Source organism: Ahaetulla prasina, chromosome 4 (assembly GCF_028640845.1).
Source record: "Ahaetulla prasina isolate Xishuangbanna chromosome 4, ASM2864084v1, whole genome shotgun sequence".
Lineage (NCBI taxonomy): Eukaryota > Metazoa > Chordata > Lepidosauria > Squamata > Colubridae > Ahaetulla > Ahaetulla prasina.
Window position 1 is genome coordinate 10,867,163 of NC_080542.1, and position 71,850 is coordinate 10,939,012.

The 71,850-nt window shown below is 42.6% G+C and overlaps 6 protein-coding genes across 6 annotated transcripts; 5 read left to right on the forward strand and 1 right to left on the reverse strand.

Moving 5' to 3' along the window:
- Positions 1–6,113: 6,113 nt before the first annotated feature.
- Positions 6,114–7,031, forward strand: LOC131197892 (olfactory receptor 10G6-like). Its single transcript, XM_058182395.1, has one exon. The coding sequence runs from the start codon at positions 6,117–6,119 to the stop codon at positions 7,029–7,031; it is 915 nt and encodes a 304-aa protein (XP_058038378.1). The 5' UTR covers positions 6,114–6,116.
- A 7,192-nt stretch (positions 7,032–14,223) lies between these two features.
- On the forward strand, positions 14,224–15,150 carry LOC131197893 (olfactory receptor 10G6-like). The gene has a single exon (XM_058182396.1). The coding sequence runs from the start codon at positions 14,224–14,226 to the stop codon at positions 15,148–15,150; it is 927 nt and encodes a 308-aa protein (XP_058038379.1).
- Positions 15,151–28,490: 13,340 nt separating this feature from the next.
- Positions 28,491–29,414, forward strand: LOC131197894 (olfactory receptor 10G6-like). Its single transcript, XM_058182397.1, has one exon. The coding sequence runs from the start codon at positions 28,491–28,493 to the stop codon at positions 29,412–29,414; it is 924 nt and encodes a 307-aa protein (XP_058038380.1).
- A 9,921-nt stretch (positions 29,415–39,335) lies between these two features.
- LOC131197895 (olfactory receptor 10G6-like) lies at positions 39,336–40,259 on the forward strand. The gene has a single exon (XM_058182399.1). The coding sequence runs from the start codon at positions 39,336–39,338 to the stop codon at positions 40,257–40,259; it is 924 nt and encodes a 307-aa protein (XP_058038382.1).
- A 14,523-nt stretch (positions 40,260–54,782) lies between these two features.
- Positions 54,783–56,369, forward strand: LOC131197896 (olfactory receptor 10G6-like). Its single transcript, XM_058182400.1, has one exon. The coding sequence runs from the start codon at positions 54,783–54,785 to the stop codon at positions 55,704–55,706; it is 924 nt and encodes a 307-aa protein (XP_058038383.1). The 3' UTR covers positions 55,707–56,369.
- Positions 56,370–68,721: 12,352 nt separating this feature from the next.
- LOC131197897 (olfactory receptor 10G6-like) lies at positions 68,722–69,645 on the reverse strand. The gene has a single exon (XM_058182401.1). It carries the CDS (start codon positions 69,643–69,645, stop codon positions 68,722–68,724), a length of 924 nt encoding a protein of 307 aa, XP_058038384.1.
- Between the last annotated feature and the right edge of the window lie 2,205 nt (positions 69,646–71,850).

Here is a 71,850-nt window from a genome sequence, read left to right on the forward strand (position 1 = left end):
TGGTACAGTGATCTCCCTCGGCTCAAGACTCCCGTTGATAATAACCGCCACTCCCCCACCCCTACCCTGGGCCCTGGCCTGATGAAACACACGGAAACCCGGTGGGCACATCTCTATCAGGGGAACCCCCCCTTCCGTGCCCAACCAGGTCTCCGAAATGCCAATCAGGTCCGCACCCCCCTCCTGTATAAGATCGGAGATGAGGGGGGCTTTATTTATAACAGACCTGGCATTGCATAACATCAGGCGAAGGTCCAGCTTCTGAGGATTTAAGGATTTACCTTATCTTGCTGAAATCACTTTCTGGTCTCCTGCCCGCCTTGAGAACTTTGCTAGGACTTTGGCAGATAATTGGGTTAAAAAAGGAACCAAGAATAAGTCTAATTGAGCTATCTTGAAGGTGCTCTTTTTTGAGAGGCAGCTATCAGGGTTCCAACAGATGCCTCATGAGTCTTGAGCCAAGCTTCAAAAGAAATTTAGTTCTTTCTTAGGAGCTTCATATCAGCATGTTCCAAGTAAAGTCAACTCTGACCCCATGTAATTTACGGCCCAGGCTTCACTGTTTCCCCCCTCCTCCCAGGGTGTGTCATCAGTCACATTCGCCATTGGAGCAATTTTGCGGGTTGTAGAGAATACTCCCCTCTGGCTGCTGTGGGTAACCCTGGGAGACAGCCTTGAGAGAGATATGCCTGGAATGTGCCTTTGTTTTTGTCTGCCCTGCTGCTTTGCCGTTTTCCCATCCCCCTTGCCTATGGCAACTTGAGAGCAGGCCAGGAATGCTTTGCGAGTTGACAGCAACTGGACTGTTCTGTCCCCCTCGCCTCCGTCTGAGCGGTGACTTAATTAGCCGGCACTATCAGCTCTGGCAGCAAAATAGCGAGCATCTGCCAAGTGTCTCTGTTATCTCCCTTGATGCTGATGAGTCAACAAACAGTACTTCAGCTCTAGTCAAGCAGTTGATTTGCCCGCTACGAAGAGGCATAGCAGCCCTCACTGCTTTTATATCTGTGGGGTGTGGCTCCATGACTCAGCACTTCCTAGGCCTGCCCCACCCCTGCTTCTGCTGTTCCCACCCCTCCTGCCTACGAAACCTAGGGTCCAGCCAGGCCTGATTGCCATCAGTTGGGTCTGAAGGCATGGCCTGGGGGGGGAAAGAGTCAGGGGACGGAGGCCTCATTATCTCCTCCACCTGGCCTGCCTCTGGCTCCTGGAGCTGAGCCAGGGAAGCCGGTGCTCCCGAGGTAAGTCCTGATGGCCCTTCCCCCTCCCTTTCCAAGTCACTTTCTGGCAGGGGGCCCAGCTCGAGGGCTGCAGTCACAACATGGACTATCCTTGAAGATATTTCCCTTCTCATCCAAGAAACTTCTTCAGTTCTGATTGAATGGTGGATAATGGAAGGATAAATCCTTCCATTTTCCACCATTCAGTCAGAATTGAAGAAGCTTCTTGGATGAGAAGCAGAACGTCTTCAAGGGGAAAAAAAGTCCAGTTGCCATTGAAAAAAAAAAAATCTTTCAGCACAACCATGATCTGAATGATTGAGCATTTCCATAGATATCTGACCAGGGATGAAATGCTATCGGTTCAAGCCGATTCGTCCGAACTGGTAGTAAAAAAATAGTTTAAAAAGTATCACAATCAGCTATGTTGCGCAATCACTGGAACTTGTTTTTTAACTTTTTTAAGCATTTTTTTGCTACCAATCAGCTGTGAGATAATCAGTTGTGTAGCTTTTGTGCTATTTTTGTGTAAAGTGTGATAGTTGGTTTTTGAGCTCTCTGTGACTCTGTGAGGTTCCTGCTTGTTGCAGGGGCCATTTTGTGTGAAGTCCAACTGCTTTTACATTGTGTGTAAGCCAGTTGTGCAGCCACGCCCACCCAGTCACATGATCACCAAGCCACGCCCACCTATTCACATGACCACCAAGCCACACCCACCCGGTCACATAATCACCAAGCCATGCCCACCAAGCCACGCCCACAGAACCAATAAAGAAAATTTTTGAATTTCACCGCTGTATCGGACTGAAAGATTCCCAAAGTCCCCTAGCTTCCCATTAGCTTTCTTATTTTAGATCAAGATTTGTTTTCCTCTTTTATAGCTGACCTCACAAACTGCGTGCACAGACTGCCTTTGAGACAATGGAAACATTGTTGCTTCCCCTAATTGAGTTTATTCATGTGTTTCGTGGATTTATAGGGCCACTTATGACTGTAAATACATCATGCCAATTCTATTTTCATCTGCAAATCAGCTTTCCTGGAATCTAAGACATTTACAATTGTGCTAGAAGTGTGTTTTCTCTGGGAAAATTTATTTCCTCAAGGTCTCTTGAACTTTGGGCCTGAAACTCTACTACAGCATGAAGATGACCAACCATCATCCTAAGTAATTCTGGAAGAGTTTGAATTCAGAAGGTTGTTCATAATAATTTTTCAGGTCCACCTAACACAGGGGTGCCAACTGGATGGGTGTGGCCAGCTTTACGTCACTCCCCAAACTGCTGGTATGTTTCCCTTTTTGCATTGAGTAGACCAGGCCAAAGCCATGCTGGCCCCATGTTTCCTCTTCACACTGGGTAGATCACACCAAAGCCTTGCTGGCCCATTGTTTCCTCTTCACACTGGGTAGACCAGGCCGAAGCCACGCTGGCCCACTGTTTCCTCATCATACTGGGTAGACTGGACCGAAGCCACACTGGCCCCATGTTTCCTCTTCGCACTGGGTAGACCAGGCCAAAGCCTTGCTGGCCTGGTGTTTCCTCTTCGCACTGGGTAGACCAGGCCAAAGCCTTGCTGGCCTGGTGTTTCCTCTTCGCACTGGGTAGACCAGGCCAAAGCCTTGCTGGCCTGGTGTTTCCTCTTCGCACTGGGTAGACCAGGCCAAAGCCATGCTGGCCCATTGTTTCCTCTTCACACTGGGTAGACCAGGCCAAAGCCTTGCTGGCCCCATGTTTCCTCTTCACAGTGGGTAGACTAGGCCAAAACCATGCTGGCCCATATTTCCTCTTCGCACTGGGTAGATCAGGCCGACGCCTTGCTGGCCTGGTGTTTTCTCTTCACACTGGGTAGACCACGCCAAAGCCACGCTGGCCCAATGTTTCCTCTTTGCATTGGGTAGACCAGGCCGAAGCCACGCTGCCCCAATATTTCCTCTTCACACTGGGTAGACCGGCCGAAGCCATGCTGGCCCGATGCTTCCTCTTCGCATTGGGTAGAACAGGCCTAAGTGACACGAGGTAGACTGGGACGAAGTGATGTGGGTAGACCAAGCTGAAGCGATGCAGGGCGGCCCCTTACATTTTCCAGGTTAACCCCGCCCGCCAGATCCGACCACATCACGGGGGAGATCCAGCCCACGGGCATTGAATTTAACACCCCTGACCTAACAGCAAACCTAGCAATGACTCAGATGCCCCTCTTCATATATGGCGAGGTTCCTTTCCACATAAAACAGTCTCCAAAATAAAACCGGATTAAAAAGAGAATACCCACAATTGTTATAAACAGTAATTCTTCCCCAGGTATTAATTACTTTTGGATCAAAAAGGTCCACAAATTCGAATACTTTTGCTCTATAAAACATCAACGCAATGCAACGCAATTAAGTCACGACTAATTGGTCTCCTTGGTTTTAATAGGGATGAAATTTGGACCCCAGGCCTTGATTGCAAATTAATTTCTCCAAGGAATTTCTGGCACCCATAATTGGCTGTTCACTGAGGAGAAAAGCCCCTTGGTTCTCACTCTGAGGAATGAGAAGAGAGGACGCTTGGGATTCACAGAAGATAAAGATATGGAGGGAAGTTCTCAGAGCAAAATCATGTTCTGATGTGTCAGAAACGACTGTGTCTCTTGATAGAACATCTCAGTGCAAATCAGGAGTTCCCAATAAATGTGCAAAGAAACCTAATTTGAAAGTCTTGGTTCTCCACAAGCTTCTACCACACATCAGTTGAGGGCAATTCTTTGGCTTCTTTTGGTTAAAACGACTCTCGGCAAAAAAAAAAAAATTTCATTGGCATTCACAGTCTGGAGGAAGATATGTTTGGGGCAGTTGGAATGACATTAATAGACATGAAGAGACAGATCTACTCTGAGCAGACTCCCCTCATCTTCCATGCAAAAAACAACATTGAAGTTATTATCTGAAGTGATCAAGGAAATGATATGAGTGCTAGTTTCAAAAATTCTACCAACATTGCCTTCCAGGTAACTGCGGTAGAAAATCTGTAGCAAACCTAACAGAGATGTTTATTAAATTGTATGGATTACATATGATTTATCTATTAGATGATTTGATGATCTGAAAGGTTGTTGTAGATGATTTGAAACGTTTTTCTTCAGTTTATCCCACAAATCTATGAAGTTACAGCAAAAACTATAGAAATGGTTTACTGCCTAGATCAAGAGGACGGCGAAGACCACGGAAAAGAGTTGTGTGAGTGTGTGTGAAGGGAATTAAGCACTTCCGCCGGTTTCTTCTTTTTTTCCTGTATTTGAGGAAAAGCTATCAGCTTGATGACCAAAAGTGACGATAGCCATAGCAATAGCACTTAGACTTATATACCGCTTTGCAGTGCCTTTACAGCCCTCTCTAAGTGGTTTACAGAGTCAGCCTATTGCCCCCAACAGTCTGGGTCCTCATTTTACCCACCTCGGAAGGATGGAAGGCTGAGTCAACCTTGAGCCTGGTGAGATTTGAACTGTCAATTTGCAGGCAGACGGCAGTCAGCAGAAGTAGCCTCCAGTACCGCACTCTAACCACTGTACCACCGTGGCTCAAGATGCTGTGTTGTTCACTATATTGGCAGTTGCATTATTAAGAAATGACCCTGCCATTTTTTATTTTACAGGATTTTGTGATCCTCTATTTTTCCCCCCACTTCTAATAAACCCCAAATCAAGTCCCCACATCAAACCTATAGTTCTGCCATCTTTATAGATAGTGAGTTCTGAGACTGAAATAACTACATCTAACTACTGTGTTTCCCTGAAAATAAGCCCTCCCCCCCCCCAAAATAAGCCCTCCCCGAAAATATTTAAATGCATGCGCAGCCAGTCCCCGCCATTTCCTCTGGTTAGAGTTCCGGAGACAGAGTTAGAAATCAGGTAAGATGGTTACCTGTCTTCCTCCAGGCTCCCCAAAATAATAAGACCTCCCCGAAAATAAGGCCAAGCGCTTATTTCAGGGTTCAAAAAAATATAAGACAGGGTCTTATTTTCGGGAAAAAACAGTAGAAAAGAACTATCACAGAATTGCCCCTGCTCTCCTTCAATAAAAGAAAATATTGAGAAAATGTTAAGACAAATTTCCAGCAAAGAAAGAATTCATTCTCTTTGCATTCTTCTCAGGTTGTAGGCAAAAGGATGGGACAGTGAAGACAATATTCACCTCCAGAAATCCAACGTTGGTCCATTTGAAGCTACTCATGAGATTCACTATTGCCTCCAAGATATTTAATAATTGAAATAAAAGGAGACTTGGAGAAGATGGGACTTGGTTAGTTCTTATTCACTTCTGCAATTTGATTTATTAGACATATTTTATGACATTTATTAGACATGGTCTAAATGGTGGCTTACAAAACTTATAAGCCAAGAAGAATTGATCCATCTCTTCCTTTTTATAATTGAACAAAAATATCAGAAATACTCACTCTCTTCTTATATATCTTCAACCTTTTCAAAAAAGGATTTTCAGATTTTGAATAACAGTTGAAATGGTTCTGTTTCATACTTATAACGTGTAACTGGCTGTACAGGATATCAGGGGGAAAAATATTGCCGATATAAAATTTATCTTACCAAGTGGGAACTTCCAAGAAGAACCATGTAACACACTCAAGGGTACAATAGAGGACTTACTTCAAAATAATTCTACCAAAATTGTTGGACCACGTTTTAGTAAGGCAATTATCTGATTGATAATTGTTAATTGATAATTGATACCAATAGTATTGATAATTGATACCAATAGTTACCCATGACCTGAAGAAGATACTCCACTCTGTAGGATGGTTATTGGGGAAATGTTATCAATAGCTGAATGTGTAGTGGTGTTAGATGTTTCTGTAGTGATGGCTAAGAATTTTTATGCATTCAATAAATAGATTGATGGAGTGTCTGAATCAAACAGCACCATACAAATTTATCCTCTCGGGATTTCCATATCCAGAAGAACTAAAGTTCCCCCTGCTTCTCTTCTTCTCAGTTGTGTTCATCTTGACTCTTTCTGGAAATGTCTTGATCATCGGGGTGGTGATCTCCGACCTTCAACTGCACAAGCCCATGTACTGGTTCCTGTGTCATCTCTCCATCCTGGACATGGCCTTCTCAGCCGTGGTGGTCCCCAAAGTTATGGCAGGATTCACTCCGGGTGGAAAAGTTATCTCTTTCGGAGGATGTGTGTCTCAGCTCTTCTTCTTTCATTTCATCGGGTGTGCAGAATGTTTCCTTTACACCTTGATGGCTTATGACCGATTCTTGGCCATTTGTAAACCTCTCCATTATACCAACCTCATGAGCTGGAAAGCCTGCCTCTCCCTCTCCTTGGGTACCGTAATTGGAGGCGGCCTCAATTCTGCACTTCTGACAACTCTCACCTTCCATTTGCCTTATGGAGAGGACAACTATGTTGACTATGTCTTTTGTGACATTCCTGCAATGCTGAAGCTGTCTTGTGTTGACGTACAATTTAATGAGTTGATGAGCATCGTTGATGTGAGCTTTATAACGATGACCTGTTTTCTCCTCATCTTAGCCTCTTATGCTTACATCTTCACAGCCATTTTGAAGATCAGTAGCAGCGAAGGACGGCAGAGAGCCTTCTCCACTTGCTCTGCCCATCTTACGGTGGTGTGCATATATTATCTGCCTGTATTTTATCATTATATGAGGCTAGGTTCTCAGAACTCTGTTGATAGTGTGGTAAGTGTGTTCTACACCACCATCACCCCTTTGTTGAACCCTGTGATATACACACTTAGGAACAAGGACATTAAGACCGCTCTAGTGAAAACTGGGTGGTGACTCCAGAGTAGATAGCGGGAACTATACCCAAGACAAAAAGCTTCTTGGATGAGAAGCGAAACGTCTTCAAAGAAAAACCAGAAAAACTTCAGTTGCCTCTTGAAAAAGCACCTTCGGTTATACCCAAGGCAATTTTATAGTTTAAAAAAGTAGTATGGTCAACACTCAAATTGATGTCCTGATTCCAGCATGATCATATAAGTTATTTTATGGCTTGATTGATTAGACATGTGGGGATGAACAGGTTTGTTCCAATAACCCAGTCTGTTGAATGCAATCACTTCATTCTTAACTCAGGCAGGTGGGGTGCTGACTTGCTTAGAGGCGTTAAGAAGTGGAATCAGAAGTAGGGCCAATGGTCTTCCTAGCTGCATGTGGTTTCAAGAGGAAGACTAAACAGATGCTCAGTAAAGTATCTGAGATACAAACAACCTGAAGGAAACCTGAGGTCTTCGAAGATTCCCGTCAGCTGCTGCCTAGGTTTTCTCCAAGAGAGGTCCTAATCCAAACAGAGTTTGAAGTTCACAATGTCCTTCTTCAGCCAACCTCACTTTGTTCTGGTCTCTTCGATATAGAAGAGGTGTCAGCGTTCCAGGAAAAAAACTCAACTCCAAGTAAAACTCTGAAGCAAGCATTTTTCAAAGTTCTGTTTACTAGAATAGGTAAACTGGCACATCTGGGGAAACCCGAATCTGAGAGGTTCAGGTTTTCCCTCAGTAAATCAAAACCCTCAAAACCATCCCCTCACTCCTCATTTGATCACATGCTCCAATCACCAACCGTCCCATCTCGAGACAGCACTCCGACCACTCCAGATGCAGGATCGACCTGACCTTGACTGACAGGAAGAATGCTATTATGTCTAAAGACAACCCCTCTACTAAATCCCCCCCTCCTACTTTCCCACACGTGAGAAAGTGGCAGCACGGAAGCTTCCAGTCTAATATGGCTTCCAAAGCTGATAGTTGGGTGATGAACTCCACCAAATATTCTTTCCACCCATGTCTTTTTAGGAGATGTGATATTCCAACTTCTTCCTAGAGCAGGGGTCCCCAGACCTCAGGGACCACTAAATTCATAATTTTAAATCCCACGGACCACCAATATGACTTGCCTAATGACCGGCTGGGTGGGTGTGGCCAACTCAATGTCCAACTTGTTGTCACTCATGGTGAGGGGTGCCTCACTGGCCTCTACTCGCCCCTCCCCTCCCAGCCACTCATCGCTTCCCCGCCCGGGCTCCTTAGGGCCCCAACAGGAAGCAGTTGTTGGAGCTAAGCAGCCACCATGAGAAAGAGTTGGCAAAACAGCTCAGTTCAAATTGGATCTGACTGAGAAGGAGGCTCAGCAGAAGCACCTCATTGAGGACTATGCGCATAGGCTTTCCAAGCAGAGGGAAGACCTGCAGGAGTGCAAGGCCAGGTGCTGGCGCCTGGAGGCTCAGCAGGCTGAGATGGTTAGCCAGTTCTAGGCCATGAGGCAGTCCCACTGGAACGAGGCCCTCCGGCTCTTCGCCACAAGCAGCTCTTCCCTCCAGCCTTCACCCAAAGCCCTACACCAGGAGGCTGAAGCAGACCCCAAATCAGAATTTCTGCCCCCATCCAACCCACACAAAAAGTCCTGCAGCAATACAAATGTTCATTGCATATATCTGTCCCAGGGCTGTAGTTTGAGGACCCCTGATTTAGTGCAATATAAAAAATGCAAATAATTTTTCTGCGGACCACCAAATTTTTCTCGCAGACCACCATGGTGACCACTGTCCTAGAGTGCTGGTTGGGGTTCCGCTGTCTCCTACAAGGATTTCTGAAGAGATCCCAACATTTTAAAAAAAGAAGCAAAGGGAAAAACAAGAATTATTTAGCAAATGATTTTTACAACAGAAGAGCTATTGAAGAGGTTATACATGACTGTACTTTTTTTTTTTTTTGAAATGCACTTAATCATTTCTTAATCTCTTTATGTGTGCTTCTCCCACAGTTTAGGAATAAGTCTGATAACTCGGATGCTTTAATTTATATAAATATTGATCTTTTGTGACTTTATTCACTAAACCTGAGAAATAGAACATTCCATAGTTAGATTTGCAGATATTGTGTTCTTTCTACAAATACAGCAGAGACATTAATCAGGAAACCTTGTTCATTGGCTATAATATACTGGCAATAAACTCCACACTTTTCAAAGCAAAGACTTTTGATGTTTTCTCTTGTGTTCTTATCAAGAACTGTGGAGATCTGTGTGCAGTTCTCTCCTGTGGTGAGTTACTGAATTTCATAAGGACATCACTTGCCCAAGGCAGGAATGAATTCAAGATTGGTTTTTCCAAATGAACTTTACTTGAGCAAGATCTTCCCAAGTTTAACGTATCCCCTCCATTCTGATTTCCTTCTTAATTGACTTAAATTTAGCAATTTCTCTCTAATTCAATTCTCCCTTCTCAACTGCATTGCCTATTTATTGCCTCCCATATACTGGATCAGCGGTCACCAACTGGTGGTCCGTGGACCACTGGTGGTCCACAGTGACATTTTGGTGGTCCCCAGAAAAATTATTTGCATTTTTTATATTGCACTAAATTGGGAGTCCTCGAACTACAGCCCCTGGGATGGATACATGCAATGAACATTTGTGTTGCTGCAGAGAGTCTCCCCCTTTGGGGTCTTTTTGTGTTGGTCGAGGGGGCAGAAATTCCGACTTGGGGTCTGCTTCAGCCTCCTGGTGTGGGGCTTTGGGTGAAGGCTGGAGGGAATTGCCGCTGGTGGTGAAGAGCCGGAGGGCCTTGTTCCAATGGGACTGCATCATGGGCTGGAACTGGCTGACCATCTCAGCCCACTGACCCTCCAGGCACTGGTACCTGGCCTTCCCGCACTCCCACAGGTCTTCCCTCTGCTTGGAAAGCCTATGCTCTGAGTCGTCAGTGAGGTGCCTCTGTTGAGCCTCCTCTGTCAGATCCAATTTGAACTGAGCTATTTTGCCAACTCTTTCTCACGGTGGCTGCTTAGCTCCAACAACTGCTTCCTATTGGGGTCCTAAGGAGCGGGGAGGCGAGGAGGGGCTGAGAGGGGAGGGGCGAGTAGAGGCTGGCGAGGTGAGTGATTTTGAGTTGGCCATACCCACCCAGTTACATGACCACCTAGCCACACCCACCTAGCCGGTCATTAGGCAGATCATATTAGTGGTCCACGGGATTTAAAATTATGAATTTGGTGGTCCCTGAGGTCTGAAAGGTTGGGGACCCCTGTACTGGATCATCTTAATCTGATGTTCTTGATCAAGCTTTAACTTTGAAATTGAACTTTGAACTTTTCTGTTGTTGACAGTTGCTGTGCAGTTGCACACGATCAATAAAAGTTAGCTGTCGAACCTCTGTATTGCCTCGGTCATTGCCGAACCCTCCGTCGGAATTTATTAGAAGAGATTGGACAACCATTTTACTGAAACGGTATAGAGCAGGGGTGTCCAACGCAAGGCCCGTGGGCCACATCTGGCCTGCGATGTGGTCGGATCCGGCCCGGGTGCCATCCTAGAAAATTTAAGGGGCCAGCCCGTGTCACGTCGCCCTGGTCTACCCAATGCAAAAAGGAAACATGCCAGCAGTTTGGAGAGCAGCGTCGAGTTGGCTGCAGCCACCCAACTTCCCACACCATCCAGTGGGCCACGCCCCCCTGGCCTCCCCTAAGGTCAACTGCAGTCCTGATGCAGCCCTCAATGAAATTGAGATTGACACCCCTGATATAGGATTTTCTGAGGAGTAAAATAGCAGAGTTCCTGAGCAAGGAATTGGAGTAGAAGACCTCCAAAGTCCCTTCCAGCTCTGTTATTTGGACACCCAGGCAGTCATTAGAATAGAATAGAATAGAATAGAATAGAATTTTATTGGCCAAGTGTGATTGGACACACAAGGAATTTGTCTTGGTGCATATGCTCTCAGTGTACATAAAAGAAAAGATACCTTCATCAAGGTACAACATTTACAACACAATTGATGATCAATATATCAATATAAATCATAAGGATTGCCAGCAACAAGTTATAGTCATACAGTCATAAGTGGAAAGAGATTGGTGATGGGAACAATGAGACGATTAATAGTAGTGCAGATTCAGTAAATAGTCTGACAGTGTTGAGGGAATTATTTGTTTAGCAGAGTGATGGCCTTCGGGAAAAAACTGTTCTTGTGTCTAGTTGTTCTGGTGTGCAGTGCTCTATAGCGTCGTTTTGAGGGTAGGAGTTGAAACAGTTTATGTCCTGGATGCGAGGGATCTGCAAATATTTTCACGGCCCTCTTCTTGATTTGTGCAGTATACAGGTCCTCAATGGAAGGCAAGTTGGTAGCAATTATTTTGAAGGCACCCTTACTACGATAGTTTGGATGGAGGGGTAGATTTGTGATGCATATTTTTAGGGGTGAAGAAACTTCACGATTTGATGCTTGAAAAACATATCAGCTTTTTGCAGATAAACGTGGCACATTTCTAAGATATTTTTTAAAATTTGTTTTCCCATCGTATTGGAAACATTTAAGAAACACAGATTTCCTTGTAAAGGGATGTGTTCCGGGGCATAATGGTTTATTGATGGTAGTTTAGCATCAGATTTTACCGCAACTAACTACAGGTAGCCCTCGATGTACAACCGTCATGGCAACTGCCAATTTTGGACCTACTGTACAGGTGGTCCAAGACTTATGACAGTTCGTTTAGTGACCATTTAAAGTTACAATGGCACTGAAAAAAGTGACTTATGACCGTTGTTCAGAGTTACGACCTTTGATCACATGATCATGTGATCAAAATTCAGGTGCATGGCAACTGGTTCATAGTTACGACCCGTCGCTGTGTCCCAAGATCACGTGATACCCTTTTGCGACCTTCTGACAAGCAAAGTCCATGGGGAAGCCGGATTCCCTTAACAACAGGGTTACTTACTTATCAACTGCAGTGATTCACTTAACAACTGAGGCAAGAAAGGTCGTAAAATGAAGCAAAATTCACTTAATGAATGTCTCACTTAACAACAGAAACTTTGGGCTCGGCTGTGCTCGTACGTCGAGGAGTACCTGTATGTCAAAATGGTCACAAATCAGGTCAGTCAGATGACCGATTCCTTTTTACAACCTTTTTGCAGTGGTTGTTAAGTGAATATTAAAGTAATTAAAGTCATAATTCAGAATGAGGCCGGTTTTGCTGAAAATTGGAAATAATTGACAGCTTTGAACAAAACTGCCATAAAACACTCAGATTGCTATGGGGTTAAAGAATTATTCTGAATGACTTCCCTTTGGAAACAATAGAGTCTTAACTCAATAGCTAATTGTTCTCTTGAATTATTATACATCTGAACTTTCAACCTAATCTATTGTTGAAAATAATTGTGCCCCAGTTGAATTTCTGGAGATCATAATTGCCTTTCTCCTAAATCAGCCATATTCTAAAATAATACTCAATGGAATTTGGTGGAACACTCAATGGCCTTCCTTTCCCGAGTGCTAGGTAATGAAGACATTGTGTTCAATAAACACACAACATTTAAAAGATATCATGGCAGAAATATAGAAATCTTGCTAAAAGGATGCAGCAGGATACATGAACATCAACTTCTCCATTTCAAACAAAGAGTCCATATCTTGAAAAAAAATCTATAATATCTCCATAACATACTGCATCTCCTATCTGAATTAAGAAGGAATCAACGAGAGTCGGAATAGCTTACAAAACTAGAACACAAAAGCTTACAACAAGCCAACAATTCATAACAGCTGATCACATTTTCGGAATTTGTGACGTCTTATTTTGCTATTCGTGCAAACTCATTCTCTCCGCTATCCTTTTGGAAAGTAACCTTAAGATCTTCTCAATCGGGTTGAAGATCTCCTGGCTACAACTGAAAAAGAAAACAATGCAGTCTGCTTTTCACGAATTGCAATAAAGAGCAATTGAATGGCATGTTATAAAGCTAAAAATCAGAAACCACCGACTGAATGCAACGTGTTATGACCCATGACTGATCGTTGTAATTTATGATTGTAATGATGGAATATCGCTTATTTGTGTCTTCTGCAGAAGACACATATCTAGTAGAAAAAGATAGCATTATGGTAAGGCAAATATTTATTTATTTATTTATTTATTTTGTCAGGTATCATACAAAAAAGATTATATAGTATATAAACACATATATGAGTAAATATTAGGAGGTATAAGCATATATATATAGGAAGAAGAAAAGAAAAACAGTAGGACAGGAACGGTAGGCACCTTTATGCGCTTATGCACGCCCCTTATGGTCCTCTTAGGAATGGGGTGAGGTCAATAGTAGAAAGTTTTTGGTTAAAGCTTTTAGGATTATGAGAAGAGACCACAAAGTCAATAGTAATAGTCAGGATCTCTGTACTTTTCCAAAGTCATTTGTGAGGGCCAGATACTTTTCAAATTTGTATATATATATTCAGGAGTGCTAGAGGGAATTTGCTAAATAAGTTTCACTTCAAGATACTTTGCTAGACGCATCCCTTTCTTAGTGTAAGGGACTGCTCACAATTTTGGTAGATAGATGATAAATATGAAATAAAAACTAAAAACAATAGGTCTTTCTTCACCACACTGAATGTTGATCTAATATTTCTTTAAAAATGTATTTTATGTCATGGTCCCTTGACGTATGACAGAAGGAGGAGGATGTAACATTGTTCTGAAGATCTGGGGGAAGAAAAACACAGCAGAGTAAGCGAATTCAACTCCTACAAAACGCATAGAAGCTGTCAGGGTATCTAAAGGTAAAAGTTCCCCCGCAAATGCGTGCTAGTCGTTCCTGACTCTAGGGGGCGGTGCTCATCTTTGTTTCTAACCTGAAGAACCAGCGCTGTCTGAAGACGTCTCCATGGTCATGTGGCCGGCATGACTCAGGCACATGGAGTGCTAATACCTTCCCGCCAAACGTGGTCCCTATTTTTCTACTTGCATTTTTTACGGGCTTTCAAACTGCTAAGTTGGCAGAAGCTGGGACAAGGAGCGGGAGCTCACCCCCCATTATGTGGCGCTAGGGATTCAAACTGCTGAACTGCTGACCTTCTGATCGACAAGCTCAGCGTCTTAGCCACTTAGCCACTGTGTAGATCTCCAGACAACTTGCCTCTTAGTGTAGCTCATTCAGCAAAGACTTCAAATATATATATAAGAATAACAGACACATGGAATGTCCAAATCAATCGGCCCCACATGACTTTATCCTTTCTGGATTTCCATATCCACGAGGGTTCAAGTTACCCTTGCAGCTATTCTTCTCCATCATGTTTGCCCTCACCCTTTCTGGAAATTCTCTAATTATCTTGGTGGTGATCTCTGACCTTCAACTGCACAAGCCCATGTATTGGTTCCTCTGTCATCTCTCCATCCTGGACATGGCCTTCTCAGCTGTGGTGGTCCCCAAAGTTATTGCAGGGTTCAGTTCCCGAGGGAAAATCATTTCCTTTGCCTCTTGCGTTACACAGGTTTTCTTTCTGAACTCTGTTGGATGTGCAGAATCTTTTCTTTACACCTTGATGGCTTACGACCGCTTCTTGGCCATTTGTAAACCGCTCCATTATACCAACCTCATGACTTGGAAAGCCTGTCTCATGCTCTCTTTGGGTACCATAATTGGAGGCGGCCTCAACTCTGCATTTCTGACGTCGCTCACCTTTCATTTGCCTTATGGGGAGAACAACTATATTGACTATGTCTTCTGTGATGTTCCATCCATCCTAAAGCTGGCTTGTGTTGATGTAGAATTCAGTGAATTGATGATCATCATTGACATGGGTTTTATTACAATGACCTGCTTTCTCCTCATCCTAGCCTCTTATGCTTACATCATCACAGCCATTTTGAAGATCAGTAGCAGTGAAGGTCGGCACAGAGCCTTCTCTACCTGCACTGCTCATCTTACCGTGGTGTTCATATACTACCTGCCTGTGTTTTACCGTTATATGAGGCCAGCTTCTCAGGACTCCATGGATAGTGTGGTAAGCATGTTCTACACCACCATCACCCCTTTCTTGAACCCTGTGATATACACACTTAGGAACAAGGAAATGAAAACTGCTCTGGTGAAACTCTGTAGTGGGAATCCAGAATAGACAATAAGTATGTCTACCTTTATGTTTTAAAAAGAGATATGGTGCATTGTCAAGTTTAAAGTTCTAGGGCAGTGGTTCTCAACCTTTATAGTGCTGCGACCCCTTTAATACAATTCCCCACGATGTGGCGACCCCCAACCGTAAAATTATTTTCGCAGCGATCTCAGCGCGCAGAAGGGGGGAAAAAGCGGCAAACTGTTTTTTTGAATTTATCGCGCCTGAAGCCATATTGGCTAGCGATCTGAACTGCTTGCGATTGCCTTGAGGACGGAGGCATTAAAGTGGAGACTCCTCCCCTGTTAAGTTTATCATGCCTGAACCCAGATTAGGCTAGCAATTGGGAGTGATTGCTTGTGGAGTCAACCATTGGAGCGCGATTCTTTGACTCGCAAGTATACTTCCCATATTTCTGATGGTCTTAGGCGACCCCTGACAAATTATCATTTGACCCCCAACGGGGTCGCGACCCACAGGTTGAGAACCCCTGGTCTAGGGAGATTCTCAGTCATCCAGGTCATGGTTGTCCCAAAGGTGGGTTTTTGTTTTTGTTTTTTCAGGAGGCAACGGGATTTTCCTTTTTTTTTTTCTTTTGAAGACATTTCACTTCTCATCCAAGAAGCTTCTTCAGCTCTGACAGGAAAGAGTGTAATGGAAGGATTTATATTCCGTGCAGACAGCTGGTCCTTTGCATCCTTTTTGGAGGGTCGTTGAAGCACTTGGAGGTTTATCTGTGTCCTCAGGGTCACCTGAGTAGTGGGAATGGTCCCTGTAGTCTGCCCATTTTTTCTCTGGAAATCCATTTCTACTCCCACATCATTCAAAGGGTGTTCAGCCCAAATTGTATAGCTGAAAGTCTATAGAGATTCTCAGTCACCCAGGTCATGGTTGTCCCAAAGGTGCTTTTTCAGGAGGCAACTGGACTTTCTTGGTTTTTTTTTTCTTTTGTTAAGTTTACACCATTATCTCAGGATGGAAATGTGTTTTATGGGTCTACTAGACATTTCTACTGACCACTCTTAAAGAATGAATATAGTTGGGCAAGTTCCATAGAAAGCCACAAGGAGCTCATGAGAAATTTGGGGATGAGTTATACTGACATAAATTGTTTCAACTCTTACCCTCAAAACGACACTACAGGGCACTGCACACCAGAACAACTAGACACAAGAACAGTTTTTTCCCGAAGGCCATCACTCTGCTAAACAAATAATTCCCTCAACACTCTCAAACTATTTATTAAATAAATAGTTATTTTGGTAACTATCTTTAAAGCGCTCCATGGCTTAGGACCCGGGTACTTACGAGACCGCCTGCTGTTACCCTTTGCCTCCCACCGACCCATACGCTCTCACAGAGAGGGTCTTCTCAGGGTGCTGTCCGCCAAACAGTGTCGGCTGGCGGCCCCCAGGAGTAGGGCCTTCTCTGTGGGGGCAGTGACGCTCTGGAACGAACTTCCCCCTGGCCTGCGTCAAGTGCCTGATCTTCGGACCTTCCGTCGTGAGCTCAAAACATATCTATTTATTAAAGCGGGATTGGCATAATTTGTGTTGAATTTTAAATTGGGTATTCTTAATATTTTTAAATTTTTAAATCTAAATTTTAATAATCAGCCTTTAAAATTTGCTCTTTTTAAATGTTGTTTTAAATTGTATATATTTTGTTTTTATTCTGGCTGTACACCGCCCTGAGTCCTTCAGGAGAAGGGCGGTATAAAAATTTAATAAAATAAATAAAATAAATAAAATAAAATAAATCTGCACTACTATTAATCTTCTCATCGTTCCCATCACCCATCTCCTTCCACTTATGGCTGCATGACTGTAACTTTGTTGCCTGTATCCTTACGATTTATATTGATATTGATAGAATTGTTTCCTGATTGCTTATTTGTACCCTATGACTATCATTAAGTGTTGCACTTTATGAATCTTGATGAAGGTATCTTTTCTTTTATGTACACTGAGAGCATATGCACCAAAGACAAATTCCTTGTGTGTCCAATCACACTTGGCCAATAAAGAATTCTATTCTATTCTATTCTATTCTAGTCTATTCTATTCTATTCTAGTCTAGTCTAGTCTAGTCTAGTCTAGTCTAGTCTAGTCTAGTGAGCAGATGCCCAGGAAAGCACCTGAGATGTAAGCAATGCAGTAGAAAGCCTAAAGTTTACAGAGCAACCATTCCCATCAGGTGTTGCTTTGTTCTTCTCCTAGAGAGGTTCTCATCCAACCACACCTTGAAAATAGTTATTGACAAAGTTCTTTTTCAGCCAGCTTCTCTGAGCACTGTTTTCTTTGACACAGAAGAAGAATAATTCTCGAATTCGGCTCGCCTGTCTGGAACCCACACTTCATTCATATTTTCTTCATTATATTTTCTTATTATATTTTCATTATATTTTTTTCATTATATTTTCTGAGTATAACTCATAAAATCATCTGCTACAATGTCCTTCTTGTCGAAGACTACTTCAGCTTCAATCGCAACAATACACGAGTACACAATAGATTTAAACTTAAAGTGAACTGCTCCGATCTTGATTGTAGAAAATATGACTTCAGTAACAGAGTTGTTAATGCCTGGAATGCACTACCTGACTCTGTGGTCTCTTCCCAAAATCCCCAAAGCTTTAACCAAAAACTGTCTACTGTTGACCTCACCCCATTCCTAAGAGGTCCATAAGGGGCGTGCATAAGAGCACTAGCGTGTCTACCATTCCTGTCGTAATGTTCACTTTGGCTGTATCCAATTCGTATGGTTATTGCATGCTTATACTTATATATACTGTTGTGTTTGACAAATAAATAAATAAATAAATCCATCAAATCATCTTCTCCACCATGTCTCATTAGACTTTTCCTGCACTACTGTCTGACATTCCACAATGTCTCCTACAAGACCTGTGTGAATAGATCTCCACATACAGGGGAAAAAATAAGACGGTAAAAGAAGAATTACTAAGCAACTAAGTTTTAATAAAACGTAGTTTAATAAAACTTTAATAAAGTTTTGAGAGAGTTGATAAATAATAATAACAGAGTTGGAAGGGACCTTGGAGGTCTTCTAGTCCAGGGGTCACCAACCTTTCGGACTTCAGGGACCCCTATATTCATAATTTTAAATCTCGTGGACCACTAATATGATCTGCGTAATGACCAGCTGAAGGGACACGGTGGCTCAGGGGCTAGGACCTTGAGCTTGTCGATCAAAAGGTCGGCAGCTCAGCAGTTTAAATCCCTAGTGCTGCCATGTAATGGGGTGAGCTCCTGTTACTTGTCCCAGCTTCTGCCAACCTAGCAGTTTCGAAAGCACGTAAAAATGCAAGTAGAAAAATAGGGACCACCTTTGGTGAGAAGGTGACAGCGTTCCGTGCACCTTTGGTGTTGATTCATGCCAGCCACATGACCATGGAGACGTCTTCAGACAGTGCTGGCTCTTCGGCTTTGAAACGGAGATGAGCACCGCCCCCTAGAGTCGGCAACGACTAGCACATGTGTGCGAGGGAAACCTTTACCTTTAATGACCAGCTGGGTGGGCATGGCTAGGTGGCCATGTGACTAGGTGGGTGTGGCCAACTCGATGTCACTCACATCAAGGGGCACCTCGCCAGCCTCTACTCACCCCTCCCCTGCCAGCCAATCCTCGCCTCCCCACCAGGGCTCCTTAGGGCCCCAACAGAAAGCAGTTATTGGAGCTAAGTAGCACCCTGAGAAAGAGTTGGCAAAACAGCTCAGTTCAAATTGGATCTGACCAAGAACTGAGGACTAGGAGCATAGACTTTCCAAGCAGAGGGAAGACCTGCGTGAGTGCAAGACCAGGTACCGGCGCCTGAAGGCTCAGCGGGCTGTGATGGTCAGCCAGTTCCAGGCCATGATGCAGTCTCACTGGAACAAGGCCCTCTGGCTCTTCACCACCAGCAGCGCTTCCCCCAGCCTATGCCCAAAGCCTCACACCAGGAGGCTGAAGCAGACCCCGTCAGAATTTCTGCCCCCCTTCAACCCACACAAAAAGGCCCAGAAGGGGGAGTGTTGTGACCCAGGCCCCCGGACTTGGCCTCCTGGAGGAGGATGAATCAGGGAGTGAGGAGGAGGAGCTGGCAAGCCTGATTCCCCCGGGCCTTCTTCCAATTTGGCAATGCCCCAAAAATAATCTTGGCTCAATGCGAGACTGCGAAGATGTGATTGGCGCGCGCAGCAGAGGAAAAGGTGGGGCAGGCCCAGGGAGTGCTGAGTCACGGAGCGACACCCACAGGGGATAAAAGCAGGAGGAGGAGCTTTGTGGCTCTTTGTGTTGGACAAAGCTGCGAATTTCGCGGGCAATCTGTTTCATGGATGGAAGAATCTCTTTGTGAGTGACTTTTGCTTTATCTGTAATTTCCTGGTTACCTCGGTAACAGACGGTTTCAGAGATTTTGGCAGGTGTGTGGGTGAATGTGGCCAGAACATTTCTGTGCCAAAAGGAACCTGGCCAAGTGTAAATAAACTGTTGGCAAAAGGCCTTTGACTGACTTTTTCTTGGGAGTGTTGCAGGGAAAACAGAACAGGGAGACTCTCTGCAGCAACACGTTCATTGCATGAATCCAGCCTAGGAGCCGTAGTTTGAGGACCCCTAATTTAGTGCAATATAAAAAATGCAAATAATTTTTCTGCGGACCACCAAAATTTTCTCACGGACCACCAGTTGGTGACCACTATTCTAGTCCAACCCCCTGCCCAGGCAGGAAACCCTACAACACTTCAGACAAATGGTTATCCAACATTTTCTTAAAAATTTCCAGTGTTGGAGCATTTTACAACTTCTGGAGGCAAGTTGTTCCACTGATTAATTGTTCTAACTGTCAGAAAATTTCTCCTTAGTTCTAAGTTGCTTCTCTCCTTGTTTAGTTTCCATCCATTACTTCTTGTTCTACCCTCAGGTGCTTTGGAGAATAGCTTGACTCCCTCTTCTTTGTGGCAGCCCTGAGATATTGGAACACTGCTATCATGTCTCCCCTGGTCCTTCTTTTCATTAAACTGGACATACCGAGTTCCTGCAACTCCCTCTTCTTTGTGGCAGCCTCTGAGATATGGCAGATCTACCCAAGTTTATCATGTCTGCTCCATTGTGCCCAATTTCAATTGCCTCTTGAAAATGCACCTTTGGGAGTCCTAAAAACACGTATTGTATCCAGAATACATTTAGATTCCATGAGATAGCAAAATACTTAGGTTTGCTTAATCCATATGCCTTTTATAATTTTCAAAGATACATAAAAAATAAATCGGGAAAGAGGAAGAAAGATCATGGATTTTAAGAGGCGAATGACATTATGACTGGTCAAGTGGAAATCAGAAATTCTATTGAGATATTTGGAGAAGGACAAAGATAACCCAAATGGTAGGGCAGTCAGCTCTGACATAAAATCATTGTTCTGAATTAATTCACACTGGAAACTTAACTCCTTGATCTTTTCTGATGATGTGTGCAAACTTTCAAATTGTTTTAAATAAATTGTTCCCTAGAGTGGACTTTCTGGAAATCGTAATTGCCTTTTTCTTAAATCAGCCATGTTTTAAAATAACATTCGCTAACTCTCTGGGGAATAAGAGCACAATGTTTACCGAAGAGGCAATGTTATAAAAACACATGGAAACAGAAGAGTCTAAAGTGCTCCTACCTGGAGAAAATGAAGATGTAGGATGCTGCCTATTTCTTTGCTTCACATTGAGAGCTCTTATTAAGCAGGAGTTCATAAGAATTCAGAACTCCTAGTACTTCTAGAGGGACGCGGTGACTCAGGGGCTAGGACGTTGAGCTTGTCGATCAAAAGGTCAGCAGTTCGGCGGTTCGAATCCCTAGTGCTGCCGTGTAACGGGGTGAGCTCCCATTACTTGTCCCAGCTTCTGCCAACCTAGCAGTTCGAATGCAAGTAGAAAAAATAGGGACCACCTTTGGTGGGAAGGTAACAGCATTCCGTGCGCCTTTGGCATTGAGTCATGCCGGCCACATGACCACGGAGACGTCTTTGGACAGCGCTGGCTCTTGGGCTTTGTAAGGGAGATGAGCACCACTCCCTAGAGTCAGCAATGACTAGCACGTATGTGCAAGGGGAACCTTTACCTTTACCTTTAGTACCTGTAGATTTGGAAGCGGAAAAATATCTCAGTGAAGCTGAGAAGGAGGATCATGGCTTGGTGGAGACTCGGCATGCCACAAACGCCGTGTTTGGATGCTGCCAGTTTAACAACCGGTTCGGTGATCGTGCGCTTTGTATGTGCATATGCCTAACATATGCTGCATGTGCGTGGACAGCTTTACAAATACTAAACTTGGGAGTAACACAGCTGAGGCGCAGCAATCTGCTCTGCCCAGCCAATCAGCTGAGGAGATCAAGGTAAGTAAAGCATGTGGGCAGGCGGGCTGACCTGATCGTCGGAGCGAACCGGTTCACTCCCAGCTGATTGTCAGAGCTACTGGTTCGCCCGAACCGGTCCGAACCAGTAGAATCCCACCCCTGCACAAACCTGTATCTCACAATAGTTGTGAAACTGAGGTTACATTTCTTGGATTTTTTTTTTATTATTTGAAAAGTTTTAAAAAACAAAAACATTTTCCCCCTTTTTCCCCTCCCCTCACAACCCCTTCCCCTCCTTCCCCCACCCCTGGCTTCCCGGGTCAATCACAAGGTATTATTATACATAGACCAAACACACAGTAAGATTTTCCCTTCTAATCCAATTAGCCTCATCCGAGTCTTTTCATTTTCTAACCTCCCCCATAACATTCTAAAATAGAATAGAATAGAATAGAATTTTTATTGGCCAAGTGTGATTGGACACACAAGGAATTTGTCTTGGTGCATATGCTCTCAGTGTACATAAAAGAAAAGATACGTTCATCAAGGTACAACATTTACAACACAATTGATGGTCAATATATCAATATAAATCATAAGGATTGCCAGCAACAAGTTATAGTCATACAGTCATAAGTGGAAAGAGATTGGTGATGGGAACTATGAGACGATTAATAGTAGTGCAGATTCAGTAAATAGTCTGACAGTGTTGAGGGAATTATTTGTTTAGCAGAGTGATGGCCTTCAGGAAAAAACTGTTCTTGTGTCTAGTTGTTCTGGTGTGCAGTGCTCTATAGCGTCGTTTTGAGGGTAGGAGTTGAAACAGTTTATGTCCAGGATGCGAGGGATCTGCAAATATTTTCACGGCCCTCTTCTTGATTCGTGCAGTATACAGGTCCTCAATGGAAGGCAGGTTGGTAGCAATTATTTTTTCTGCAGTTCTAATTATCCTCTGAAGTCTGTGTTTTTCTTGTTGGGTTGCAGAACCGAACCAGACAGTTATAGAGGTGCAAATGACAGACTCAATAATTCCTCTGTAGAATTGGATCAGCAGCTCCTTGGGCAGTTTGAGCTTACTGAGTTGGCGCAGAAAGAACATTCTTTGTTGTCCTTTTTAATGATGTTTTGATGTTAGCTGTCCATTTGAGATCTTGCGATATGATAGAACCCAGAAATTTGAAGGTTTCTACTGTTGATACTGTGTTGTCAAGTATTGTGAGAGGTGGAAGTATGGAAGGGTTTCTCCTAAAGTCTACCACCATTTCTACGGTTTTGAGTGTGTTCAGTTCCAGATTGTTTTGGTTGCACCACAAGGCTAGTCGTTCGACCTCTTGTCTATATGTGGATTCGTCATTGTCTCGAATGAGACCAATCACTGTTGTGTCATCTGCGAACTTCAGTAGCTTAACAGATGGATCATTGGAGATGCAGTCATTGGTATACAGAGAGAAGAGAAGTGGGGAGAGCACACAGCCTTGGGGGGCCCCTGTGCTAATTGTACAGGTATTTGATGTGATCTTGCTTAGCTTCACCTGCTGCTTCCTGTTTGTTAGGAAGCTTGTGATCCACTTACAAGTTTGTTCCGGTACCTGTAGCTGGTTTAGCTTAGTTAGAAGAATGTCTGGAATGATGGTATTGAATGCTACATACTTTATGTATTATGTATTATTCAAAGGCAATCTGATATCTCTTAATCTGGTATCTGTTTTGTAAATAATCAATCCATTTTTTTCCATTCAATTAAATATCTTTCCTGCGTATTGTCTTTCGAAAAGGCTGAGATTTTTGCCATCTCAGCCAAGTTAGTAACTTTCAATATCCATTCTTCTATTGTAGGTAATTCTTTTTTCTTCCAATATTGTCCAATCAGCAGCCTTGCTGCTGTTATTAAGTTCAAGATCAATCCAGTCTCAGTCGCTGTACAATCCGTTATAATTCCCAAAAGGAAAAATTGCGGCAGGAACTTTATCTTCTTCTTCAAGACATTTTGAATAATCCACCAAATTCTTATCCAAAAGGCCTTAATTTTCTTGCAAGTCCACCAAATATGAAAATATGTAGCATCATCACACTCACATCTCCAACATTTCGCTTGGATATCAGGATACATACATGATACAGGTCCTCAATGGAAGGCAGGTTGCTAGCAATTATTTTTTCTGCAGTTCTAATTATCCTCTGAAGTCTGTGTTTTTCTTATTGGGTTGCAGAACCGAACCAGACAGTTATAGAGGTGCAAATGACAGACTCAATAATTCCTCTGTAGAACTGAATCAGTAGCTCCTTGGGCAGTTTGAGCTTTCTGAGTTGGCGCAGAAAGAACAGTCTTTGTTGTCCTTTTTTGATGATGTTTTTGTTGTTAACTGTCATCGTCATTGTCTCGAATGAGACCAATCGCTTTTTTCATTTTTCAACTTGTATTACCAGAATAGAATAACAGAATTGGAAGTGACCTTGGAGGCCTTCTAGTCCAACCCTCTGCTTAAGCAGGAAACCCTATGCCACTTCAGACAAATGGTTATCCAATTTCTTCTTAAAAACTTCCAGTGTTGGAGCATCCACAACTTCTGGAGGCAGGATGTTCTACTAATTGTTCTCACTGTCAGGACATTTCTCTTTATTGGCTCTTTCTTTGATTAGTTTCCATCCATTGTTCTTTGTCTTGTCTTCAGGTGCTTTGGAGAATAGGTGGACCCTCTCTTCTTTGTGGCAGTCCCTCAAATATTGGAACAGTGCTATGAATCATACGTCTTTGTATCTCCAGATAAGGAGCAGTTAGACTCATTTGTTTCCACATCTTTTTATAACATTGCACCTTCAGTGAACGGTCTGCTTTTATTCCCGAGAGTTGGTAAATGTTATTTTAAAATATGGTTGATTTAGGAGAAAGGCAATTATAACTGCCCAGAAACTCCTCCAGGGAAAGGGGGATATGGGGGGTATGTATATAGAGTGTGGATGTGCATAGAAGGAATTTGAGTTGGATCTTGTCCTTCATATTTTCAGATGAGGTGCTTTACAGTTGATATAATTAAGAATTGCATGATTTCCTCCACAGTGTAAAAGCTGTTTATTCCCCAGCTCCACAGAATCTTCTGTTACGGGGTCCTCCGGTCCCCTATCCATGGACTGGCACTTGTGGTCCACTAGCAGCCTGTGGAACTGGCAACAGAGTCAGATAGCAATGAGGCTGAGGAAGAACTTGGGCCAGCCCGGGAGACTGGGGAAGGCCCAGATGAGGGCTCTGTGTTGGAGGCAGAGATGGGGCCAGGGCCATCAAGGAGTGAGGAACGGACTCCAGAGCCTCCAGAGCCTGACAGTAGTGAGGCAGAGGAACAGGAGGAGCCTGTTCCTAATGCACACATGAGAAGAGCTGCCAGAAGGCAAGAGCAGCTCAAACAAAGATGATGACTCAGGAGTAGGGCCAAGAGATGATTGGCTCCTCCCCTAAGGCTTAAAAGACCAGCAATGGCATTTGGGCCCTTTGCTAGAAAACAATGTTGATAGCTTTGTCTTGTTGCATTTGTTTTGTATCGGTGTCTTCTGAACTTTTGCCAAGAAAGGCCTTTGGCAGTTTGCCTAATTGGACCAAGGTTGGTGATAGGACTGAGGAATTGTGTTGAAAGGAATTTGCTTTAATTTAGTTGGACTATGCTGAGAATGAGTTAATTCTCAGCTGTTCTAATAAAGTTTGTTTGTTTTTACACTGACTGAGTTTCCTGCTATCTACTTGGGCCTGGGTCACAACAGCACTGAGCTGCAGCAATGCCCCATCCGTGGGATGCAGGTAGCTCTTCCTCTGGTCTGCAGAAAAACCTCTCCTCCATGGAACCAGTTCCTGGGTGCCCAAAAGGTTGGGGGCTACTGTTCTATTAGGTTGATGGAAGCTTAACTCCTATCTTTTTCCTATCAAACTTATATGCAGGATTTCTTCCACCCCTGTAAAAGGACTTATAGGACAACTCCAGAGCCGTATTTCATTTGTCTTATCAGTTTGATGAGCGAAGGAAAACATTGCAGTTATTTTGCTTGGTGACTTTCGGTTCTTCTCAAGGGGTTATCTGGCAAACTATTTGAAAATGATCTCTCTCCCTCTCTGGCATTTCTGACCTCACCAGCTGAGTTGGCGACATTGGCTCTCTTGCACCCCAAGCTGTTGGTCAATGCTTGCTCCTGAGAGAAAACTATCATTGTTCATTATCCAGAGTCCAACAAGATTAGGGGAGGTATAAACAGTCTCTTCTATTGGAACAGACATAAATAATTAGCTGGATGCCCATGCTTCACTACGAAACCATGTGACCAGGCTCGATAAACTGTCGCTTAAAGCCTGAAACTTAATGTAGAATGTGTAACTCCGTAGCATCGGAGCGTGTTAATATAAGGCAACTGGCAGTTGGAACAGAGCGGGAGGGGAGTAGAATGTCCCAGCCCCCGGCCCAGATGTGTAATGCGCTGGCCATGCCCATGCCTGGTTTAGCAAAGGGGTAGCATCAGAGCATGTTAATATAAGGCAACTGGCAGTTGGAACAGAGTTTTTTTCAGGTGGGGAGGTGGAATAGAATGTCTAACTTCTTAGCATCAGTGTGTGTTAATATAACGCAACTGGCAGTTGGAACAGAGTTCTTTTCAGATGGTCCAGGGGAGTAAAACATCTCACTCTTTAGCATCAGAGCATGTGAATATAATATTGTATATGAAATACTAATGTTCTGATGGTCATTTTGAAAAATCCTTTCTTAGCGAGCACCTGGAAGCCAAGAGAAACATATGTGCCAAATTTCAACTTTGTAGGCTTTGCGGTTCTGGAGATTTTGTGATGATTGAGTGACATTTTGCTTATATAGAGAGAGAGATTAGGTGTATCCCATTTGTTGCTGAGAAAGGATGTGATAAGGTCAGCCAACTGATAAGTCAAGGTGAAGAAATTGGGGACAAATAACTCATGATACAGCTCTAAAAGGATTATAACCCAATCTATCTGACCTTATTTAAATACGGACAAGATAAACACACAATAATTGAAAAATATATGCTTTCAACATAGTAATACTTTCCAGATCTTATTTCTTTCTAAATAACATGGAATTTTTGAGACATAAGGAACATTGCTTTTCCATAAGTTCAGGGTTGGTCCATTAGGGATGCACTGTCTGGATCCATGCATTGGTAGGCAAGACTTTTAGATATTAGATTCTTGTTTTTCATGGCCAGATACAAGTTATTTCAGGAACATCCTTAACTCTGAAAGGCAGGGATGAAATCGACTTACCTTCCTTACCAGCTTGGAAGTCCCCACGCGCGCGTCACATGTGCGGGCAGACCTAATGTAAAAAACACATTACTTCCTGGTTTTATTAAGTAATACCCAGGTGGTGGGGTGTCACTGGTGGTTCGGCGATCGCTACCGGATCCCCGAACTACCGGCCACAATTGCTACCTGATCGCAAAATACTGCTAAAAGGGCATCTTATACATTGAGACTTAAGGTAACTCATTTTATCATTTTATCCTTGGTTGCTGGAACTGGGTATTTCCAGTTTAATGAAAAGAAGGACTAGGGGAAATGTGATAGCAGTGTTCCAATATCTCAGGGGCTGCCACAAAGAAGAGGGAGTCAAGCTATTCTCCAAAGCACCCGATGAGAATGTGTTTTTTTGTTGTTGTGAAAAATAAAAAACTTTTATATAATAAAAAGCAACAAAGCAACAAAGATGATTAGGGGACTGGAGGCTAAAACATATGAAGAACGGTTGCAGGAACTCAGTATGCCTAGTTTAATGAAAAGAAGGACTAGGGGAGACATGATAGCAGTGTTCCAATATCTCAGGGATTGCCACAAAGAAGAGGGAGTCAAACTATTCTCCAATGCACCCGAGGGTAGAACAAGAAGCAATGGGTGGAAACTAATCAAGGAGAGAAGCAACTTAGAACTGAGGAGAAATTTCCTGACAGTTAAAACAATTAATCAGTGGAACAACTTGCCTCCAGAAGTTGTAAATGCTCCAACACTGGAAGTTTTTAAAGAAGAGATTAGATAACCATTTGTCTGAAGTGGTATAGGGTTTCCTGCCTAAGCAGGGGGTTGGACTAGAAGACCTCCAAGGTCCCTTCCAACTCTGTTATTCTATTCCATATTCACATTCTAGCTGGAATATGCAGAGATGAGTAAACTGACATTTGAAATTAGAGATCAAGAAGATAAGCAATATTATAAAATATGGGATTTATTTTACCACTGGTTAGAAGAAAAGATATGTTAGAAAAGATAATATAAGATATATGTATGAAAGAGATGTTTATTTTGAGATTACACAAGAAGATATGTAAACACTCCTTCAGCACATTGTAATTGTTGGATGAGAATGTGTGTTTTTTTTGTTGTTGTGAAAAATAAAAAACTTTTATATAATTAAAAAAAAAAGAAGAAGCAATGGGTGGAAACTGATCAAGGAGAGAAGCAACTTAGAACTAAGGAGAAATTTCCTGACAATGAGAACAATTAATCAGTGAATTGAATTGAAAGGATTGATGGATTCAGATTTTTACGTAATATGGGAGAAATGGTACAATTGGATCGAAAATAGAAGGAAAAAAAGGGGATAGAACTCTAAATAGAATGTAAAAGTAGTATAAATGTATAGAACATAGGTGAATACTAATAGGAGGATATAAAAATGGTCACAGTCATGAGTAAGTGGTGAATAAGAATTGTTTAACTGTAAAAATAAAAAAAATAAAATAAAATTTAAAAAGAGAACACTTAATCAGTGAAACAACTTGCCTCCAGAATGGTCCAACACTGGAAGCTTTTAAGAAGATGTTGGACAACGCTTTGTCTGAAGTGGTGTAGGGTTTCCTGCCTAAGCAGGGGGTTGGACTAGAAGACCTCCAAGGTCCCTTCCAACTCTATTCTATTCTATTCTATTCTATTCTATTCTATTCTATTCTAACATATGTCATCTGCTCTACAGGTTGGGTGAACAAATTTAAGGAAAAATACTACATGGAGTGCCCAAATCAAACAGCCCCAACTGAATTTATCCTCTCTGGGTTTCCTTGTACAGAAGAATTAAAGGTCCCCTTGTTTCTCTTCTTCTCAACCATGTTTGCCCTCACCCTTTCTGGAAATTCTCTAATTATCTTGGTGGTGATCTCTGACCTTCAACTGCACAAGCCTATGTACTGGTTCCTCTGCCATCTCTCCATCCTGGACATGGCCTTCTCAGCTGTGGTGGTCCCCAAAGTGATGGCGGGATTCAGTTCCAGAGGAAAAATCATTTCTTTTCCCGGATGCGTAACGGAGGTCTTCTTTTTTAACTCTGTCGGGTGTGCAGAATGTTTTCTTTACACCTTGATGGGTTACGACCGCTTCTTGGCCATTTGTAAACCACTCCATTATACCAACATCATGAGCAGGAAGACCTGTCTCACCCTCTCCTTAGGTACCATAATTGGAGGCAGCCTCAATTCCGCATTTCAGACCTCGATCACTTTTCATGCACCTTACGGAGAGGACAATTACATTGACTATGTCTTCTGTGACATCCCATCCATCCTTAAGCTGGCCTGTGTGGACATAAAATTTAACGCATTGATGTTCATTGTTGACATGAACTTCATAACTATGACCTGCTTTCTCCTCATCCTAGCATCTTACGCTTACATCATCACAGCTATTTTGAAGATCACTAGCAGCGAAGGTCAACGCAGAGCCTTCTCCACGTGTACTGCCCATCTTACGGTCGTGTGCATTTATTTCCTGCCTGTGTTCTACCGTTATATGAAGCCAGCTTCTCAGGATTCCATGGACAGTGTCTTAAGCGTGTTCTATACCACTATCACCCCTTTGTTGAACCCACTAATATATACACTTCGGAACAAGGAGATGAAAACTGCTTTGGTGAAACTCTGGGTTGGTAATCCATAGTAAACAGCAGGAAGTAATTTTATGCAGCTTCTTTTCCAAAAACTCTACACTACTAACTAGAGCATACAAAACATTTGCCAGACCTATTCTCGAATACAGCTCATCAGTCTGGAACCCATACCACATCTCTGACATAAATACAATAGAATGCGTCCAGAAATATTTTACTAGAAGAGTTCTTCGCTCCTCCGAAAACAACAAAATACCTTATACCACCAGGCTTGAAATCCTGGGATTAGAAAACTTACAACTCCGTCGACTTCGACATGACTTGTGTTTAACACACAAAATCATTTATTGCAATATCCTTCCTGTAAATGACTACTTCAGCTTCAATCGCAATATTACAAGAGCAAAAAATAGAGTCAAGCTTAATGTCAACCGCTTCAAACTTGATTGCAGAAAATATGACTTCTGTAACAGAGTTGTTAATGCTTGGAACTCATTACCTGACTCCATAGTCTCTACTCAAAATCCCAAAATCTTCAACCAAAAACTGTCTACTATTGACCTCACCCCATTCCTAAGAGGGCTATAAGGGGCGTGCATAAGAGCACAAAAGTGCCTACCGTTCCTGTTGCCTATTGTTCCCTTTATTAATATAGCTGATGCATATTCTTTATATATATATATATGTTTTCTGAGGTTTTCGCGGGTGTTTGTATGTAGGTCTTTGGTTATTCGGGTTTTCTCCCACGTAAAATTGGAAGTGTCTTGGCGACGTTTCGACGAAGTCTCATTCGTCATCTTCAGGCTTCAGCTTCGTGCTTCTGGGAGCAATGTGTGATTGCAGCTGTTTCTTCCTTTTTAACTGCTAGTGGGGGTTTGAACTGATTGGGTGGGAGCTTGGCTGTGCCAAAGGAAGAAACAGCTGCAATCACACATTGCTCCCAGAAGCACGAAGCTGAAGCCTGAAGATGAAGAATGAGACTTCGTTCAAACGTCGCCAAGACACTTCCAATTTTACGCGGGAGAAAACCCAAATAACCAAAGACACACACACACACACACACACACACACATATATATATATATATATATATATATATATATATATATATATATATATATATATATATATATATTCTTCATGATATGTTTTTTTACTTATGACAATGTTTGTGTATACTGTTGTGACAAAATGAAATTTAAAAAAAAGTATACCCAAGACATTTTTTAAACTTTTTTTTTTAAAAAGAAATATGGTGAATAGTCAAGTTGATGACATCATTTCCAGATGGAATTCAAACTAGTTTAGTTTAGTTTAGTTTAATTTAGTTTAGTTTAGTTTAGTTTAATTTAATTTAATTTAGTATACTGTAGTGTACTGTAGTGTAGTGTAGTTCAGTTTAGTTCAGTTTAGTTTATTTTCATTGCACCTCATACAATGAAATTAAATGCCATCTTCAGTGTACATTATTTGTATAAAAACACACATCCTTCACATTCTAGACACTGGGTACACTGGGTATGCCTAGTTGAATGAAAAGAAGGACTAGGGGAGACATGATGGCGGTGTTCCAATGTCTCAGAGGCTGCCACAAAGAAGAGGGAGTCGGGCAGTTCTCCAAAGCACCTGAGGGCCGGACAAGAAGCAACGGGTATGATAAAGATATGAACAAATAATGGCTACCAACCTGCCTTCCCTTGAGGACCTGTCTACTGCACGAATCAAGAAAAGGGCCGTGAAAATATTTACAGATCCCTCACATCCTGAACAAAAACTGTTTCAACTCCTACCCTCAAAATGACGCTATAGAGCACTGCACACCAGAACAACTAGACACAAGGACAGTTTTTTCCCGAAGGCCATCACTCTGCTAAACAAATAATTCCCTCAACACTGTCAAACTATTTACTAAATCTGCACTACTATTAATCTTCTCATCGTTCCCATCACTAATCTCTTTCCACTTATGACTGTATGACTGTAAAGTTTGTTGCTGGCAATCCTTATGATTTATATTGATATATTGACCATCATTTGTGTTGTAAATGTTGTACCTTGATGAACGTATCTTTTCTTTTATGTACACTGAGAGCATATGCACCAAGACAAATTCCTTGTGTGTCCAATCACACTTGGCCAATAAAAAAAAAATTCTATTCTAAAACAGAAGGCTTTTATATAACTATTTTTGATAAGATTTTAACAGGTCCTGATGACAATTTGATTAGGAAATTGTATGGATATTTATTAGAGGAAAAATTGGGGGAAGAACAAGTAAAAGAGACAATAATTGCTTGGGGGAGGAACTTTGGCCATGGGACAGATCTAGAAGCCTGACAGAAATTATGGATGTATAATTATAAAATGACAATGTCTGCAGCATATAAAGAGAATTTGTATAAGATGTTTTACAGGTGGCATTTACCCCCCCAACCCAACAAGAATTGCCAAAATGTTCAAGGATAAATCTGTAAAATGTTAAAAGTGTCATCAGATACCTGGATCATATTACCATATGTGGTGGACATGCGTTGAAGCGAAAAGATATTGGACTAAAATACACACATGGTTGGAGAAAATGATTAAAAAGCACATAGATTTTAAGCCAGAAGTCTTTCTGTTGGGAATTATTCCCGAGATATATACTAGAGATGTAAAATATTTGGTTGTGAATATTATTACAGCAGCCAGGATTGTGTTTGCTAAAAATTGGAAAAATGAGAAATTACCTTTGCAAGACGAAATAATCAGGAAGATGATGGAATGTGCAGAGATGAGTAAATTGACATTTGAAATTAGGGATCAAGAAGATAAGCAATATTATAAAATATGGGATTTATTTTACCACTGGTTAGAAGAAAAGATATGTTAGAAAAAATAATATAAGATATATATATGAAAGAGATATTTTGAGATTACACAAGAAGATATGTAAACACCCCTTCAGCACATTGTAATTGTTCGATGAGAATGTGTTTTTTTTGTTGTTGTGAAAAATAAAAAACTTTTATATAATAAAAAGCAACAAAGCAACAAAGCAACAAAGCAACAAAGATGATTAGGGGACTGGAGGCTAAAACATATGAAGGACGGTTGCAGGAACTCGGTATGCCTAGTTTAATGAAAAGAAGGACTAGGGGAGACATGATAGCAGTGTTCCAATATCTCAGGGGTTGCCACAAAGAAGAGGGAGTCAAACTATTCTCCAAAGCACCTGAGGGTAGAACAAGAAGCAATGGGTGGAAACTAATCAAGGAGAGAAGCAACTTAGAACTAAGGAGAAATTTCCTGACAGTTAGAACAATTAATCAGTGGAACAACTTGCCTGCAGAAGTTGTAAATGCTCCAACACTGGAAATTTTTAAGAAAATGTTGGATAGCCATTTGTCTGAAATAGTGTAGGGTTCCCTGCCTGGGCAGGGGGTTGGACTAGAAGACCTCCAAGGTCCCTTCCAACTTTGATATTATTATTATTATTAAAAAAAAGAAGAAGGAGCAATGGGTGGAAACTGATCAAGGAGAGAGGCAACTTAGAACTAAGGAGAAATTTCCTGACAGTGAGAACAATTAATCAGTGAATTGAATTGAAAGGATTGATACATTCAGATTTTTACGTAATATGGGAGAAATGGATCAAATTGGATCAAAAATAGAAGGAAAAAAGGGGATAGAACTCTAAATAGAATGTAAATGTAGTATAAATGTATAGAACATAGGTGAATACTAATAGGAGGATATAAAAATGGTCACAGTCATGTGTAAGCGGTGAATAAGAATTGTTTAACTGTAAAAACTTAATAAAAAAATAAAATAAAACTTTAAAAGAGTACAATTAATCAGTGAAACAACTTGCCTCCAGAATGCACCAACACTGGAAGTTTTTAAGAAGAGATTGAACAGGCATTTGTCTGACCTAGTATATGGTTTCCTGCCTAAGCAGCGGGTTGGACTAGAAAACCTCCAAGGTCCCTTCCAACTCTGTTATTCTATTCTATTCTATTCTAAACTAAACTATACATACTCTACTCTACTCAACTCTACTCTACTTTATTCTACTCTACTCTACTCTACTCTTGAATTGAAACCCCTGACATTGCATTAATATTGCAATTACTATTGCAATATTGCATTAGAATTCAATATTCAATAGGGCCGGTTTAGCTCTGCCTGGTAAGGCCTGTTATTAAGAACACAAAGCCTGCAATTACTGCAGGTTCGAGCCCGGCCCAAGGTTGACTCAGCCTTCCATCCTTTATAAGGTAGGTAAAATGAGGACCCAGATTGTTGGGGGGGCAATAAGTTGACTTTGTAAATATATACAAATAGAATGAGACTATTGCCCTATACATTGTAAGCCGCCCTGAGTCTTCGGAGAAGGGCGGGGTATAAATGTAAAACAAACAAAAAAATATATATATATATAGTTACTGATCTGGGTTAGAAGCTGTTTTTCAGCCTATTTGTCCATGTTTTTATTATCTTGTACCATCTGCCAGATGGTAATAGTTTAAAAAAAGGGTGCCCAAGATGAGATGGACCTTTAAGAATGTTTTGAACTTTCTTAAGGCAGCAGGAGCTATAAAACTCTCCCAAAGAGGGGAGAGGGCAACCGATGATCCTCTGGGCAATGACATTAACCCTCTGGAGCAATTATTTAATTGGCAAACCATACACAGGTGCAGTAAGTTAGAATAAAACTTCCTGTATTCATAGTCAAGTTTATATTTCTATCTGTTATCTTATACATGCTTGACAAATAAATAAATAAAAATAATAATGAAATAATAATGATGAGGATGTTATCCATTCAGCCATGTCCTACTCTTGACAATTCTATGGGCCAGGTCTCTCAACATATTGCACTACTTCTTTGTGGTTTTTTATGCGCTGGCTGGTGTCAGCTTTGATGGTATCCAAACATCATGTTCTTTGGTGAGTTGGTTTCCTTTTATTGCTAGCTCTTCTAAACGTAATTGTTTTTTTCCAGTCAATTCCCCCACCTGGCATGGCCAAAATATGTCAGATGAAAGGTTTTTTTACAACCCGACTTGCTTGTTGTTCACCTCTGATGTCCAAGAAATATACAAGAACCTTCCCCAGTTCCACAGCTCAAACAAGTCAATTTTCTTACTGTCTTGCCTTGCTTTTTTAACTTTCACAATCAAATGTAGCTACGAGGAGCAGAACAGAGTGAATTAACCTACATTAGTTCAGATTTATAGTAAGGGAATACTTCTTTGGATACAGTGAAGGGTGTATTTTGCTGAGATTTTTGTGCAAATCATGACAAACAGAGGTGCATATAGCTCCCTCCCTTTTTTTGCGATTATAAATCCATACAAAATCCATTTTCCTAGTCCTTTTCTCCCATTAGAATCACAGTTAAAAACAACAACAGGGTATCTTCCAAAGCAAAATTAACATAGAATCATAGACGCAAATGAAAAATATTATTTATTTAATTTATATGTAATATGTAATCAAAAAAAGTTGGGCCATAAGAAAGGCTGAGTGCCAAAGAATTGAGGCCTTTGAACTCTGGTGCTGGAGCAGACTCTTGCAAGTCCCTTGGACAGCCAGGCCAACAAACCAGTCAGTCCTAGAGGAGATCAACCCTGACTGCTCTTTAGAAAGCCAGATCCTGAAGATGAAACTCAAATATTTTGGCCACCTCATGAGAAGGAAGGACTCACTGGAGAAGAGCCTAATGCTGGGAACTATTGAGGGGAAAAGAAGAAGAGGATGACAGAGAACGAGGTGGCTGGATGGAGTCACTGAAGCAGTAGGCATGAGCTTAAATGGACTCCAGAGGATGGTAGAGGACAGGAAGGCCTGGAGGAATGTTGTCCATGGGGTCACGATGGGTCAGACATGACTTCACAACTAACAACAAAAAAAATGTAATCAAAAAGGGAGTATTATTTCACAAGACCAGATCATATATATATTAGCAGTGCATTTTTAGTATTGCATATCCATAAATTAACCGAACCCCTCCATTTCTTGCTAAAATAACATGCATCATATCCAGAACAGATCCAAATTACATGAGATAATAATGTTTGTTTTCCTGGAAGAAATATCTATCTGGTTCAGTTCCAAGCCAGGAAAAAGACACTGGATACAAAATGGAGTCTGATTGGAAAGAGGGTCCATTTATTGATGAACAGGACTGTTAGGTCTGGACACAAAACAAGAGGCAGGATGATTGGAATGAAGTAAAACAAACATTCATTTCAGGCAACAGGAACAACAACAAAAATAACTACAAACTGAGAATTGCCCAAGGCTGCAGCTCTTTTTACAGGGAGCTGTCCAGCCTGTCAGCCCACGGACACTTGTTCATTTTCCCACTGGAGAAAATGACCCAATGAGTGAAGGCTGATATAAGACTCACTCCTACTTGCATATTCAACAATGACCACATAGGTTTGAGGTCCTGGGCAACTGACCACATGGAGTTGAGAGTGGATGGCTTTTATACCTTCTCTTCGGCCTTGCACTTGAACTTCCTGTTCCTGTGCAAGAACAGATATCCTATTGGCTGTTGTAAGGGTCAGAGCTGGCTCTGTAGGTTGTGTGAGCTCCCAGGTTTGGTTGAAGTTTGGACTGCTGATGCAATGAAGGGATGTTGGGCAATTCATTTTGTGGCTGAGGGCTAATCCTATCTTTGCTTATGAATAGAGCTATCTATCTCTTTATCTCTTAAGTGCTGACATCTGCTGTGGGCTATTAAGGAAGGTGGCGGCTGCTTTTCAAGAGCATGTTTCTCCATTTCTCATCCAGGGAAATATAATATACTGCCTTCTTAATATTTCTCAAAATATTTCATTCTTCTAGGAGAGTGGTGGATGCTAACTTTCTACAGTTTTATCTGTATAGCTAGTGATGATCCATGACTAGAGTAGAAAGCCTAATTTAGTGTAAGAGAAGTGTAAGAAAAAGCAGGAAAGAGACAAGATGGATCATGGATTTTAAAATGAGAACAACATTATGATTAATTAAGGGAAAAACAGACATTCAATCTCTGCATTTTAGAGAAGAAGAAAAATAATCCGAATAATAAGACAGAAAAATGAATTGAGCAGTCAGCTCTGGAATAAAATAATCCTTCTGAATTAATTCCCATTGGAAACAATAGGATCTCAACTCATGGCTAATTGATATTTTTTATCATTATGTGTGCAAACTTTCAAACTCACCGATTGTTTGAAATTAATTTTTTTCCGGGGGGGGGAGTTTCTGAGCAGTTTTAATTGCCTTTCTCCTAAATCAACCACATTTTAAAATAACATTTACCAACTCTAGGGAATAAAAGCAAACCGTTCACTGAAGATGCAATGTTATAAAAAGATGTGGAAACGAAAGAGTCTAACTGCTCCTACCTGGAGATACAAAGAAGTACGTTTCATAGCAGTCTTCCAATATTTGAGGGGCTGCCACAAAGAAGAAGGGGTCAATCTATTCTCCAAAGCACCTGAAGGCAAGACAAGAAACAATGGATGGAAACTAATCAAGGAGAGGACCAACCTGGAACTACGGAGAAATGTCCTGACAGTGAGAACAATTAACCAGTGGAACATCTTGCCTCCAGAAGTTGTGGGTGCTCCAACACTGGAAGTTTTTAAGAAGAGATTGGACAGGCATTTGTCTTATCTAGTATACGGTTTCCTGCCTGAGCAGAAGGCTAGTCTAGAAGACCTCCAAGGCCCCTTCCAACTCTGTTATTCTGTTATTCTGACTCTGCCTAATTCTTCACATCACATCCAGAGTTCGTATTGAGCAGGAGTTAGTAAGAACTTCAGAAGAGAAACCCAAATATCTCTAGCTGTATCTCACAATAATGAAATGATTATTTTTTTTTAAAAACTGCAATTATATTTGTTGGAATTTTTGCAATTAATTATACCAGCTGAAGTTTAGAAGCAAAAAGTCTGAGGCCTTTGCCTTCAGGCTCAGTTTAGAATTCATCTTGGAGCAACTAAAAATGCATTGCTGTCCATCAAGAGGAAGTTCATCTGTTTTCCATGAAGTGCTCAGTGAGTCTTCTGAACAGAAAGAGAACTAAAAGTTATAAGATTACGAGTTAAGAAGCAAATCATTCAGAGGTGGTATTCAGTAGTTCGGACCGGTTCAGGCGAACCGGTAGCACCAACAATCGGTCGGCTCCACCCACCCACCTCTGCTCTATCCTGTTCTTTATTTCCTGCTTTGTAGCTCATCTTGATCCTGTGGCACAGTTGATTTCCTCACTGTTCTACTTACCATTGCTGACTTGGAAGGTAAGCAGCTTAGCTTCTAAATGCTCCATTTTCAACACTGCGTGCAAGTGCCTTAGGCGCACATGTGTGCATGTGCAAAGCGCACACTCAGTGAACCAGTTGTTAAACCGACAGCATTCCACCTCTGAAATCATTCAAAAACTCCATCAGGATTTTCCAGAAACATCATTAGAAATATTCTCATTTCTACCCTTCCAGTACAATTTCACACAGGCAAACTTATCCTGTTTGGGGAGGAGGGGGAAGAGACTTGAATTAAATCATGCCTTCCCTGAGATGTTATTTACTTATTAATTTCTCAGATTGTTAAACCACAGAGGGATTCTGGATGGCATACATTGTACAAAATCTTATGTGCAATGCTATTTTCCACACTGTGTGATGATCGATGAGCCTTCGGGAATTTCAACATAGTTAGTAAAAGGTATATTAAAGGTAAAGGTAAAGGTTCCCCCACACATGCGTGCTAGTTGTTCCCGACTCTAGGGGGCGGTGCTCATCTCCGTTTCAAAGCCAAAGAGCCAGTGCTGTCCGAAGACGTCTCCATGGTCATGTGGCCGGCATGACTCAACGCCAAAGGCGGACAGAACACTGTTACCTTCCCACCGAAGGTGGTCCCTATTTTTTACATGCTTTCGAACTGCTAGGTTACCAGAAGCTGGGACAAGTAACGGGAACTCTCTCCATTACGGAGCGCTAGGGATTCAAACCGTTGAATTGCCGACCTTCTGATCGACAAGCTCAGCATCTTAGCCACTGAGCCACCTTGAAAAGTATATTAGGCTAATGCAAATGATTTTCTTTGTGGTCATTTGAGGACAGATGTTTTTCAACTTGTATATGGACTATATATGTGCGTACGAAATAAAAACGTGGGCTGGATCCTGTCCTTCATATTTTCACATCAAAATTTTTCCAACTAATATATAGGAAGAACTGCATGATTTCCATCAGCAGGGTAAGAGATGATGTGTTTCTAATCCCTTACTGAAAACTGAAAAATAAACAGCTCTCTCTCTCTCTCTTCATCATGCTTAGAAGCAATGATATTATATAGATTTATGTGTCAAAGGAAGAGTTGACAAATGGGCATGATCTCCTTAGAGAATATTTGCAAGATCTGCAAAATTTAAGTACACTGTCAATGCCCTCTCACATGTTTCCCCGAACATAAGACCCTGTCTTATATATATTTTTGAACCCCAAAATAAGCACTTGGCCTTATTTTCAGGGAGGCCTTATTATTTTGGGGCGGGTGGAGCAAGACAGGGCTCCTCTTACCGTCTTAACTGATTTCCAGCTCTGTCTTCCTAACCAGAGGAAATGGCGGGGACTGGCTGCGCATGCATTTAAATATTTTTGAGGAGGGCTTATTTTAGGAGGGCTTATTATCTGGGGAGGTCTTATTTTGAGGAAAACAGGGTAACTGTTTTTGGATAATTGAAAACGAAAATTCTATTCTACTCTACTCTACTCTACTTTGTTCTATTCTATTCTATTCTATTCTATTCTATTCTATTATTCTATACAATTGAATTGAAAACTCCTGACATTGCATTAATATTGCACTATACAGTAGAATGCAGTATAGTTACTGATCTGGGATAGAAAGAATAGATCTATTTGATTCTATAACGTATCTCATCTGCTCCACAGGTTGGGTGAACAAAAGGAAAACAAAAGTGCTACATGGAGTGTCCAAATCAAACAGCCCCAAATGAATTCATCCTCTCTGGGTTTCCTTGTACAGAAGACCTAAAGCTTCCCTTGATTCTCTTCTTCTCCGTCATTTTTGCCCTCACTCTTTGTGGAAATTCTCTGATCATCTTGGTGGTGATCACTAACCTTCAACTGCACAAGCCCATGTATTGGTTCCTCTGTCATCTCTCCATCCTCGACATGGCCTTCTCAGCAGTGGTGGTCCCCAAAGTGACTGCAGGATTCACCCAGCCGGAAAAGATCATTTCCTTCTCTGGGTGCGTCTCACAGGTATTCTTTCTGAACTCGGTTGGGTGTACCGAGTGTTTTCTTTACACCGTGATGGCTTATGACCGCTTCTTGGCCATTTGTAAGCCACTCCATTATGGCAACCTCATGGGTTCGAAAGCCTGTCTCCTTCTCTCCTTGGGTACCATAATTGGAGGGACGCTCCACTCTTCCCTCCAGACCTCTCTTACCTTTCATTTGCCTTATGGAGAGAACAACCGTATTGACTATATCTTCTGCGATATTCCGTCCATTCTGAAGCTGGCTTGCGTTGAGATACAGTTTATAGAAATGGTTATCATCATCGACATGGGCTTTGTGACAATCACCTGCTTTCTCCTCATCCTAGCATCTTACGCTTACATCATCACCGCCATTTTGAAGATCAGTAGCAGTGAAGGACGACACAGAGCCTTCTCTACTTGCTCTGCCCACCTTACTGTGGTGGTCATATACTACCTGCCCTTGTTTTCTCGTTATTTGAGACCGGCTTCTCGGGACATCATGGAGAGTGTGGTTTGCGTGTTCTACACCACCATCACCCCTTTGTTGAACCCCATAATATACACATTTAGGAACAAAGAGATGAAAACCGCTCTGGTGAAACTCTGGAGGTGGGAATCCTGAGTAGATTGCTACAGGTGTGTGTACCATGTATTTTTATTTTTTATTTATTTTATTTTATTTATTTTGTCATAGCAATATACATAAGCATCACACAAAAAGATTATATAGTATATAAACATATATATGAGGAAATATAAGGAAGTATAAGTATGTAGGTCTTTGGTTATTCTGGTTTTCTCCCATGTAAAATTGGAAGTATCTTGGCGACGTTTCAACGAAGTCTCATTCGTCATCTTCAGGCTTCAGCTTCGTGCTTCTGGGAGCAAGCACGAAGCTGAAGCCTGAAGATGATGAATGAGACTTCGTCAAAATGTCGCCAAGACACTTCCAATTTTACGCGGGAGAAAACCCGAATAACCAAAGACCTACATACAAACACCCGCGAAAACCTCAGAAAACAAGTATAAGTAAGTATATATATATATATATATATAGGTAGGCACGTTTGTGCTCTTATGCACACCCCTTATAGTCCTCTTAGGAATGGGGTGAGGTCAATAGTAGATAGTTTTTGGTTAAAGCTTTTGGGATTATGAGAAGAGACCACAGAGTCAGGTAATGTGTTCCAAGCACTGATAACTCTGTTACAGAAGTCGTATTTTCTGCAATCTAGATTGAAGCGGTTAACATTAAGTTTAAATCTATTGGTTGCTCTTGTATTATTGCAATTGAAGCTGAAGTAGTCTTTAACTGGAAGGACATTACAATAGATGATTCTATGAGTTAAACTCAGATCTTGTTGAAGGCGATGGAGTTCTAAGTTTTCTAAACCTAGGATTTCAAGTCTGGTGGGATAAGGTATATTGTTGTTTTCAGAGGAGTGGAGAACTCTTCTTGCAAAATATTTCTGCACACGTTCAATCGTATTGATGTCAGAAATGTGGTATGGGTTCCAGATAGGCGAGCTGTATTCAAGAATTGGCCTAGCAAATGTTTTATATGCTCTGGTTAGTAGTGAAGTGTTTTTGAAAAAGAAGCTACACAAGATTAGATTTACAACTCTTAGAGCCTTTGCTATGTATTGCAGTGGGCTTTGGCACTTAGATCATTAGATATGAAAACTCCGAGGTCTTTAACAGGGTGGGGGTCATCTGTAAGCTAATGTCCATCAAGCATGTACTTAGTGTTTAGGTTCTTTTTTCCAATATGTAAGACTGAGCATTTGCTGGTTGAGATTTCGAGTTGCCAAGTTTTATGTGAACTCTAATTTACTTTACTGTGCAGATGAGGATGTGCAGATGAGAATAGTGTTGGAGCTGGAGGATGGGGAGGGGCCATGTCTCCCATGACAGCCAACCTGACCATGGGAGAACCTGATGTTAAATTATTTGAATCCCACTACTGTCTCCAACATCTTCTATTTTCAACATCATCAACAACAACAACAACAACAACAAAGAACAATTCAAAAACTAGAATCTCATGTGTTTCTCTGACTTGGAAGGATTTAAGAATCTTATTTAAGATCATACTTTACACTTCTGAATACTGAAATATTCCCAGGAGGAAAACCTCAGATTTTCTCAGTTCTTGCTATGAATTCACCTATGAAAATCTGAATTTGCCAGAGAGGACTATTGTATGAATGGGGTGTGAAAATCAAACAGGCTGGACTGAATTTGTCCTTTTGGGTGTTCCATATCCTCAACAGTTCTATATCCCCTTGTTCCTCTTATTTCTGCTTGTCTATTTACTCTTGGTAACTGGGAATATTCTGATCTTGTTGACTGTAGCATCTAAACCCAACTTGCAGAAACCAATGTATTAGTTTCTCTGCCATTTAGCTGTCATGGATATTTCAGTATCCGCCATAGTGGTCCCAAAGGTGCTCAGTGGGTTTGTGGAAGGAGGACGAGTTATTTCTTTTGGAGGCTGTCTGACCCAGCATTTCTTCTACCACTTGGTGGCCTGCTCAGAGTTCTTCCTCTACACTATCATGGCCTACGACCACTTCCTGGCCATCTGTAAGCCTCTTCATTACAACATCCTGATGAATCAGAGAATGTGCCTCTGTCTTTCCCTGGGCATGTGGTTTGGTGGCTATGTGCCTTCCATCATGGTTACCTCAGTCTCCTACAGCTTGCCTTATGGATACAAGAATGAGGTGAACTTCATCGTTTGTGAAATCCTTTCCCTGTTAAAATTGGCGTTCTCGGATACCTGGTTCCAGGAGATCTTTACCTTGTTGATATTGGCTTAGTAACCATCCTCTGTATCTTCCTCATTGCGATGTCATACATGTATATCGTCACTACCGTATTGAAAATCCTCTCAGCTGAAGGACAGCAACGGGCTTGTTCTTCTCACCTCATGGTGGTGATGATCTGCTACGTTCCTGTAGCTTTCAATTATTTGAGACGAGAGACTCAGGATCTTCTCAGTGGGATGATAGGTCTCTTCTATACCACCTGGACGCCGTTCCTTAACCCGCTCATTTATACCTTAAGGAACAAGGAGATGAAAGATTCCATGCTGAGCCTGAGCTATAGGATTAAATTCTAAACAGTATTCCGAAGATCTGAGGAAGGATCCCAGAAAGGGTTTTCTTTTCTACAGCTATTGTTAAAACCACAGTGAGAATGAGTAAAAGTTTCAAATTGTAAAATGCATGTTATTGCTTTGTAAACTGACCATTCTTCATAATTCCTCTCAACTGCATTCACACAGTGCACAAGACTTGGAAAGACTGAGCAGATGGGTTACAACTAGGGGTGCCCAACCTGTGGGCCATGGCCCATTAGTGGGCCATGAGGGGTTTGCAACTGGGCTGTGGAAATGGGTGGCAAGTGGACGCACCTGTGCGAGCATCCTCACTTGCATGAGCAGTGGGCGAGTACATGTCCACATGCTCCATTTGCATGAGTGGCAGATATGAATAGGACAGGACAGGACAGGACAGGACAGGATAGGATAGGATAGGAGTTGGAAGCAGGGGTGAAATGCTCCCGGTTCGGACTGGATCGCGCGATCCGGTAACGATGGGGACGGATAGTTCGGAGAACCAGTAGCAAAAATCCCTGCCCCCCCCCCGCCATGCCTCGTTGTTCCTCTTCTCTGTCCCTCTCGGTGGTGATATAGCTGCAAACGGCCTTAAATGACTGCCGCAGAGCTTCAAAGGGCCGCACTACAGCTGATCAGCGCTGTAGGCAGCTAGTAGACCAGTGCCTCTATTTTTAAGGAAGGTAGACTGGTGCCTATCAATAAAAGGCAATTAGTAGACCGGGGCCTTTATTTTTAAAGAAGGTAGACCGGTGCCTGCAAAAAAAAGGCAGTTGGTAGACCAGGGCCTCTATTTTTAAAGAAGGTAGACCGGTGCCTGCCAAGTTTTGTATAGTTTATTGTTTTTATTATTTATTATTATTGACCATGCCCATTCAGTCACCTGACCACCAAGCCACACCCATCAATTAATCCACGCCCACAGAACCGGGAGGGAAAATTTTTAGATTTCACCCCTGGTTGGAAGGCACTTTGGAGGTCTTCTAGTCCATCCCCTTGCTTAGATAGGAAACCCTACACCACTTCAGGCAAACAGTTATTCAACATCTTCTTTAAAACTTCCAATGTTGGAGCATTCACAACTTCTGGAGGCACGTTGTTCTACTGATTAATTGTTCTAACTGTCAAACTGCTGGCTGCCGGCAGTCACCAGAAGTAGCTTGCAATGCTGCATTTTAACCACTGCACCACAACAGCATCCCAGGAAGGCTTTTCTCTTCTAAAACTATTATTAAACTATAGAGAGAAAGAGAAAAGATCAAATGGTCAAATGTTATGTTATTGGTTTCTACGTGGATCATTCTACACAGTTCCATTCAATGGTGTTCACACAACATAGAAGGTCAAGAAAGTGTGTACATGCATTATATATTATTCAGAATCTAGTGTATACCTTGGAAGGCTGGTGGGTGTATGCCCCGAATATTGGGGAAGGTACACCCGTTACCTTAAAACCCTTCATCGGGTAAACCCTGAGACCACTACCCCATGAGCCAGTGGTCATAGAGGGCCAAACCCATTATGAAGTGCAACACATCCTTGACTCAAGGTGGCATAGGAGACAACTTGTCAGGGTACGTAGGTTTAATAGCTGTAAGCTGATGGAAGGTTGTAAGCAGAGGCAAAGGAAAGCTGATGCAATGGGAATGAGGCAGCAGGGTTACTGCCACTTTAAGAAGCTGGGCAAGAAGCTGTCTATATAAAGGAAGCCATTAGAGGGGGTCTCCCTTCTCTCACGTTCTCTCTCGTCGTGTATCTCATTGCTCTCCTTGTGCCCGTAGCTATATGATAAGGTATTTACCACGTATATGTCTGTATATATTTAGCTATATATAAACTATTAATTATCTAAAGGCTCTGTGTACTGTGTGTTGTGTTCTTGCTCCTGGGTTTATCTCATAATACTAATCATGCTGCTTAAACTCTGACACAACTCCAATACCTAATGAAGTGGAAGGGCTACCTGCTGTCAGAGGCATCTTGGGTAAAGAGCAGAAACATCCAAGCTGACCACCTCATAGCTAAATTCCATGAAGACAACCCAACAAAACTGGGGGAGGGTCGCACTCCTGAAATCAATACCTGTACTCATAACTATTTTTGCTTTGCACAGGTTTCCTTCGGGAAGTGGAATGTCAACTCGCGAAGCATTCCTGACCTGCTCTTGAGTTGCCATAGGCACTTTAGTCAAAACAAAAGCACATTCCAGCCATCTCTGTCAAGGCCATCTCCACAGAGACCCACAGTGGCTGGAGGGAGGGACTTCTACAACCTGCAAAATTGCTTTGTTGGGGAATGTGACTGATGACACACCTTGGGGGGAGGAGGGAACAGGGTGAGAGCCAGGGCATGAATTAAGTGAGGTCAGAGTTGGCTTCACTTGGAACCTGCCGACATGAAGCTCCTAATAAATAACTGGATTTCTTTTGAAGATTAGCTCAAGGATCATGATTTAATTAGGGCATCAGTCAGAACTCTGACAGCTTACACAAAGCTGGAGAACCATGAGACAATGCCTCTTGCAATTGATGGTATGTAACAGCCTGCAATATTCCAGTGTAGAATTTCAGTGGGGCAGAGCTCAGTCCAAGAAGGTGTAAAAAAGAGGGCAGAGATAGGCATCTTTCCTTTCCCACTTTGGCTAAGGAGCAGATGAAGCATGATGTGACTTGGTCCTGGAATTGGATTAGAACTGACACATGTCACATCCAGAGGTGGTATTCAGCAGGTTCTGACCAGTTCTGGAGAACCGGTAGCAGAAATTTTGAGTAGTTCAGAGAACCGGTAAATACCATCTCTGACTGGCCCCCGAGTCCCAGCTGATTGGGAGGCAATGAGGATTTTGCAGTAACCTTCCTCTGAAGTGGGGTGGGAATGGAGATTTTACAGTATCCTTCCCCTGCTACATCCACCAAGCCACACCCACCAAGCCATGCCACACCCACCAAGCCACGCCCACAGAACCAGTAGTAAAAATTTTGAATCCCACCACTGGTCACATCAGATTATCCAACAGCTGTGTGAGATCTAGAAAAGTTCCTGGAAAGGGAGGTACAGTATGTTGGTGCCATCAGCCCTGTGAACTTCATCTTTGTGGATGACTCTATGAAGACCGACATGGAAACTGATCTTGTGTCATGAGAATCACAACAGTCTCCAGAACATTCTTCTAAGAAAATTACCACCAAAACTTTCCCCTTCTCATCACACATGACATCTTTCAAAGTTATACAACATCCATGGGATTTGAGGAGATATTTTGAGGACTTGGGACGCGGTAGCTCAGAGGCTAAGCTTGTCGATCGAAAGGTCAGCAGTTCAGCGGTTCGAATCCCTAGTGCCACGTAAAAGAGTGAGCTCCCGTTACTTAGCCCAGCTTCTGCCAACCTAGCAGTTCAAAAGCACGTAAAAAATGCAAGTAGAAAATAAGGACCACCTCCGGTGGGATGGTAACAGCATTCTGTGCGCCTTTGGCATTTAATCATGCCGGCCACATGACCATGGAGATGTCTTCGGACACCACTGGCTCTTTGGCTTTGAAATGGAGATGAGCACCGGTCCCTAGAATCGGAAACAACTAGCACATATGTGCGAGGGGAACCTTTACCTTTTACCTTTGAGGACTATTTTATTTATTTTTTGGTTAAAATTGCTACACTTCCACTATATTCCACCATAAAGTGGTATATATGTCTAAGTGCTATCGCTATTGCTATTGACAATATGCTTGGCCACCTGATGATCATCACAAAATCCATTTTATTTTCATCCATAAGTAGAACTTCATGTTGACAAGAGAGAAGTACATGCAAGTCATGAAGAAAACGAAGACGTTACTATTATCAGAAATCAAGAATCAGCTGAGTTCAGTTACTTAGAATGAGATGCAACTAACAATTACATATAAATAACGATGGGATCCAAGTGGCAATGAGTGTTAAGGCATTTGAAATATAAAGTCTTTTAAAATTTATGTCAGATTGTATTTAGAAGCATTGGCTGTGCACATAATCAGATTAAGAACACATATGAACCAGTGGTGGGATTCAAGTAATTTAACAACCGGTTCTCTGCCCCAATGATTTCTTCCAACAACCAGTTTGCCAAACTACACAGAAAATTAACAACCGGTTCTCCCGAAGAGGTGTGAACTGGCTGAATCCCACCAGTGGTTGGAGATGTTGGTTTTAGATTTCAGTGAATCTGTCCAAGATGCAAGAAAGCGCCATGGAAACTCAGGAGCAAAATCTGTAGGTTGAAAGATAGTATTTCTCCATTCTTCAGCCAAGACTCACAAAGACTCAGTTACTCACAAAGATCTTGAGTCTTCATTCAATGTAGTCTTGAACTCTTGAATCATGTTTCTCCTAAAACAGTGTGCCTTTATTTTTTCCAAGCCATTTTTTTTACAAATTCTTTAGATTTCCCACTTTAAAAAAGGAGATTTGCCTTCGAAAGCAGGAGAGAACCTGGAGAAAACTCCTTGAAACAGATGATATTAACAGGTGTGAACATTATAAAACTCATATCATATAACTTCCAATTTATTCTAGTTTCATTAGACGCTTAGAATTCAAATTCTGTCATTCCATAAAATATCTTCATCTGTTCCAGGTCCTTCAGAGCATTTTAAGAGCAGTTATTTTTGGGGGGGGGGAGGGGAAATAAACTAGCTACATCCTTCCCTGCATAATTTCCATTAGGAAAAAAATGGCGAACAGATTTTAGCTGCAAAGCATTTTATCAGGATAAGCTCTTCCTCGGTGCTATTTGTTTTCTTAATTAATTATCCTTGTCTGTAGAATATAAGCAAGGGAACGATCTAAGCTTTAGAGAAATGTTTCCTTTAAGAGAAGAGAGCATTTCCTGTTGGACCTAATTCCCTGAAGGTTTTCCTTTTATCAGTTGAGAACATGGTACCTTTTAATGATAATTTATTTCTTCTTAACGCATTTCTCTTTGTGCGTTTTTGCATTTAGCACTTCATTCATTTGCCCTTTGGGGATTTCAGGCGTCTTTCTTTCTTTTTTTCTTTCTTTCTTTCTTTCTTTCTGTCTTTCTGTCTTTCTGTCTTTTTATCTTTCTTTCTCATTCTTTCTGTCTTTCTATCTTTTTATCTTTCTTTCTTTTTTTCTTTCTTTCTTTCTGTTTCCCTGTTTTTCTGTCTTTTTGTTTCTGTCTTTCTTTCTCTTTCTTTCTTTCTGCCTTTCATTCTTTCTTTCTTTCTTTCTTTATGTCTTTATGTCTTTCTTTCTCTTTCTTTCTGTCTTTCTATCTTTCTTTCATTCTCTTTCTTTTTTCTTTCTGTCTGTCTTTCTTTTTTCCTTTCTCTTTCTTTCTTTCTTTCTATCTTTCTGTCTGTCTTTCTTTCTTTCTCTTTCCTTCTTTCTTTCTCTGTTTGTCTGTCTGTCTGTCTGTCTGTCTTTCTGTTTCTGTCTTTCTTTCTCTTTCTTTCTTTCTGTCTTTTGTCTTTCCTTCTCTTTCCTTCTTTCTTTCTTTCTTTTTTCTTTCTTTCTCTTTCTTTCTTTCTCTTTCTGTCTCTTTCTTTCTGTCTTTCTAGCTTTCCTTCTTTCTTTCTTTCTCTTTCTCTTTCTTTCGTTCCCTTTCTTTCTTTCTGTCTGTCTGTGTCTTTTTTCTCTTTCTTTCTTCCTTCCTTCCTTTATACTTTCCTTCCTTCCTTTCTTTCTTTCTTTCTTTCTCTCTTTCTTTCTTTCTTTCTTTTTTCTTCCTTCCTTCCTTTCCTACTTAGTTCAGAATTAATCCATGAAACATTTATGAAGATCAGAGTATGCTGTGCTACATGTGAAATCCATTAAAGAAACTGATGGTTTATAGAAGTGTGTGAAGTTGTTTGAGTTCCCCAAAATTAGCCATTTAAAGTGGATTAGAATCCAGGGCCCAGGTGCTGAAGATGAAACTCAAATACTTTGGCCACCTAATGAGAAAGAAGGACTCACTGGAGAAGAGCCTAATGCTGGGAAAGATTGAGGGCAAAAGAAGAAGGGGACGACAGAGAACGAGGTGGCTGGATGGAATCACTGAAGCAGGAGGCGTGAGCTTAAATGGACTCCAGAGGATGGTAGAGGACAGGAAGGCCTGGAGGAACGTTGTCCATGGGGTCGCAATGGGTCGGACACGACTTCACAACTAGCAACAACAACAGAATCCAGAGGCAAAAATAGGGTCGGTGGGTAATTGAAAATGGGGTTTTGGAAGTGCCCTGGTGGCACAGGGGTTACAATGCAGTATTGAAGACTAACTCTGCCCACAGCCAGGAGTTTGATCCTGACCGATTCATGATTGACTCTGTCTGTCCTTCTTCCTACATCTCAGGGGGTTTGATGTTCCAAAGGATGGGTGTCATGGCAGAAAAGTTCCTGTGTTCCATTAGATGTAAGTCCTTAATAAACTGGACCCCCAACTTGCCTCTCCTTCTAGATCTGAGGGGATGGGTAGCAGATATGGTATTCAGCCGGTTCAGACCAATTCGCCCAAACCGGTAGCAGAAATCGCAGGATATGAGGGGATGGGTAGCAGAGATGGTATTCAGCCGGTTTAGACCAATTCGCCCAAACCGGTAGCAGAAATCGCAGGATATGAGGGGATGGGTAGCAGAGATGGTATTCAGCTGGTTTAGACCAATTCGCCCGAACCGGTAGCAGAAATCACAGGATCTGAGGGGAGGGGTAGCAGATATGGTATTCAGCCGGTTCAGACCAATTCGCCCAAACCGGTAGCAGAAATCGCAGGATATGAGGGGATGGGTAGCAGAGATGGTATTCAGCCGGTTTAGACCAATTCGCCCAAACCGGTAGCAGAAATCGCAGGATATGAGGGGATGGGTAGCAGAGATGGTATTCAGCTGGTTTAGACCAATTCGCCCGAACCGGTAGCAGAAATCACAGGATCTGAGGGGATGGAAATCACGGGTGGCACCCACCCCAGATCTATACCATCCTATTTAGGCACATTTTTGAGGTCAGGCGCATGCACAGAAGGCACACACACCAGCAAAGTGTATGCGCGGAAGGCCAGGCGTGTATGTGGGCGCGCGCACACTCACATTTGCGAACCAGTAGGGAAAGTAAGTGAATGCCACCTAATGGGTAGATGTAACTGGGGAGAGGAGGTCCCTCAAATGATCTGGCCCCGTGCCATGTAGAGCTTTAAATATCAAAACCAGCATCTTGAATTGCACTTGGAACCAAACTATTTCTAGTTGTTCTGTTCTATTTATTAATTGTTGTGACTCCAGCCCCCAAACCTGGCCCCATGCCCGAAAGTGACTCTGAGAGTGAGGGGGAAGGGCTGGTAAGGCTTACCTCGGGAGCACCGATTCCTGTGGCTCGGCTCCAGGAGCCAGAACCAGACCAGTCGGAGGACGTAATGAGGCCGTCACCCCCTGATTCCTCCCTTCCCCAGGCTACGCCTTCAGACCCAGCTGATAATAATAATCAAGCTTGGCTTGACCCGCTCTTCAGGAGATTAGAGAGGCGGCATCATCAAAAGGAAGGGTGGGGCAGGAGCCCCACCCCACAGGATATATAAGGAGCTTTGGGACTACTCTCACTCCACGGGAAGCAAAAGTTTAGCTGAACCTTTCAAAAAGAGCTGAAAGTCTTGCTACGTGAGTCATTTGTTTGAACTTTGGCAGGCAGCTGCGATTTCTCTGCCAGGACTGATAAGAGCCATGAATCCACTGGCTGGAGGCTTTGTGGGTCTGAAGTGGGGAAGGAGACAGAACATTAATAATCCCAGAGCTGATTCCACCACAATGTTTGTTTTCTGAAATCTTCTCACTCCTGACTTTTTAAATCGGTCTCAAAGTGATTTGTTCAGAGGTGCCGTGGTGTTTAATGAGACATCCAAAGACACTGAATTAAGAAGACCGGGTCCTTGGTGATGGTAATGCAAGTGGGATTTGGAGAGAGGGACAACTTGGGAGCGTATACAACAACACTGTTTTAAAGGCAGTAGAAGAGAGAATAAGATTGGAGTTTCAAGCGGACAGCTCAGATTCCTCCTTATTGGGACAATGGATGGATTGCATGAACCGTTTCCTCCTACCACCACTACCATGAGCAGCGTCTCTCAGACTCTTGGAGAGAGGCCGTTCGCAAGACTTTATCAAGCTGCCTGCCCTAATTTTCTCTTCATCCTCAGTTGTGTTCTGACTACAGTTGGCATTAGCGGCAACGTCTCCATCTGAGTGGGCTAGAAGTAAGGGGTTTGGGAAAATGTCCACCAGCTTCTCAACATGTGATCGAAGACATCTGAACAGAAGCTAAGATCGTAATCAATCTGGAGCCATTTAGGTGGGTCTAATTCAGAAGTTACTCCTCCAATGTTGCCTGTTACTCCTTTTTAAGATGGATAACCAAAGTGCTCAGCAAGCTTGAGGTAAGATAATGTCATCTTGGAGTACCTCTAGTGGACAACCATTTAAATATGAGCCAGCTGTGTGCAGCAGCTGCCAAAAAAGCCAACACAGTTTAATACCACTTTATAATGCCTTGGTAAGACCACACTTGGAATATTGCATCCGGTTTTGGTCGCCACAATGTAAAAAAGATGTGGAGACTCTACATAGAAAGAGTGGAGAGAAGAGCAACAAAGATGATTAGGGGACTGGAGGCTAAAACATATAAAGAACAGTTGCAGGAACAAGGTATGTCTAGTTTAGTGAAAAAAAGGACCGGGGAGACATGATAGCAGTGTTCCAATATCTCAGGGGCTGCCACCAAGAAGCTATTCTCCAAAGCACTTGAGTGCAGGACAAGGGGCCGGAATAGCTCAGGCTGTTAGAAGCCTGTTATTAAAACATAGTAGCCTGCAATTACTGCAGGTTCAAGCCCGGCCCAAGGTTGACTCAGCCTTCCATCCTTTATAAGGTAGGTAAAATGAGGACCCAGATTGTTGGGGGGGCAATAAATTGACTTTGTAAATATACAAATAGAATGAGACTATTGCCTTATACACTGTAAGCCGCCCTGAGTCTTCGGAGAAGGGCAGGATATAAATGTAAATAAAAAAATAATAAAAAGAAGCAATGTGTGGAAACTAATCAAGGAGAGGAGCAACTTAGAACTAAGGAGAAATTTCCTGATAGTTAGAAAAATTAATCAGTGGAACAACTTGCCTCAAGAAGTTGTGAATGTTCCAACACTGGAAGCTTTTAAGAAGATTTTGGATAACCCTTTGTCTGAAGTGGTGTAGGGTTTCCTGCCTAAGCAGGGGGTTGGATTAAAAGATCTCCAAGGTCCCTTCCAATTCTATTCTATCTATATATGCAGCTGCCAAAGGATTTGGATATGGAAGCTTCAGGCTTTCCTAGCTTAACCACAAAATGTTTGAGCAGCCTTTTGAGGCTGAGCGGATCAGCAAGGAACAAAGAGAGTGATTTAGAGACTTGGAAGATAGCGCTTGATGGTCTGTTCCAGTGGTGGTATTCAGCTGGTTCAGACCGGTTCGGACAAACCAGTAATGGTGACCTGCGAGTGGGCCTACCCACTCGTCCTGGCGCTGTGCCATCCTATTTAGCCACATTTTCTAAGCCACGCACATGCATGCAAGCCATGCCTGCAAGCAAAACACATGCACAGAAGGCCATGCACGTGTGCGGAAGGTGCACTCACGCATTTTTGGTGCGTGGCAAACTGGTAGTAAAATTATGTGAAACCCACCTCTGGTCGGTTATGATTATCCCCCTCTTCTTATCATAGAATTGCCAAAGTGCGAAGGCCATTCAGGCTATTGAGATCAACTTCTTGTTCAATGGAGGAACCCATATTTAGAGCATCTCCGGTTGATGTCGTAAAGTTATCTCCTACTTGAACGCATCCACCGTGAGAACAGAAGAAAGAACGAAATGCATATAACATTCAACGTACTTCCCTTTCTTTCAACAGTTCTCCTCTTCCGGTTAATATCAGTTCAAGGCTTGGATGGCTCTTTTATTTCCTGTTTTGTCTGCTGAAGGAAGATGTTCTCAGAACTTACGTTGAAATCCTGACGTTCTGAGCCTTTTTCATCTCAAACCATGGATAGCTATGATACTATGGTGTGAACTAAACAGGTATTATCTGGAGGAATCAGGAACAAGCTGTGTGTCTTTTGCTTCCCAAACCGCATGCAATTTGATGCTTGCAGGACATAGTAACATAAAATAAACTCTAACAAAGTATATTGAAGATGTGTTTATGTCAGGGGCAAACAATCAGACCTACATGTGTAAGGTTCAAGCTGACTACTTTATTACACAGGAATTTCTCCAGACTGGTAGCTTTCAGAAGAGAACTACTAGATATGGCTCTAAGGCATTTAGGAAAGGTCAGAGCTGGCTCTCTTGTGTTTATACAGAATGTTTATTTCTTTTATTTTATTTATGTATTTATTTGTTTCTTGGTCAAAGATGTATAAGGTAACAGATATAACTATAAACATGATTATGAGTACAGGAATCAGATACGAATAAATGGAGACGGTAGGACAGGGATGGTAGGCACGTTGGTGCGCTTGTGCACACCCCTTACAGACCTCTTAGGAATGGAGTGAAGTCGACAGTAGACAGTCTAAGGTTAAAGTTTTGGGGGTTTGGGGAAGTAACCACAGAGTCAGGTAGTGCATTCCAGGCATTGACCACTCTGTTGCTGAAGTCGTATTTTCTGCAATCGAGTTTGGAGCGGTTTACCTTAAGTTTGTATCTATTGTGTGCTCGGGTATTCTTGCGGTTCAAGTTGAAGTAGTCATTGACAGGCAGGACATTGTAGCAGATAATTCTATGTACTACACTTAGGTCAGACTGAAGGCGGCGTAGTTCTAAGTTGTCTAAGCCCAAAATTTCAAGCCTGGTGGCATAAGGTATTCTGTTGTAAGCAGAGGAGTGGAGAACTCTTCTCGTGAAATACCTCTGGACTCGCTCAATGGTATTAATGTCCGATATACAATGCAGGTTCCAGGCAGATAACTGTATTCAAGAATTGGTCTAGCAAAGATTTTGTTTGCCCTAGTTTGCAAGACAATATTACCGGAGAAGAAGTTTCGCAAGATTAGGTTAACAACTCTTAAGCCTTTTTGGCAATGCTGTTACAGTGAGCTCTGGCACTTAGATCATTTGAGATGAATACTCCAAGGTCCTTGACAGAGTGAGGGTCGCCTACTTTTATGTGTAGACTACTTTTTCATTTGGGCCCTCCTCCCAACAGGGAAGGTTGCTCTCCAATAATTCAGTCACACTACCTGTAATAGGAACATCTGCTTAAAGATTTCATTGTTCTGCTTATTGTTTGTCCTCTTTCCATGACTGGGGCTCCGCTTGAAGGGCTCCTCTTGACTGGGGCTCCCCATGACTGAGGCTCCCCTTGAAGGACACCCGGAGGCTCCAACTGATCCAGAATGCGGCTGCGCGGGTGATAGAGGGAGCTACTCGTGGCTCTCATATAACACCTATCCTGCGCAAGCTGCACTGGTTACCGGTGGTCTTCCGGGTGCAATTCAAGGTGTTGGTAACCACCTTTAAAGCGCTCCATGGCACGGGACCGGGTTATTTGCGGGACTGCCTGCTGCCACCGATAGCCTCCCACCGACCTGTGCGCTCCCACAGAGAGGGTCTCCTCAGGGTGCCGTCAGCCAAACAATGCCGGCTGGCGACCCCCAGGGGGAGAGCCTTCTCTTTGGGGGCACCCACCCTCTGAAATGAGCTTCCTCCGGGGTTACGACTACTACCCGATCTCCAGACCTTCTGTCGCAAGCTCAAGACTTTTTTATTTCACCGTGCAGGGTTGGCCTAAGTTACTATTGTTTTAAATGGGGTTTTATCATTGTCTTAGCATAATTTTTAATTGGTTTTAGCCAAATAGAATTAGATTTTTATGCTGTATTTTAAGTTTGTTTATGAATACTGTTTTATTGGCTGTGAACCGCCCTGAGTCCTTCGGGAGAAGGGCGGTATAGAAATTTAATAAATGAAATGAAGTGAAATGACTGATTATACCCTTGATGTTGTTGTTGTTTTTGGTTACACAGATGGAAGGTAAGAATCAAACTTCATTGAATGAGTTTGTCCTTGTTGGCTTTCCATATCCCGATAGTCTGAAGGAACCTTTACTTATCTTCTTCCTATTCATCTATTTAATGACACTCTTTGGCAATCTTCTGATCCTGTTGGTTGTTCTAGCTAATCCCCATCTCCACAAGCCCATGTATTGGTTCCTCTGCCATTTGTCCTTTCTGGACATAACAGTCTCCACCGTGATTGTTCCCAAGGTCATTGTGGGATTTTTAGAAGGTGGGAGGATCATATCCTTTGGAGGATGTGTATGTCAACTCTTCTTCTTCCATTTTTTGGGTTGCACAGAATGCTTCCTTTATACATTGATGGCCTATGATCGCTTTTTGGCTATTTGCAAACCGCTCCATTATGGCAACCTCATGAATCATAGGACCTGCCTCTTCCTGGCCATGGGCATTTGGGTTGGAGGATGCCTTCACTCCATAATGGAGACAGCCCTTGTTTTTCGCTTGCCCTTTGGTCGGGAAAACCAGGTCAACTATATCTTCTGTGATATCCCCGCTGTGTTGAAGCTGGTCTCTGCCGACACAACCCTCAATGAGATGGTCACCATGGTGGATGTCGGTCTTGTGGCCACCACGTGCTTCCTTCTGATTTTGACTTCCTACATGTACATTGTGTCCACCGTCCTGAAGATCCGCAGTGCCCAAGGTCGTAAACGGGCTTTCTCTACCTGTACTGCTCATCTAACTGTGGTGGTGACCTACTATGTGCCCCTTGTCTTCATCTATCTGAGACCAGGATCTCAGGATCCACTGGATGGAGTGGTGGCTGTCTTCTACACCTCGCTGACTCCGCTTTTGAATCCGATTATCTATACGCTGAGGAACAAGGACATAAAAGTTGCCCTTGTAAACTGGTCGAGGAGATCATCCTAAATTGGTTATTTGAAAATTCCTGGAATGGCAGTCAAATGCTACAATCCCGAATCTTTAATCACGACCCACGACAACAGCAAACAGCACCAGTGTGATTGGAGCAACACAAAACTCCTCAGCCATACTACCACCCATCACACTCGTGTGTTCACCAAAGCCTGGCACTCCACATGCAATTCCATCAACAGACATATTGACTTACAGTACAATCAGCCTATAAACCCCTCAGAATCCAAATCAACTACACAGCCATCCAGAGAGAGCACTGACCCTCAACCAACCCACACAAGCCCCCACCAACCAGCACTTTGCCTCCCAACGACCCTCACCTGATGTAATCTCCTTATCATAAAACCCATCACAAGACTCACTGATGACTCACGGCTGACCCATCACTCGACACACCCACTGTCAACTTGCAAAATGTTCCTGGCCTGCTCTCGAGTTGCCATAGGCAAAGGGGATGGGAAACTGACAAAGCAACACAGCAGCCAAAGACAGGAGCACATTGCAGACATATATTTCTCAAGACTATCTCCCATGGTTACCCACAGCGGCCTGAGTGGAGTGATATCTACAACCCGAAAAATTGCTCCATTGGCAAATGTGATTGATGACACACCCTGGGGGGAAACAGGGTCATGATTAGGGCCATAAATTATGTGGGGGTCAGAGTTGGTTTCATTTGGGTATGTACTGATATGGAGCTCCTAATAAATAACTGGATTTCTTTTGAAGCTTCGGTTGAGGCTCATGATTTAATTAGGGCATCCATCTCACGGCTGTCATGTCCCACTCCTCCTCTGTCGGTCAGGTCTGGGAAGTCTGTATCAAGCGTGGCCACGAAGCCTCTGCAGCTTTGCCAAATTCCTGTCAGAGTTCTTAGGGCAGGCAGGAATCCAAGGTGTGACTTCAGCAACCAGATTAGACTTTGCCTGACTCAAGGAATGCCAAAAAGCAGATCCTTTATATAGGCCATGGGGTGTGGCTCCATGACTCAGCACTTATCCAGGCCTGCCCCTCCCTTTCTTTTGCTGACGTCGCCTCTCCATTCTCCAGAAGCGGGGATCTGTCCATGTTTTGTCAGCTGCCGGCAATTCTAGCTCGTGGCTGGCTTCTTGCTCACACGCTGTGGTGGGGGGGAGGTTTATTTGCTCAGTCTGTCCGGGCATGGTGCCAGGGCTGGGGGTTGGAGGCATGCCAGGCCATTCTTCTTCACTATCAGCCTCTGGCTCAGATAACAGGAGATGGGAGGGGCCCGGCTGTGGAGTGGGGGGCGGGCGAGACACAACAATGGCTGACCCATCACCAGACCCTCACTTGATACACCCACACCTGAAGCCCTTATAAACGGAAGAACACCGACTTCCCCTAAAGTCTACTGAAGATGTTACCTAGCCTGGTAAGGAAACGTTCAAACACCAACTCACAAGCTTGAAGAACAAACCTTCACCGTCATCCTACCCACGAGTTGCAGATATTCGCCACTCTTGCATTCCTGGAATCTTGTAGAGTGACTCTCCTACTGGCATTGCCATACAATGTTGATTGTTGTTGTTGTTGTTGTTAGTTGCAAAGTCATGTCCGACCCATCGCGACCCCATGGACAACATTCCTCCAGGCCTTCCTGTCCTCTACTGTCCTCTGGAGTCCATTTAAACTCATGCCTACTGCTTCAGTGACTCCATCCAGCCACCTCGTTCTCTGTCATCCCCTTCCTCTTTTGCCCTCAATCTTTCCCAGCATTCGGCTCTTCTCCAGTGAGTCCTTCCTTCTCATTAGGTGGCCAAAGTATTTGAGTTTCCTCTTCAGGATCTGGCCTTCTAAAGAGCAGTCAGGGTTGATCTCTAGGACTGACTTGTTTGTTCGCCTTGCAGTCCAAGGGACTCGGAGGAGTCTTCTCCAGCACCAGAGTTCAAAGGCCTCGATTCAACAATGTTGATTAGAGGGCTTTAAATCCATGCATACATTTTATAGTAATTAACCTGTAGATACAGGCACCATGCCATCCACCTTGAGATTGTTTGGCTGGGATGGATGTAAATTCAAATTCAAATAAATCAAAGAGAGAAATGGATACTGCCGAAACATGATTATTGACAATCCGGTTAATCAAACAGTGGTGGTTGTTACATTTATTGCTATATAATGTTCATTGGAAGACCTTAATTCTAACAACAAAGAAGAATGGTTTTCTACTTGTTAACTCATAGGCATGAGCACCAAAGCTTTTAAGAGGAGGTGTATCAGGGCTCATCCAGTTCAATCTGTTTTTCGTGTTTCTAGCTGATTTTCAATATCTACTTGCTTACATCTAAATTGTGATAAGCTGAATAAAAAAAAATATCCTGTCCATCTTAGAAAAGTCCTGATCCTTTTCTCTCCTTGTACCCAGAAGACAAGCTCGGGATCCAAAAATATCTTGACAAACTTGAACAATAGGATGTATCCAACCAGATGAAATTTAAGGTGGAGAAAAGCCAAGGTGTCAGACCTGGAAGCCATTTTTTACATTTGGACCTTCAGGCCTGCCACATTTTCTACTGTGGGAAACTGGGAGGGGGGATTGCATAGCATATGGGTGATATATAGTCAAAATAACATCCTTTTCTCAGAAAGTCAAGGCCACCTTGCCCTGCAGCTGCGATGAGGTGACTGGGAGGGATCTCCAGTTTTGGATGGGGTCTCATTGGACCATGTGATGGACATGTGGGTGGTGGGCAGGGCTTGAACTTTCTTTTGGGTAGGGAAAACCTGGACACTTTCAGATTTGGATTTTCCCAGATGTGCCAATATGACGCCTCTAATAAAATGGAACTTTGAGGAAACTCAAGCCTCGGAGTCTTCTTTCATTGGGGGTGTAACTTGGAACTTTGGGCAGGAAAAACCAAGGGTACAAGTACAGATTAGGTAAAACCTGTCTTACAAAGAGTAACTGTAAGAGGGACCCTGGAGTACTAGTGGATGGTCAGTTAAATATGAGCCAGCAATGTGCAACAGCACCCAAAAAAGCTACTACAATCCTTGGTTGTATAAAAAGGGGCACAGAATCAAAATTAATACTGATGTTCTGTCCCCATCAACCACAATCAAGCAGACACGCGAGCTGACTATATCTGCCAGCAGTTTACTCCGACAACAGATATCAGTTCTGGCAACGAACCTGCGATTGCCTGCCAAGTTCTCCTATCTCCTTAGACCAGCGTAACTGCAGTTCAGAAAAAAACAGGAGCCAAAGTCTTAATCTCAAACTATTGCAGCCAATGTTTCCAAGAGTCAGTTTTTGTCCGTCACGAAGCCCAAAGGCAGCTCCACCCACTTTTATACCCTGTGGGGTGTGGGTCCGTGACTCAGCACTCCCTGGGCCGGCCTCTCCCTTTCCTTTGCTGCACATGTTTCCCTCGGCGTTGCTGCCTTGCATGTAGCCAAGATTGATCCTCCTCAGCTGGCTCTTGGGGCATTGCCAGGAAGAAGGAGGGGTCGGGGGAAAGAGGCCATGTCAGCTCCTCCTCTCCACCTGGCCTGCCTCTGGAATCTGGAGTGGAGCCAGAGAGGAAGGTCCTGGAGAGGGAAGCCCTGTCGGCTCTTCCCCCTCACTGTCCGAGTCACTCTCTGCCAGGAGGCCCGGCTCGGGGGCTGAAGACACAACAACCGCTTTATAAAACTTTAGTAAAACCACACCTGGAATGCTGCATCCAGTTCTGGTCACCACATTACACAAAAGATATTGAGACTTTGGAAAAAGTGCAGAGAAGAGCAACTAAGATGATTAAAGGCCTGGAGACTAAAACTTATGAAGAACGATTGTAGGAATTGGGTATGGCTAGTTTAGAGAAAAGAAGGATGAGGGGTGACATGATAGCAGGATTCCAGTATTTGAGGGGATGCCATAAAGAAAAGGTTTTTTCCAAAGCATCAGAAAGTAAGATAAGAAACATGGATGGAAACTAATCAGGAGAGAAGCAACCTGGAATTAAGGAGAAACTTCCTTAACTCAGAAACTGTGAGAGCAATTGACCATTGAAACAGCTTGCCTTCAAAAGTTGTGGATGCTTCATCACTGGAGGCTTTTAAGAAGAGACTAGACAGCCACTTGTCTGAAATGGTATGCGACAGGGCAGTGATGGGCTACTGCTGGTTGTAACAACTGGTTAGCCCAGCGCTAAAAATGTGAGCACGTGTGTGCGCATGCACGTGGCCTTTCACACATGCACACAGCTTCAAAAACATGGCAATATAGGAAGGAATAGTGCCGGGGAGAGTGGCCGGGCCTACCCACGGGTCGCAACTACCGGTTCTCCTGAACCAGTCCAAACCAGCAGCAGCCCACCTCTGGGGCAGGGGTGTCAAACTTGCGATGACACATTGCCATCACGTGACATATCACAACTTTTCCCCCCTTCGCTAAAGCGGGACTGGGCGTGGCCAGCATGTGATGCATCCGGGCCGCAGGCCGTGAGTTTGACACCCCTGGTATAGGGTCTCCTGCTTGAGCAGGGAGTTGGATTAGAAGACCTCTAAGATCCCTTCCAGCTCTATTCTGATTGAGATTGAGATCTTACCTCTATAGATTACAGTGACATGCAGCTGCACTGTGTTAAGATATGGGTGCTAAAGGACCTCTTTGCAAAGAGTAAATCTCAACTTTGATCCTAGCATACCACCACCTCAGCACATAACTAGGGACAATTATACAACCAAGGCCATTTGCATTTATGGGTTTTACTCTGTCTTCAGTGAAGGATTTGGGAGCGTGTGTGTGTGTGTGTTTAGCTTGCAATAAACTTATACTTATTTGAAACTGTGGTTGATAAACGAAGATGATAAAAGGTCTGTGAGTTAAATCATATAATGGATGGTTGAAGGAGCTAGATATGTCTATCAACCAATTAAAGAAACGGCTTAGGGGATACATGATAACTGTCTTCCAGTAGCTGAGGGGCTTTCACAAAGAGGAGGATGTCAGAGTTTCTTGCAAAATCAAATCCAGAAAGCACCCACAGGCAGACTAATGCAGCAGGATTCATTAACTTCTTTATATATATAATAATACATGAAGATAAATGTATAATACCAATATAGAAGATTCTTCCAATGTAGCATTTACAAGCAAAACACAAGGCAGGAGAGAACAATTAGTTTTGTTTCAGCAGAGCAGACTAGTTTCAATTTCTCTGCACAGACTCAGAAGCTGCAGACTAAGACACACCCTGGCTCCAGTCTATCTCAGCTCCCATTGGCTGACTTAGTTGCTATGCCTATTCATTGGCTGACCTTGTTACCATGTCCTATTCCAGTTGATGAATATACTCTGACAGAGGATATTCAGATATTTATTCTCTCTGGATAAGAAGTAATGGGTGGAAGCTTATTAAAGAGAAATCCAAATTTCTTGACAGTGAGAATGATTAATCAATGGAACAGCTTGCCTTCTGGAGTTGTGGATGCTCCATCACTGGAGGTTTTCAAAAAATAGACTGGGTAATCATTTGACTTATTCCACTGGGATAGAATAAGGTCTCCTGACTTGAGCAGAGGGTTGGACCCTTCCAACCCTACGATTCTGTGTTCTATGACTTCTCTCCAAGGAGCCAAGACAGAAAATAGTTTAACCAAGGACAATTCTCCAAGATCTTTGATTAGAATAGAATAGAATAGAATAGAATAGAATAGAATAGAATAGAATAGAATAGAATAGAATAGAATAGAATAGAATAGAATAGAATAATAGAATAGAATAGAATTTTATTGGCCAAGTGTGATTGGACACACAAGGAATTTGTCTTGGTGCATATGCTCTCAGTGTACATAAAAGAAAAGATACATTCATCAAGGTACAACATTTACAACACAATTGATGATCCATATATCAATATAAATCATAAGGATTGCCAGCAACAAGTTATAGTCATACAGTCATAAGTGGAAAGAGATTGGTGATGGGAACTATGAAACGATTAGAATAGAATAGAATAGAATAGAATAGAATAGAATAGAATAGAATAGAATAGAATAGAATAGAATAGAATAGAATAGAATAGAATTTTTTATTGGCCAAGTGTGATTGGACACACAAGGAATTTGTCTTGGTGTATATGCTCTCAGTGTACATAAAAGAAAAGACACCTTCATCGAGGTACAACATTTATAACATTTAATGATAGTCATAGGGTAAAAATTTAACACTTAATGATACAACACTTAATGATAGTTAAGTCTATGTAGAATAGCAATCTACATAGACTTCTGCAAAGCTTTTGACTCAGTACATGATAAACTTTACAAATGGATATCTGCTTTTCTGTCTAACAGACAACAAGTGGTCAAAATTGGCAATGCTCTATCAAACCCTGTTCCTGTCAAGAGTGGCATTCCTCAAGGCAGCATTCTTGGACCAACACTCTTCATACTATACATAAACAATCTTTGTGACCATATCTCAAGTAATTGTGTTCTCTTTGCTGACGATGTCAAACTATTTAACACCACAGACAATACATCTACCATTCAAAAAGACCTTGATCATCTAACCCCTTGGTCTAAAACTTGGCAACTCCAAATCTCAACCAGCAAATGCTCAGTCTTACATATTGGAAAAAAGAACCCAAACATTAAGTACATTCTTGATGGACATTACCTTAGTACATTAGTACATTAGTACATTACATTAGTAATATAGAACTGCCCATGCCACCATACTCAACACCACCTGTAGCTTCTGAATGCTCTCCATGGGTAGAGCCATGTAGATCACTTGAAGGGGACTGGAGTTATACTGCTTCCATAAGGGTGGGGCAGTCGGCATCAGTTGCTACTATTTTGCTGCTCAATCTCTTCTCAACATGAGTAACTCTTATATTGGGAATAAAATAGAGATTGGCCTGTACAGTTAGCCTCCTTGAGATTCTTGAAGGAATAGATGGGCTGGGTATAAATTCAACACATAAATAAAAAGAGAAGTGTATGCTGGCTAATCCAAGAGTGTTTATTTTTTTATTTTAGATAGATAACCTTTAGTGTCATCTTTTTCCTGTGGGCACACTAGCACACATTAAAAATGAAATTCCGTTGCCTGCTCTCAAAAGTATACACATACACAACACACATATTGATATGCTACATACATACTGTTCTGTCCCCCTCCCCACTTCACAGAGAAGACGCAGAGACGTGTGTCCAACAGTCCTTTATATTTGCAACAGACCTGATTTTCAGTGGTGAATGAAAGCCTTGGCAGCTACAGTGCAAAGGCCTGCCAAGTTCCGAGTTCTTTATCTCTTATGGAGACAGAAGCCCACATGTCCAAGATGTGGCCAAGAGCTCACAGAAAAAAGCCTTTGCACAGTCCAGGCCTTTAACTCCCAAACAACTGATCTGCAGTTCGCACTTGGTAGCTTTTGTCCATCACAAGGGCCAGATGGCAACTCCACCCGCTTTTATCCCCTGTGGGGTGTGGCTCTGTGACTCAGCAATCTCTGGGCCTGCCATACCTCTTTCTTTGCTGCGTGTGCTTATCTTTTCATCACTGCCTCAGGTCAATCCAAGATTGATCCTCAGCAGCTGTAGCCTGAGGCATTGCCAGGGAGGAGGAGAGTCCGGGAGAGGGAGGCCTTGTCAGCTCCTCCTCCTGGCCTGCAGCTAAAACCTGGGGTGGTGCCAGAGAGGAGGGTCCTGGAAAGGAAGGCCTAGTCGGCTCCTCCCCATCACTCTCAGAGTCATCCTCCTCCATGAGGAAAGGCTCGGGGGCCAGAGTCACAATATATACATATGTATATACCTACACCCTAACATATCATCATCATCACCCAAAATCCCTTGCAGGGTGGAGTCTGGGCAACTTAATGGAGTTAGCAGAGTGTTTAATGGCTGGATGCTTTTCCTGTCGCCAATGCGGAGTTTAGTTCAGTAAATATATCCTCATTGTGCCCTGAGAGAGAAATATCTGCTCCTACCTAGGATTGAACTCACAGCCTCCTGATTGTGAAGTGAGAGCTTCACCTCTAGACCACTGCACCACTTCTTACAGCCTAACATAATACGTATAAATATTAATCATTGTCTATCTCTAATATATAGTGGAAAGAATAAGCTTGTGAGTTCACAAGGTTGATACTGTATGGAACAAAACTGTGTGTTGCGACTCCGGCTCCCGAGCCTGTCCTCACGGAGGAAGATGACTCTGAAAGTGATGGGGAGGAGCTGACAAGGCCTCCCTTTCCAGGAGCCTCCTTTCTGGCAATGCCTCAGGTTCCAGATGAAGGCCAGGAGGAAGGCATGTTGGAGCACCCACTAATAGGGAGTGATGAAAATTAATCTTGGATTGATCCCAGGCAGCGTCGGAGGGAGAGGCGTGCACAGCAAAGGAAGAGGTGTGGAAGGGCCAGAGATTGCTGAGTCACTGAGCCAGGCCCCACAGGGGATAAAAGTGGGTGGGTTGCTCTGAAGGCTCTGTGACGGACAAAAACTGCATATCGTGAGCATCCGAAGATGGGATATTTTTTGGAATTAAGGCTTGGACTTTGTGAATGACTTCAGACTACTCTTTGAACTCTTGGTTGCCCCAGCAAAGGACTACAGATACGCTGACTCCTGTTTCGAGAGGTGATAAGAAACTTGGCAGGCATTCGGAAACTAGCTGCCAGAACTTTTATCTGCTAAAGGATTCAGGTCGGCTTGTAAAAATAAATTACTGGTAGACATCATTTGTTCGTGTGTCCCCCCACCTATGTGAGGTGGGGGGACAGAACACTGTGGCTGAATCTGGATGTTTTGCTTCGGATGCCACGAAGCCCCCTCCCAAAAGCTAACAAGGAAAACCAGTCGTGAAGAGGATGTGTAGCATCCCACACACTCCTGTGAACCCTGTTCAAGTATCTCTCTATTTCTCTATCTCTCTATCTATCTATCATTCATATATATATAAAGTGTTTTTCTGTCGAAGCAGATCCCATTTGGAGATGCCTCCTCCAGCCACACTTCCTTCTCTACCTGGATTCACTCAGCACATCTGGTCTCTCCATACAGCCCAAATCCACCATGCACACCTTCCAGAAATGTCTAACTTATCCGACACAAAAGACACTGCTGAATCTTCTTGACACTTGGAACAGAGCTGTTGTGTCTGCGCCTCTCTGAGCCAGGTCCCCTGCCAGAAAGTGACTTGGAAAGTGAGGGGGAAGGACTTACCTTTAAAGCACCAGCTTCCCTGGCTCAGCTCCAGGAGCCAGAGGCAGGCCAGATGGAGGAGATAACGAGGCTTCCGTCCCCTGACTCTCCCCCCCCGCAGGCCACGCCTCCAGACCCAGCTGATGGCAATCAAGCCTGGCTGGACCCTAGGTTTCGTAGGCAGGAGAGGCGGGAATAACAGAAGCAGGGGTGAGGCAGGCCTAGGAAGTGCTGAGTCATGGAGCCACACCACACAGGATATAAAACCAGCAAGGGCTGCTATGCCTCTTTGTAGCAGGCAAATCAACTGCTTAACTAGAGCTGAAGTATTGTTTGTTCCTGGGTGACTCATTGGCATCAAGGGAGATAACAGAGACACTTGGCAGATGCTTGCTAGTTTGCTGCCAGAGCTGATAGTGCCAGCTAATTAAGCCATCGCTCGGACAGAGGCGAAGGGGGACAGAACAAGAACCGGCATCACCACCGCAACAAAAGATAGAATAGAGTATAATTCTTTATTGGCCAAGTGTGATGGGACACAGAAGGCATTTGTCTTTGTTGCATAAGCTCTCGGTGTACACACATACAGCCACAAAATTATAGGTCTTAGATCATAAATCATAATTACAATTATTAATCATAAAATACAAACAACAAGATGATCTCTTGTTGGTATCATAAGATACCAATGGGAGAAGATAGTCTCTAAGAAGATCTTCTCTAAGTGTCAAGGAAACCAGTCAGGAAAGTGGACTAGAATAACTAATTCTGCTTTATTGCAAATCTACATTAGCAAAACCTTGTCGTTTGAAAGTACAAAGTTCTCACGGCCAATTTTAAAGGCTTGATCCATTAAGAAGGGTCTTTCCTTAGTTTTTTTTCCCCCAACTGTTAAGTGACTATGGGCTTCTTCCACTCTTGTCTGACCACTCCTTAACCATCATCTCTGTCGTGTCCCACCCCCACTCCGACTAATGAGTCAAGGAAGTCTGTAACAAACTTGGCAACGAAGCCTCTGCAGCTTGCCAAGTTCCTTCGAGGTTTATCAGGGCAGGCAGGAGTCCAAGTTGTGACTTCAGCGATAGGATCTGGTATCAGCAAACTCAATAAGACTTTGCTTGACTCAAGGTTGGAATGCCAAAAGCAGGTCCTTTATATAGGCTGTGGGGTGTGGCTCCATGACTCAGCATTTATCCAGGCCTGCCCCTCCCTTCCTTCTGCTGGTGTCGCCTCTCAGATCTCCGGAAGCGAGGATCCTCCCACATTGAATTCTCTTCAGCTGGATCTGCTGTCTGGGAAAGGGAGGGGTCAGAAGGAGTAGGCCCGAGCAATTCCAATACCTGGCTGGCTTCCTGCTCTGACGGTTGAGCCAAAGGAACACACGCTGTATGAGTGAGGTTTATCGGGCTTGTCCTCCCACTCCTGGAATCCTCTCTGGGCATGGGGCCAGGGCCGGGGGGCTGGAGGCATGACAGGCCATTCATCTTCATTATCAGACTCAGAGTCTGATAAAAGGCCCAGTTGGAGACGGGAGGGGCCCGGCTGAGGAGAGGAAGGAGGACGAGTCACAACAATCTCTTTCCCTCAATGCCCAAGGTCATACAGTCCATTATGCTAAGCTTGTGACCAACTGGCAAATTGTGTCACACGGAAATGTTGGACACTGCATCATTTTGTCACCCTGAACAGCCTTTTGAATGCTCAATTAAATGGCAAGAGTAAAATAAGAGGAATAAAGGTCTGTGTATTTAGGCTGTTAGTTAAAAGAATGGAATGGAATGGAATGGAATGGAATGGAATGGAATGGAATGGAATGGAATGGAATGGAGAATAGGATAGGATAGGATAGGATAGGATAGGATAGGATAGGATAGGATAGGATAGGATAGGATAGGATAGGATAGGTGGAATGGAATGGAATGGAATGGAATGGAATGGAGAATAAAATGAGAAGAGAAGAGAAGAGAAGAGAAGAGAAGAGAAGAGAAGAGAAGAGAAGAGAAGAGAAGAGAAGAGAAGAGAAGAGAAGAGAAGAGAAGCGAAATAATAAATAGAATAGAATAATAAAGAATACAATTCTTTATTGGTCAAGTGTGATTGGACACACAAGGAATTTGTCTTGGTGCATATGCTCTCATTGTACATAAAAGAAAAGATCATCAAGAATCATAAGGTACAACACTTAACAATAGTCATAGGGTACAAAAAAGCAAACAGGAACCAATCGATATCAATATAAACTATAAGGATACAAGCAACAAGGTTACAATCATACAGTCATAAGTGGAAGGAGATGGGTGATGGGAACGCTGAGAAGATTAATAGTAGTGCAGATTTAGTAAATAGTTTGACAATGTTGAGGGAATTCTTTTTTTAGCAGAGTGATGGCATTTGGGAAAACTGTTCTTGTGTCTAATTGTTCTGGTGTGCAGTGCTCTGTAGCATTGTTTTGAGGGTAGGAGTTAAAACAGTTTATGTCCAGGATGTGAGGGGTCTGTAAATATTTTCATATCCCTCTTTTTGACTCGTGCAGTATACAGGTTCTCTCTGTTTCAAAGGTGGTGGAAACTTCCTATCTCTTTTTCTCTTGTATTATTCTTTCTTTCAGATGGAACATAAGTACAGAGAGGTGAGGCTTTTCAATTCTATGTTTTTCTGAATACACCTGGTTTAAATATATAGAGGTATAGAGGTCTATCAGCAGCTGGGATTAACTCTATATTTACATTCAAGAGAACTGTCATTAAAACCTTTTCTTCTTAGAATAGAATAGAATAGAATAGAATAGAATAGAATAGAATAGAATAGAATAGAATAGAATAGAATAGAATAGAATAGAATAGAATAACAGAGTTGGAAGGACCTTGGAGGTCTTCTAGTCCAACCCCCTGCCCAGGCAGGAAATCCTACACCATTTCAGACAAATGGCTATCCAACATTTTCTTAAAAATTTCCAGTGTTGGAGCATTCACAACTTCTGCAGGCAAGTTGTTCCACTGATTAATTGTTCTAACTGTCAGGAAATTTCTCCTTAGAACTAAGTTGCTTCTCTCCTTTATTTGTTTCCACCCATTGCTTCTTGACCTACCCTCAGGTGCTTTGGAGAATAGCTTGGCTCCCTCTTCTTTGTGGCAGCCCCTGAGCTATTGAAACACGGCTATCATATCTCCCCTAGTCCTTCTTTTTGTTAAACTGAAATGACTTGGATGAGGGAATAGAAGAGGACCTCAACAAATTTGCAGATGACACCAAGCTGGCAGGAATAGCCAACACTCCAGAAGATAGTCTCAAGATACAGAAGGATCTTGACAGACTTGAACATTGGGCGCTATCTAACAAAATGAAATTCAACGGTGAAAAAAGTAAGGTTCTACATTTAGGCAAGAAAAACAAAATGCACAGATACTGTATAGGGGTACCCTGCTCAGAATATGTGGTACATATGCTCAGAAACACACCCTGTAGCAGGGGCTCCCACTGAATTCAAATCTCTAACAAAGGTTGTGACTTGGACCATTTTCATCATGAAATAAATACATAAACAACAATGATAGTTGTTTAACCGTGTTCTCTTTATCTAGGACTTGTATGCAAAACAGATCATGTCGTATGTATGCAGAAATATTGAAAATTTGAAAGGATACGCAAACACTTAAGTATCAATCTAGGCTATTTGGTTTGTCCAGAGTGATCCTAATCTCTGGAGGAAACAGTTCTGGGAAGAAAGGAGTTTAAAAAAAAAAAGCCAGGATCAAGTTGAGGTGCAGAAATAAGACAATGAGATAGCATCTCTCCTTCTGGTACAGGCAAAAGCTAACTCAGAAAGTTGGCCATTCAGGTTATCAAAGAATTAAGATTTCCTGCCTCTTAATTTCAAGATGGCATTTTTCATTTCCTTGTTGCGGAGCGTATAGATAACCGGATTCAGGAATGGAGTCACCGCGGTATAGAATATAGCAACCGCCCCTCCGAGGTGAACTTCTGCTCCTGGCCTCAGGAATGTGAAACCGAGAGGCGTATAAAAGGTTATCACCAAGATTATATGAGCCGTGCAGGTGGAGAAGGCATGTCGTTGGCCATCGGTATTGCGAATCCTCAGGATGGCAAAGACGATGTAGACATAGGACACCAGAATAAGTAGAACACAAGTCATGGCGACGAGACCAATGTCAATCAAGGCGAACATCTGATTGAAGGAGGTGTCCACACATGCCAGCTTCAGCATGGCTGGGATGTCACAAAAGATGTAGCTTACCTCATTCTGTGGTCCATAGGGCAACCGAAAAGTCAGGGTTGTCTCTACGATTGAGTGCAGGCACCCACCAAACCAGGTGCCCATACAAAGCCAAAGGCAGGTTTTGCGGTTCATGAGGATACTGTAGTGAAGCGGCCAGCAGATGGCCAAAAAGCGGTCGTAGGCCATCACGGTGTAGAGGAAGCATTCTGTGCAGCCCACAAAATGATAGAAGAAGAGCTGAGTTACGCAGCCTGCAAATGAGATGCCTTTGTTGCCATCCAGAAAGGAAGAGATCATCTTGGGTACCACAATGGTGGAGGTGGCGATATCCACAATGGCTAAGTGGCAAAGGAGCCAGTACATCGGCTTATGTAGCTGAGGCTCATGGATCGTGGCTAAGAAGACCAGCGAGTTACTAAGAAGAGTCAACAGGTAGATGCACACCAAAGAGAATAACAAAGGGACATGTAAGATGGATGGGTACGGGAACCCCAAGAGGACAAAATGCATCAGGGTTGTTTGGTTTTCGCACACCATTTCAGGTGACGTTAATCTCTGCAATGCACACAATTTAGGCAACTTAGCAACCACAGGGAGGGGTCTTTTGAAAAGCACTAACCTTTCTGTGGGGATGGGGTAAGATGGGGAAATGCCATGGTTTCAGAAAAAGATTTCTTAATCCTGGTTCCTCAAAGAAGCAAGCTTCATTAGCGGGTCTGAAGAAGTCTCCTTCATCTTAAGGCTCATTCGACATACAAGTTCTGGCTTTGTTCCACAACCTGATCTGGATATCAGGGAAGTCACGTAAAAAAGAAAATTCTTCAATCATGAGTCTTATACTTCAGCTACCACCTCTTCTTCCGGCAGCATTTAACCAATATGGAAGCGCTTCCATGTTAATCAATTCCGTTCGGTTTCACTCTTTTTCATATTTTTGCCTAACTATGACACTGAGCTGTCAACCAAGAACATTAGGAAGGAGAGAGAGCAAATAATATTCAGGTATTAGAATTTGTTAGTCTCTGACCTACCGATTGTCAAGATCTATCCTTTCCATGTTTAGAGATAGCTAGCTACTATCATATGAGTTTTCGTATCAAACGATCTAAGTGCCAAAGCCCACTGCAACTACATCGCAAAAAAGGCTTTAAGAGTTGTAAACTTAATCCTGCATAGCTTCTTCTCCAAAAACGCTACACTACTAACCAGAGCAAATAAAACATTTGCTAGACCAATTCTTGAATACAGCTCGCCTGTCTGGAACCCATACCTCATTTCGGACATTAATACAATTGAGTGTGTCCAGCAATATTTTACAAGAAGAGTTCTCCGCTCCTCTGATTACAACAAAATACCAGACAACAAAAGTCACCAGACTTGAAATCCTGGGTTTAGAAAATTTAGAACTCCGCCGCCTTCGACATGACCTGAGCTTAACTCATAGAATCATCTGTTACAACGTCCTTCCTGTTGAAAACTACTTCAGCTTCAATCACAACAATACACAAGCACACAATAGATTTAAGCTTAATGTGAACCGTTCCAATCTTGATTGCAGAAAATATGACTTCAGAAACAGAGTTGTTAATGCCTGGAATGCACTACCAGACTCTGTGGTCCCTTCCCAAAATCCCCAAAATTTTAACCAAAAACTATCTACTATTGACCTCACCCCATTCCTAAGAGGTCTTTAAGGGGCGTGCATAAGAGCACCAGCGTGCCTACCGTTCCTGTCCTAATGTTCCCTCTGATTGTATACAATTTCATATAGTTATTACATACTTATGATTATATTTATGCTTATATATCGTATAGTTATTTCATGCTTATGCTTATATACAATGTTGTGACAAATAAAAAAAATCATGGACAAGAAGACCCATCAAGCTATTACTGAGTTGGAATACCTGTTCGATATTGTTTCTGATTAATAAGCTTCTCCAACTGTTCTCCTTTCTCAGAGTAATTCTATGCTGCAGCCATCTCTACCTCTCCGGTCATTTCATGTTGTCTCCAGATACTCCGTCAACACTGTCAACTACCTCTTTTCAACTTGGAGTCCCTCTGCTCAACGCTCTTTTTAAAAAAAGGTTAAACGTAATTGGGCCACATGTTTTATTTGTGCTAATGAACATTGTGCAACCTTGTTATTGATCCATTGGGAATCCAGGTTCATCTGAAAAATCGCTGGGGGCGATTTTTGTCGCTGGGGAAGGGGAGGATCAGATCTCAAGAGAGCACGCTTGCTATGCTTGGATGAAATCCCAAGTTCCTGCCATCACTTCATAAAGCTGGGAATCTGAAGGGAATAGCAAAGAAAAATTATCCTCATTTGTTTTTTCCACTGTTGCTTAATTTTTATTATTTTTTTATTAATGTTGTTGTCAAAAACATCATCAAAAAGTCAACTCAGAAAGTTCAAACTACCCTCTGTTAAAGTACTGAAGTTTGCAGATGATACAACAATGATTGGTCTCATTGGAGACAACGATGAATTGGCATACAGACAGGAATTTGAACAACTTGCCTTCTGGTGCAACCAGAACAATCTGGAACTAAATACACTCAAAACTGTAGCAGTTGTGGTAGATTTTAGGAGGAACCCTCTTATACTATCACCTCTTACAATACTAGACAACACAGTATCAACAATAGAAACCTTCAAATTTCTAGGTTCTATCATATCTCAAGACTTAAAATGGACACCTAACATCAAAAACGTCATCAAAAAAGCACGACAAA

What these genes read in the sequence shown, in the direction of transcription:
- LOC131197892 (XM_058182395.1), top strand. Translation starts at nt 6,117, where the DNA reads ATGGAGTGTCTGAATCAAACAGCACCATACAAATTTATCCTCTCGGGA.
- LOC131197893 (XM_058182396.1), top strand. Translation starts at nt 14,224, where the DNA reads ATGGAATGTCCAAATCAATCGGCCCCACATGACTTTATCCTTTCTGGA.
- LOC131197894 (XM_058182397.1), top strand. Translation starts at nt 28,491, where the DNA reads ATGGAGTGCCCAAATCAAACAGCCCCAACTGAATTTATCCTCTCTGGG.
- LOC131197895 (XM_058182399.1), top strand. Translation starts at nt 39,336, where the DNA reads ATGGAGTGTCCAAATCAAACAGCCCCAAATGAATTCATCCTCTCTGGG.
- LOC131197896 (XM_058182400.1), top strand. Translation starts at nt 54,783, where the DNA reads ATGGAAGGTAAGAATCAAACTTCATTGAATGAGTTTGTCCTTGTTGGC.
- LOC131197897 (XM_058182401.1), bottom strand. Translation starts at nt 69,645, where the DNA reads ATGGTGTGCGAAAACCAAACAACCCTGATGCATTTTGTCCTCTTGGGG.